This window comes from Homarus americanus, unplaced genomic scaffold (genome assembly GCF_018991925.1).
Source record: "Homarus americanus isolate GMGI-L3 unplaced genomic scaffold, GMGI_Hamer_2.0 scaffold32583, whole genome shotgun sequence".
NCBI classification, from domain to species: Eukaryota; Metazoa; Arthropoda; class Malacostraca; order Decapoda; family Nephropidae; genus Homarus; species Homarus americanus.
This window is the reverse complement of record NW_024713129.1, coordinates 33,631,549-33,698,056: the sequence shown is the minus strand read 5'-3', so window position 1 is coordinate 33,698,056 and position 66,508 is coordinate 33,631,549. Positions and strand designations below refer to the sequence as shown.

The 66,508-nt window shown below is 47.0% G+C and overlaps 2 protein-coding genes across 2 annotated transcripts in view; one reads left to right on the top strand and one right to left on the bottom strand.

Moving 5' to 3' along the window:
• Positions 1-27,498: 27,498 nt before the first annotated feature.
• Positions 27,499-49,897, bottom strand: LOC121870748 (zinc finger BED domain-containing protein 5-like). The gene is made up of 2 exons (XM_042372696.1): positions 49,803-49,897; positions 27,499-28,435 (listed from the first exon to the last, which is right to left on the bottom strand). The coding sequence occupies exons 1-2, from the start codon at positions 49,895-49,897 to the stop codon at positions 27,499-27,501; spliced, it is 1,032 nt and encodes a 343-aa protein (XP_042228630.1).
• Positions 49,898-63,774: 13,877 nt separating this feature from the next.
• Positions 63,775-66,508, top strand: part of LOC121870741 (peptidyl-prolyl cis-trans isomerase G-like) — a 6,534-nt gene continuing 3,800 nt past the window's right edge. Inside the window, exons 1-2 of the mRNA XM_042372688.1 lie at positions 63,775-63,803; positions 64,048-66,483. Coding sequence (XP_042228622.1) covers positions 63,775-63,803; positions 64,048-66,483 — 2,465 coding nt within the window. The remainder of the gene's footprint in view (positions 63,804-64,047; positions 66,484-66,508) is intronic.

Genomic DNA, 66,508 nt, shown 5'->3' with positions numbered 1-66,508 from the left:
GTGTGGGGAAGGGCACCCCTACAGTGTTATGAACCGGGGTGTGAGGCCGGGCACCTTCCATGACGGAGGTGTGGGGAGACCCTTCAGCACCATGACCAGGGGTGTGGGCCGGGCACCCCTTTCAGTGACATGACCCAGGGTGTGAGGGCCAGGCACCCCTTCAGTGTCAGAATCAGGGGTGTGAGGCCGGGCACCCCTTTAGTGTATGACCAGGGGGTGTGAGGCCGGCACCCCTTCAGTGCCATGACCCGGGGTGTGGGCCAGGCACCCCTTCAGTGTCCGAATCAGGGGTGTGAGGCCAGGCACCCTTCAGTGACATGACTTGGGGTATGAGGGCCAGGCACCCTCAGCACCATGACCAGGGGTGTGAGGGCCAGGCACCCCTTCAGTGCCATGACCCGGGGTGTGAGGCCAGGCACCCCTTCAGTGTCTGAATCCGGGGTGTGAGGCCAGGCACCTTGTGACGTGTGACCGGGGTGTGAGGCCGGGCACCAATCAGCACCGTGGCCCGGGGTGTGGGGGGACACCCCTTCAGTTACATGACCCGGGGTGCGGGGCTGTCACCCCTTTAGTGCCATGACCCGGGGTGTGAGGCCGGGCAACCCTTCAGTGCCATGACCCGGGGTGTGAGGCCAGGCACCCTTCAGTGTCACGAATAGGGGTGTGAGGGCCAGGCACCTTCAGTGTTATGACCCGGGGTGTGAGGCCAGGCACCCCTTCAGTGTCACAATCAGGGTGTGGGCCGGGCACCCTTTCAGTGCCATGAAGCAGGGTGTGAGGCCAGGCACCTACAGTGCTGCGAACCGGGGTGTGAGGCCGGGCCTCCTTTCAGTGCCATGAATCAGGGGTTTGAGGCCGGGCACCTCCTCAGCACCATGACCCAGGGGTGTGAGGGCCAGGCATCAATCCAGCACCATGGCCAGGGGTGTGAGGCCGGACACCTTCAGTGACATGACCCGGGGTGTGAGGGCCGGGCACCCTTTCAGTGATATGACCCAGGGTGTGAAGGCAGGAACCCCTCAGCACCATGACCCAGGGTGTTGGGCCAGGCACCCCTTTAGTGCTATGACCCGGGGTGTGAGGTCAGGCACCACTTTGAGTACATGACCAGGGGTGTGAGGGCCATGACTCTGGGTGTGAGGGGCGGACACCGCCATCAGTGCCTGAACCGGTTTAGGAGGGCTGGGCACTCCCATCAGTGCCATGACCTGGGGTGTGAGGGCCCTGCACCTCTTCAGTGAGATGATGACCTGGGGGTAAGGGCTTGGTCACCCTTAGTGACATGACCTGGGGTGTGAGGGCCGGGGGACCCTCCAGCACCATGACCCGGAGGTGGAGGGCCGGGCACCCATTCAGTGCCATGAACAGGGGTGTGAGGGCCGGGCACCTTCAGTGCTATGAACTGGTCAGGAAGGGCCGCATCCCAGTGCTGGGGAACCGAGGTGAGGGCTGGGCACTCCTTCACATGACCTGGGGTGGAGGGCTGGCTCCTTCACATGACCCCGGGTTTGAGGGTCGGGCAACCCTTCAGCACCATGGCTCAGGGTGTGAGGGCCTGGCACGCCATCAGTGCCAAGGAACTGTGTTAGAGGGCTGGCACCTAATCAGTGCCATGACCCGGGGGTGTGAGGGGCTGATCCCTTCAGTGCTATGACCTGGGAGGAGGCCATGGCACCCTCAGACATGAACTGTGGCTGCACCTTTTTAGTGACAAGACCCGGGGTGAGGCCCACCCTATGCAAGGAAACTGTAGAAGACCGGCACTCTTACAGTGCTGTGTACTGGGTGGAGACGGGCACCCTTCACATGACCTAGGGTGTGAGGGTCAAGCACCCCTTCAATGCTATGAATCGGGGTGTGTGAGGGCCGGGCACTCTTCACCACCATGACCAAGGTAGAGGGTCGTGGCACCCCTTAAGTGTGATGAAACGGGTGTGAGTGCCGGCACCCATACAGTGCTTTGAACCAGTGTGTGAGGGCCGGGCACTACGACCCGGGTGTCAGGCCGGCACCCTCCAGCACCATGAGACCTGGGTGTGAGGGCTGAGCACATTCACGCTATGAACTGGGGGTGTGAGGGCTGGGCACCCTTCAGTGCCAAGGAAACGGGGTGTGAAGGCCCGGGGACCCCACAGCTCCACATGACCCGGAGGTGGAGGGCCGGGCACCCTTCATACGACCCGGGTTTGAGGGCTGGGCAATCTTCAGCGCCAAGGAAACGGGGTGAAGCGCCGGGCACCCCCACAGTGCTGTGAACCGTGGTGTGAGTGCTGCACCTTCACATGACCTGGTGGAGGGCCGCACCCTTCAGTGCCATGAATCGGAGTTGCAGGGCAGGGGCACCCCTCTTCAGCACCATGACCCGGGGTTTGAGGGCCGGGATCCCCTTCAGTGCTATGACCCGGGGAGGAGGCCTGGGCACCTCTTTCAGTGACATGAACCGGGGTGTGAATGCCGGGCACCCCATAAGTGCAATGAACCGTGAGTGCCGGGCACCCCTTTAGTGACATGACCCGGGGTGGGAGGGCTGGCACCCTTCAGTGCCACAGAACCTGCAAGAGGGCCGAGCACCCCCAGCACCACATGACCCGGAGTGTAAGGGCCGGGCACCCCTTCAGTGCCATATGAACCTGGGTGTGAGGGCTGGGCACACTTATGCCATGAAACGGGGTGTGAAGGCCGGGCACCCCCAAAAGCTAGGGAGCTGGCCAGGAGGCTGGGCAACCTCTGCATGACCCGGGGTGTGAGGGCCGGGCACCCCTTCAGTGCCATGAATCAGGGTGTGAGGGCTGGCACCTTCATATGACCCAGGGCGTGGTGGACGGGCACCCCTTCAGCACTATGACCCGGGGGGAGGGCTGGCACCCCTTCACATGACCTGGGTGGAGAGGGCTGGGTACCCCTTCATGACCTGCACGGTGGGAGGGCTGGGCACCCCTTCAGTGCCATGAATGGGGCTTGAGTGCCGGGCTCTCTTCAGTGACATGACCCGGGGTCTGAGGCTGGGCACCTATAGTGACATGACCCCTGGATGTGAGGGCCGGGCACTCTTCAGTGACATGACCCAAGGTGTGAGGGCCGGGCACCCTTTTCAGTGCCATGAAACGGGGTGTGAAGAAGGCCGGCACCTCACAGTGCTGTGAACTGGCGTGTGAGGGCCGGGAACCCTCCAGCACCATGACCCGGAGGTGAGGGCCGGGCACCTTCTGTACCATGAACACGGGTGTGAGGCTACACCCCTTCAGTGCCAAGAACCAGGGTGTGAGGGCTGCGCACCTTCACATGACCCCTGGGTGTGAGTGCCGGGCACCCATTCAGCACCATGAATCGGGGTGGAGGGCCAGGCACCTTCACATGACCTGGGTGTGAGGCCGGGCACCCCTTCACATGACCTGGGTAAGAGGGCTGTGCACCTTCAGTGACATGACCCAGGGTGAGAGGGCCGAGCACCCCTGTAGTGACATGACCCGTGAGGGCCGGGGACCCCTCCAGCACCATGACCCGGAGTGTGAGGGCCGGGTGCCCCATCAGTGCCATGAACACGGGTGTGAGGGCCGGGCACCCCTTCAGTGCCATGAACCGGGGTGTGAGGGACGGGCACCCTTTCAGTGCCCTGAAACGGGGTGTGAAGGCCGGGCACCCCTACAGTGCTGTGAACCAGGGTGTGAGGGCCGGGCACCCCTTCACATGACCCGGGGTGTGAAGGCCGGGCACCCCTTCACATGACCTGGGGTGTGAGGGCCGGGCACCCCTTGAGCACCATGACTCGGGGTGTGAGGGCCAGGCACCCCTTCAGTGCCATGAAACGGGGTGTGAGGGCAGGGCACCCCTAGAGTGTTATCAACCGGGGTGTGAGGGCCGGACACCCCTTCACATGACCCGGGGTGTAAGGGCCGGGCACCCCTTCAGTGCCCTGACCCGGGGTGTGAGGGCCGGATACCCCTCTAGCACCATGGCCCGGGGTGTGAGGGCCGGACACCAATTCAGTGACATGAACCGGGGTGTGAGGGCCGGGCACCCTTTCAGTCCCATGAAACAAGGTGTGAGGGCCGGGCACCCCTACAGTGCTGCGAACCGGGGTGTGAGGCCCGGGCACCCCTTCATATGACGCGGGGTTTCAGGGCCTGGCTCGATTTCAGTGCCATGAATCTGGGAGTGAGGGCCGGGCACCCCTTTCAGCACCATGACCAGGGGTGTTGGGGCTTGGCTCGTTTTCATTGCCATGAATCGGGGTGTGAGGGCCTGCCTCGATTTCAGTGCCATGAATCGGGGTGTGAGGGCCTGGTACCCCATGAGCACCATGACCCGGGGTGTGAAGGCCGGGCACCCCTCCAGCACCATGTCCCGGGGTGTGAGGGCCGGACACCCATTCAGTGACATGACCCGGGGTTTGACGGCCGCGCACCCCTCCAGCACCATGCCCCGGGGTGTGAGGGCCGGTCACTCATTCAATGACATGTCCCGGGGTGTTAGGGCCGGGCACCCCTTTAGTGACATGACCCGGGGTGCCAGGGCCGGGCACCCCTCAGCACCATGACCCGGAGTGTGAGGGCCGGGCACCCCTTCAGTGCCATGAACCGGGGTGTGAGGGCTGGGCACATCTTCAATGCCATGAAACGGGGTGTGAGGCCCGGGCACCCTTTCAGTGCCATGAAACGGGGTGTGAAGGCCCGGCACCCCTCCAGCACCATGACCCGGAGTGTGAGAGCCGGGAACCCCTACATTGCTGTGAACCGGGGTGTGAGGGTCGGGCACCCGTTCAGTGCCATGAATCGTGGAGTGAGGGCCGGGCACCCCTTTGGTCCATGACCCGGGGTGTGAGGCCCGTGCACCCTTATTGACATGACCCGGGGTGTGAGGCGGGGGCACTTGCTCAAGTGGCACTGAACAGGGGTGAGGGGCCGGGGATCCTCCAGCACCATGACCCGAGTGTGAGGGCGGGCACATCTTTTAGTGCCATGAACCAGAGTGTGAGGGGCCAGGCACCTTCAGGGTACATGAATCCAGGGTAGAGGGCCCAGGCACCTTTGGGATCCCATGACCCGGGGTGTGAGGGCCGTGCACCCTTTCAGTGCCCTGACCCGGGGTGTGAGGGCCGGGCACCCTTTCAGTGTCATGAAACGGGGTGTGAGGGCCGGGCACCCTTTCAGTGCGTTGAAACGGGGTGTGAAGGCCGGGCACCCCTACAGTGCTGTGAACCAGGGTGTGAGGGCCGTGCACCACCATATGCTGTGAACTGGGGAGGGGCCAGGCACCCTTCACATGACCCGGGGTGTGAGGGCCGGGCACCCTTAGCACTATGACTGGGGTGTGAGGGCCGGGCACCCCAACAGTGCCATGAACTGGGGTGTGAGGGACGGCACCCTTTTAGAGGACACATGACCTGGTTGTGAGGGCTGGGGACTCCTCCAGCACTATGACCCGGGGTGTGAGGGCTGGGCACATCTTTTAGTGCCATGAACGTGGGAGGGCTGGGCACCCCTTCATGCTAAGTGAATCGGGGTGTGAGGTGGCTGGCACCCCCTTAGGTCTGGCGACTGGGTGTGAGGCCTGTGCACTTATTGACATGACCCGGGGTGAGGCTGGGACTCTCCAGCACCATGATGTGGAGGTGAGGCCTGCACCCTTCAGTGCCATGAACAGGGATGGGCCGGGCACCCCTTCAATGCCATGAACCGGGTGTGAGGGCCGGGCACCCTTTTCTGAAAAGTTAAGTGGAACGGTAGAAGTCCTGGCACCCCATCAGTGCTGTGAACTGGGGTGTGAGGGCCGTGGCACCCTCCAGCACCATGACCCGAGGTAAGGACTGGGCATCCTTCCAGTGACATGACCCGGGGTGTGAGGGCCGGGCACCCTTTCAGTGACATGTCCCGGAGTGTGAGGGCCGGGCACCTCAGTGCCATGGAAACAGGGTGTGAATGCCGGGCACTCTGCCAGTGCTCATGAATGGGGTGTGGGGCTGAATCCTCCAGCACCATGACGCGGAGGTGAGGGCCTGGCACCCTTTCAGTGCCAGCACAGATGTGAGGGCCGGGCACCCCTTCAATGCCATGAACCGGGGAGGAGGGCTGGGGCACCAGTGCCATGAAACGGAAGACTGCACCTATTATGCCGTGAACCGGGGTGAGGGCCGGGCACCTCTCCACCATGACCCGGGAGTGTAAGAGGACTGGGCATACCTTCAGTGACATACACCCGGGGTGTGAGGCCGGGCACCCATCTAGCACCATGACCTGGAGTGTGAGGACCGGGCACCCCTTCAGTGACATGAGCCGGGGTGTGGAGGGCCGGGCACCCCTTCAGCACCATGCCCCGGCGTGTGGAGGCTGGCACCCCTTCTGCGTCATGAAACGGGGTGTGAGGGCTGGGCACTCTTCAGCACCATGACTCTGGGTGTGGGGAGGGCCGGGCACCCCATCAGTGCCGTGAACTGTGAGGCTGGGCACTGGTGACATGACCTGAGTGAGGGGGCCACCCCTTTAGTGACATGACCCGGGGTGTGAAGGCCGGGGACCCCTCCAGCACCATGACCCGGAGTGTTAGGGCCGGGCATCCTTTCAGTGCCAGCGAAAAACAGGGTGTGAAGGCCGGATACCCCTCCCAGCACCATGCAGGTCTCGGGTGTGAGGCCAGACACCAATCCAGCGACATGAACCGGGGTGTGGCGGCCGGGCACCCTTCAGTGCCATGAAAACAGGGTGAGGGCCGGGCACCCAAGAAAAGTTGCGAACCTGTGTGAGGGCTGGGCACCCCTTCAGGCGACGCGGGGTTTGAGGGCCTGGCCTGGATTTCACAGTGCCATGAATCGGGGTGAGGGCCGGGCACCCCCTTCAGCACCATGAACTGGGGTAAGCAGCTTGGCTCGATTTCTCTAGTGCCATGAATCGGGGTGTGAGGGCTCTGGGCTCGATTTCAGTGCCATGAATCGGGGTGTGAGGCCGAAGCTACCCCATGAGCACTCTGGACCGGGTGAAGGCCGAGCACCCCTCCAGCACCATGTCCCGTGGGTGTGAGGGCCGGACACCTATTCAGTGCTATGAACCTGGGTGTGAGGGGCCGGCCTTCATTCAATGACATGACCCGGGGTGTCAGGGACGGCAATCCCTTTAGGTTAGCGACCCAAGTTGCGGGCCGGGCACCTCTCAGCACCATGACCTGGAGTGTGAGGCCCGGCACCCCTTCAGTGCTAAGAACCGGGGTGTGAGGCTGGGCACATCTTCAATGCCATGAACTGGGTGAGGCCCGGGCACCTCCTTTTCAGTGCTATGAAACGGGGTGTGAAGGCCCGGCACTTTGCTACAGTGCTAGGAACTGGGTTAGAGGGCCGGGCACTCCTTCACATGGCCCGGGGTGTGAGGAGCCGGGCACCCTTACATTGCAGTGAACTGGGGTGTGATTAGCCGGGCACCTGTTCACTGCCATGAATCGGGGAGTGAGGGGCGGGCACCCTTTTTAGGTCCACGACCTGGGGTCTGAGGGCCATGCCCCCTATTGACGTGACCCGGGGTGTGAGGGCCGGCACCCCTTTAGTGACATGACCCTGGTGTGAGGGCTGGGATCCTCCAGCACCATGACCCGTAGTGTGAGGGCCGTGCACCCCTCAGTGCCATGAACAGGGGTGTGTGAGGGCCAGGCACCCCTTCAGTGCCATGAACCGGGGTGTGTGGAGGCTGGGCTCCCTCAGCTATGAAACGGGGTGTGAAGGCCGGCCTCTTCAGTGCTGTGAACCGGGGTGTGAGGGCCGGGCACCCCTTCACATGACTCGGGGTGAGGGCCGCAACCCTTCAGCTCCATGACTCGGGGTGAGGGGCTGGCACCCCTAACAGTGCCATGAACTGGGTGAGGGACGGGCACCTTCAGTGACATGACTAGGGAGTGAGGGCCGGGCACCCCTTTTAGTGACATAACCCAGGGTGTGTGAGGGCCGGGGGATTTTCCAGCACTATGACCCGTGTGAGAGGGCCGGGCACCCCTCCAGAACCATGACCCGGAGGTGAGGGCCGGGCACCCCTTCAGTGCCAAGGAACCGGGGTGTGAGGGCTGCACATCTTTAGTGCCATGAACTGGGTGTGAGGGGCCTGGCACCCTTCAGGCAGCCATGAATCGGGGTGTTAGGGCCGGCACCCTTAGGTCCATGACCCGGGGTGTGAGGGCTGCACCCTTATTGACATGACCCGGGGTGTGAGAGCGGGGGATCCCTCCAGCACCAAGGACGCGGAGTGTGAGGGGCCTGGCACCCTTTCAAAGGCGAACAGGATGTGAGGGCCGGGCACCCCTTCAATGCCATGAATCGGGTGTGAGGGCTGGCACCCCTTCAATGCCATGAACCGGGGGTGTGAGGTCCCAGCACCTCAAAAGGCGAAACGGCGAAGACCGGGCACTTATCGGGGTGCTGTGAACTGGGGTGAGGGCTGCACCCCCTCCAGCACTATGACCTGGAGTTTGCTGAGCGGCATCCTTCAGTGACATGAGACCTGGGGTGAGGGCTGGGCACCCTTTCAGTGACATGTCCCAGGGTGTGAGAGCTGCACCCTTTCAGTGCCATGAAACAGGTGAATGCCGGGCACCCCTACAGTGCCATGAATCGGGGGTGTGGAGGGCCGGCACCCCTTAGCACCATGGGGTGTTAGGGTTTGCCCGATTTCAGTGCCATGAATCGGGGTGTGAGGGCCTGGCCCACTTCAGTGCCATGAATCGGGGTGTGTGAGGGCCAAGCTCAGTGACATGAAACCTGGGTGTGATGGGCCGGGCACCCCCAGCACCATGCCCCGGGTGCAGGGCAGGCACTCTTCTCAGTGCCATAAACCGGGGTGTGATGGCTGGCACCCTTCAGCACCATGACCTGCAGGTGCTTGGCCTGATTTCAGTGCTGGCGAATCGGGGTGTGCCTGCCTGATTTCAGTGCTATGAATCGGGGTGTGAGGGCTGGCACTTATCAGCACCATGACCCGGGGATAAGTCGGCACCCTTCCAGCAATTATGTCCCGGGGTGTGTGACGGCGACACCCATTCAGTGACATGACCTGGGTGTGACGGCCGGGCACCCCTTCAGTGACATGACCCGGGGGTGAGGGCTGGGCACCCTCAGTGCCATGAACTCTGGTGAGGCCGGTCACTATTCAATGACATGACCCAGGGTAAGTCAGGGCTGGCACCCTTAGTGGCGACACTGGGTGCCAAAGCCGGGCACCACTCAGCACTATGACCCGGAGGAGAGGGCCGGGCACCCTTCAGTGCTATGAACTGCAGAGGGCGGGCACATCTTCAATGCCATGAAATCGGGTGTGTGAGTGGGCCGGGCACCCTTCAAAAAGGCGATATGGGGTGTGGAAGGCCCGGCACTCTACAGTGCTTTGAACCGTGTGAGGCTGGCACTCTTCACATGACCCTGGGTGTAGGCTGGACCCCTCCAGCACCATGACCCGGGAGGTGAGGCTGCACCTTGGCTGACATGACCTGTGAGTGCTGGGCACCACTTAGTGACATGACCCGATGAGGGCCGGGGACCCCTCCAGCACTGGGCGTTCGGAGGGGAGGGCCACGCGACTCCTTCAGTGCCATGAACACGTGGGTGGGAGGGTCGGGCACCCCTTCAGTGCCATGATCCGGGGTGTGAGGGCCGGGCACCCTTTCACTGCCCTGAAATGGGTGTGAAGGCCGGGCACCCCTACAGTGTTGTGAACTGGGTGTGTGAGGCCGGGCACCCCCAGTGCCATGAGACCCGAGTGTGAGGGCCGGGCACCCCTTCACATGACCTGGGTGGGAGGCTGGGCACCCTTCACACCATGACTCGGGTGTGAGGCCGGCACCCCAAAAGCCATTTAACCGGGTGAGGGCCAGGCACTTTCAGTGACAGGACCTGTGGAGTGAGGGCCGGGCACCCTTTAGTGACACATGACCCGGGTGTGAGGGCTGGGCACCTCAGTGACATGTTCCGGGCTGTGAGGGCTGGGCACCCTTTCAGTGCCATGAAACAGGGTGAAGGCCGGGCACCCCTTTACAGTGCCATGAATCGGGGTGTGAGGGCCGGGCACCCCTTCAGTGCTATGAACTGGGTGTGAGGGCCGGGCCTCTTCAGTGCCATGAAACGGGGTGGTGAAGGCTGGGCTCCCTTCAGTGCTGTGAACCGTGTGGAGGGCCGGGCACTCCTTCATATGACCCGGGTGTGAGGGCGGGCAACCTCAGCTCCATGACTCGGGGTGTGAGGGGGCTGGCACCCAACAGGTGCTATGAACCGGGGTGAGGGACGGCACCCCTTCAGTGACACATGACTAGGAGTGAGGGCCGGGCACCCCTTTAGTGACATAACCTGGGGTGTGAGGCCGGAGACTCCTTCCAGCACACTATGACCCGTGTGAGGGCCGGGCACACCTCCAGTACCATGACCCGGAGTGAGGCCGGGCACCCTTCAGCCATGAACCGGGGTGAGGGCTGTGCACATCTTTGGGGTGCCAGAACCGGGGTGTGAGGCCTGGCACCCTTCAGTGCTGGCGAATCGGGGTAAAGAAGCCGGGCACCCCTTTAGGGTCCATGACCCGCAGGCCGTGCACTTATTGACATGACCCGGGGTGTGAGGGCCGGGATCCTCCAGCACCATGACGCGGGAGTGTGAGGGCCTGGGCACCCTTTCAGTGCCAAGTGAACAGGATGAGGGGCCGGGCACCCCTTCAATGCCATGAATCGGGGTGTGAGGCCGGGCACCCTTCAATGCCAGCGAACCGGGGTGAGTTCCGGGCACTTTTCAGTGCTGGGCGAAACGGGATGAAGACCGGGCACCCTATCAGTGCTGTGAACCGGGGGTGTGAGGCTGGGCACTCCTTCCAGCACCATGACCCGGAGTTTGAGGAACGGGCATCCTTCAGTGACATGACCCGATGTGAGGGCCGGGCACCTTCAGTGACATGTCCCGGGGTGTGAGAGCCGGGCACCCCTTTCAGTGCCATGAAACAGGGTGTGAATGCTGGGCACCCCACAGTGCCATGAACTGGGGTGGTGAGGCTGGCACCCCTTTAGCACCATGGGTGTTAGGGCTTGGTTTCTACTTCAGTGCCATGAATCGGGGTGCGGGCTCTGGCTCACTTTCAGTGCTATGAATCGGGGTGTGAGGGCCGGGCACCCTTCAGTGAGGCGACCTGGGGTGTGAGCATGGGCACCCTCCAGCACCATGCCCCGGGGTGAGGGAGGGCGCCCCTTCAGCCATGAACCTGGGTGTGATGGCCGGCACCCCTTCAGCACCATGACCCGGGGTGTTGGTGTTTGCCTGATTTCAAAAGTGGCGAATCGGGGTGTGAGGCCTGCCTGATTTCAGTGCCATGAATCGGGGTGAGGGCCGGGTACCCCATCAGCACCATGACCTGGGGTGGAAGGCTGGCACCCCTCCAGCACCATGTCCCGGGGTGTGACCGGCTGACACCCATTCAGTGACATGACCTGGGTAGACGGCTGGCACCCCTTCAGTGACATGACCCGGGGTGTGAGTGCCGGGCACCCCTTCAGTGCCATGAACCTGGGTGTGAGGGCATGGTCACTCATTCAATGACATGACCCAGCAGGTGTCAGGGCCGAACCCCTTCAGTGACATGACCCGGGGTGAGGCCGGGCACCCCTTCAGTACCATGACTAGGGTGTGAAAGCCGGGCACCTTCAGTGTCATGAACCGGGGTGTGAGGCCAGGCACCCTTTTCAGTGCCATGAAACGGGGTGTGAAGACCGGGCACCCCTACAGTGCTGTGAACTGGCGTGTGAGGGCCAGGCACCGTTTCACATGAACTGGGGTGTGAGGGCCGGGCACCCTTCAGTGCCATGAATCGGGATGTGAGGCCGGGCACCCCTTCAGCACCATGACCGGGGTGAGGCCGGCATCCCTTCATGACCCGGGTGTGTGGGTCGTGCAAACCTTCATCACCATGACTCGGGTGTGAGGCCGGGCACCCATCAGTGCCATGAACTGGGGTGCAGGGCCAGGCACCCTTCAGTGACATGACCTGGGAGTGAAGGCCGGGCACCCCTTTAGTGACATGACCCGCGGTGTGAGGGCCAGGACCCCTCTGCACCATGACTCGGAGTGTGAGGGCCGTGCACTTTAGTGCCATGAACAGGGTGTGAGGCCGGGCACCCCTTCAGTGCCATGAACTGGGGTTTGAGCGGGCACCCTTTTGTGCCCTAAAACGGGGGTGTGAAGGCCGGGCACCCTTCAGTGCCATGAATCGGTATGTGAGGCCGGGCACCCCTTCAGCACCATGACCCGTGTGAGGCCCGGCATCCTTCACATGACCCGGGGTGTGTGGGGCGGGCAAACTCTCATCATGACTGGGGTGGAGGCACCCCTAAAGTGCTGTGAACCGGGGTGTGAGGCCGGGCACCTTCACATGACTCTGTGAGGCCGGGCACCCTTCACATGACCCGGGGTGAGGGCGGGCACCCTTTCATGACCCGGGGTGTGAGGCCTGGCACCCTTCACATGACCCGGGGTGTGAGGCCGGGCACCCCTTCAGCACCATGACTCTGATGTGAAGGGGGCACCCCATCAGTGCATGAACTGGAGGAGGGCAGGGTTCTTTAGTGCCATGACACGGGTGTCAGGGCCGGGCACCCTGCAGCACCATGACCCGGGGTGAGGGCAGGGCACCCCTTCAGTACCATGACTCGATGTGAGGCGGGCACCCTTCAGTGCTCTAAAATAGGGTGTGAAGCCGGGCACTTCAGTGCCATGAATCGATGTGAGGCCGGGCACCCCTTCAGCACCATGACCCGGTGAGGCCCGGGCATCCTCTCACATGACCCGGGTGTGTGGGCAAACCTCATCATCATGACTGTGTGAGGGCCGGGCACCCCATCAGTGCTATGAACTGGGTGCGAGGGCCGGGCACCCCTTCAGTGACATGACCCGGGGAGTGAAGGCCGGGCACCCCTTTAGTGACATGACCCGTGTGTGAGGCCGACCCCTCCTGCACCATGACCCGGATCAGGGCTGTGCACCCCTTCAGTGCCATGAACAGGGGTGTGGAGGCTGGCACCCTTCAGTGCTATGAAACGGGGTGTGAAGGCCGGGCACCCTACAGTGCTGTGAACTGGGTGTGAGGGCTGGGCACCTTCACATGACCTGGGGTGTGAGGGCCGGGCACCTTCACATGACCCGGAGGGCTGGCACCCTTCACATGACCCGGGGTGAGGCCTGGCACTGATAACCTGGGTGTGAGGGCTGGGCACCCTTTCATGACTCTGGGTGTGAGGCCGGGCACCCATCAGTGCCATGAACTGGGGAGCAGGGGGCCCCTTTAGTGCCATGACCCGGGTGTCAGGGCTGGGCACCCTGCAGCACCATGACCTGGGGTAGGGCAGGGCACCTACAGTGTTAGGAACCGGGGTGTGAGGGCCGGGCACCCCATCACAAGACCTGGTGTTAGGCTGGGCACCCTTCAGTGCCCTGACCTGGGAAGTGAGAGGCCGGACACCAATCACACCATGGCCTGGGGTGAGGGCCACACTAATTCAGTGACATGACCTGGTGTGACGGCCTGGCCTTCAGTGACATGACCCGTGATGGCTGCACCCTTCAGTGACATGTCCTGGGGTGTGAGGGCTGGGAACCCTCCAGTACCATGACCCGGAGGTGAGGGCCGGGCACCCTTCAGTACCATGACTGTGGAGTGGAAACCCTTTCAGTGTCATGAACTGGGTGTGAGGGCCGGGCACCCTTTCAGTGCTATGAAACAGGGTGTGGGGGCGGAGCACCCCACAGTGCTGAACTGGGTGGCTGGCACCCCTTCACATGACCTGGGGTGGAGGGCTGGGGCACCTCCAGTACCATGACCCGGAGTGTGAGGCCAGGCACCCATTCAGTCCCATGAACCGTGTGAGGCTGTGCAATCTTCAGTGCTATGAACTGGGTGTGAGGGCTGGCACCCTTTAGTGCCATGAAACGGGGTGTGGGCCGGGCACCCCTACAGTGCTGGAACCGGGGTGAGGGGCCGGGCACCCTTCAGTGCCATGAATCGGGGTGTGAGGGCCAGGCTTCCTTCAGTGCTATGATCCGGTGAGGCCCGGCACCTTTCAATGACATGACCTGGGGAGGACTGGGCACCCCCAGCACCATGCCCCGGATGAGGGCCGGGCACCCCTTAGTGCCATGACTGGGTGTGGGAGGCCGGTCACCTTCAGTGACATGACCTGGGTGTCAGGGCCGGGCACGCCTGTGACATGACCTGGGGTGCCAGGCCGGGGCACCCTCCCGCACCATGACCCAGGAGTGTGAGGGCCGGCACCCTTCAGAAGGTAGAACTGGCTAGAGGCCGGCTTATCTCAAGTCATGAACCAGGGGAGGCCGGGCACCCCTTCACATGACCCAGGGTGTGAGGGCCAGGCACCCCTTGAGCACCATGACTCGGGGTGTGAGGACCGGGCACCCCATCAGTGCCATGAACCTGAGTGTGAGGGCCGGGCACCCCTTCAGTGACATGACCCGGGGAGTGAGGGCCGGGCACCTCCTTAGTGACATGACCCGGTAGGGTGTGTCAATTTTGTCAACATGTTAAAAATCAAATTTGGTAGTCAAAATATTGTGCCTCTTTATGTCTAAACTTGAGATTAGCAAACAAAAATGAATTGAAATAACCCTCACCTACATCAATTATACCTTAAAGTTTCAAATATCAGTATTTCAACAAATTAATGAGACTTGATTAGAATTATTCACTTGATATTAACTAATCTCATGTAAGCATATGGATTATGGAGTATTTTATGGTTCTATAGCTTGTGTACAATATGCATGTCAGAACATGAACATGAACAGGCTCTCCGTGTGGGACAGTTTAATTCTTGTTTTGACTTGTACCAAGCGTGAGGATAAGGCGCCCGGCTCACTCTCCTTCTAGATATCATAGACGGTGGTTTGCTCTCATTGCACTTGCACCTACTCTACCAGACGAATTCTACATTTTAATTATTGTAAGTAGGGCATATTGATTGTCGCAGTTACTTATATCATTGTATAAAACATTATGTTCTAAGAAATTATTATGTTATTTCTGTTACAGCATTTTTGATAAACAAATTGATATTTTTTGAAACAACAATTGAATTATGAAACATTGAAATATTTTTCTATTTGTCAGATAGTGTGAAGATGTCAAAATTGAAGACAAGAAGTCAGTTGTCAACCCACTTGAGCCTGCTAGTTGGTAAAGGGAAGGAGCTTCCTGTATCAGAACTTCCAACAGTGAGAGACATGCTAAGATTAGGGTTACTCCTTCGAGAAAAAAATGCAAAGGACAGAAGGAACTATACAGATAAAGAACTCATAAATGACATGATAGTCCCTCTTCTGCATCAATGGACAAAAGCTAATGCACTATTCAAACCACCTGTGATTAATCAGTGTCGAACTATTGAGCTAAAACTAACGAAATTATGGCACAAAGCAGTTGAAACATCACTTGGTAAAGGAAACTTGGCCAGGAAAAATGAATTTCTGCACACACTTGATACTCTGTTTGACATTTTGACCTGCAAGTGCTCCATACAATTATGTTCTGAATCCAACTGTTCTCACTCAGGTAAGAGAGAAAATAATTCCCACATTGATTGTGGTTGTCCTCGTGAAAAGAAGATCCCTGTTTTAGAGCTTGAATTTATAAAGGCACAGAGGACAAAGGCAGAAGGCCAAGGAAGTATGCAAATGGGTTCAATAGATTATTCAGAAACAAAGAAGCAGATTGCTAATGCCAAGAAGAGAGAACAAATCCGAGATAACGTTAAAAGAAAATGAAGAGCGCAGCAAAATGACCGCAAAGAGATATGTTGCTTTGTAAGCCGATGCCATCACTTTTGATAGTTCTTCTTGATGAACAGGAAGCAACATCAGATGATAGTTCCAAAGATATCTGAACCTTTACCAAAGAAAATGAAATACAACACAAGAAATATCAAACATTGCTTGAAAGAGTATTCGCCACCATGTTGACTTCTGTGAGTCAAAAGGAAATCAGTAACCACGCTTGATAGATGCAGGCCCTATCAGCCGAGAGAGGATGTATCTTGGTGATAGATCGGTACTAAAAATTAGGGGTAAGAGCACAAGGAAAACAATGAAGGGAAATATCTGATCAGCATGAAAAAGATTTGGGCCAGGGAGTGGCTCTCCCGTCTTTGCCTGATGGAAGAATAGATGACACAAAAAGCGTTGCAGCTTTAGAGGGAGCGAACAGAAAGTTTCCAGGTCTCATCAAAGAAGAACACTAATGGCCCACTCGGTTTCGTGGTCGGTTTTGTTTCACCTTGCTCCCTAAACCGAAGTAGAAGGGAAGAAACATGCAGAGGTCATTGCTGATCATATTTCATGCCGTCTAGAGAGGATTTGGCAGTTCACTGCAGGCTGTTGGTGGAGATTCAACTTCGCAGTGAAACAACCTTGGATGTTATGGGGGTGTAATGACGCATTTAGAGAAAAAACTAGAAGAAGACTTGTTTGGGATTGTATGTGATTTACATGTTGCGCGAGCTACCCTCTTTCAGTCAAATCTCATCCAGGAAACTTGATGGTCCCATGTAAAGAGCAACAAGTGGTCGTAGGTCCCCTTTGCACGCTGGCTTGAAGCACTGGCCAACTGTACCAACCCTTCCGAAGGTTTGAAGCGGGTCTCTCCCTTCCGGCTATGCTGTCTGAAGGATTTCATCAAAGATCTCAGCAATGATCAATCCTATGCTTATCGTACGTCTGCCAGCCGCAGATCAGAGAAGTGCCTCAGCCAGCTGGCCTCTGGAGACTGGACTCACTGGTCACAGCCGTTATTAACTAAGGCAGCTCTTCGCTTCTGCAGGATTTGATTTCCAAACACGAAATCTGGGGCGCAGCGCTGAAGAATTTGAGGTTAATTTAAGGAATTTATTGCTTGAGTTTATCTTCCCCCAGTGGTTTAGTGTGAAACCCCAATCCCAGCATGTAAAGCGGATGGGCCCTAAATCCACTTTTTGCCTCAAACTTGCATAAGCAAGAACACAGAGGAAGGTAAAGTGAGGGGCATCGTGTCACCTGTGGCAAAGCAGGCCAGCCCCGCCCGGGTATGCCTTGATCAGAAGCAGCCTTGCGCCAAATGCCTTTGCAGTCAACGTACCACCTCTAAACCTATCGCAGTCATTTGTAGATTAGAGAACGTTCCATAGGATGACGACCAGTTGGGAGACTGTTCGTTTCGGCCCCGCTAAAAGTTCCCTAATAAAACGCCGTACGCTACCTGTACCGCCTGCAACTGGAAGGGATCGGAGTTTGAAGTCTGTAGAGCTTCACCAATGAAGCCAACAAGCCCACCAGCCAAGAATTGAGAAAACCCAAAGAGATTCCAATGCAGGTGCCGGTGGCCCTCTCCCGGCATGACTCAAAAGTGAGAGGATGCGGAAAATGGTCAAGAAGCGAAAGGCCAAGTGCTCGCAGCCAATTTAGAGTAAGCAGAAGGTTACATCAAAGCAATAAATATAAGTAGATTATCAGAATACCAGCTGTTCCGGAAGCAAAATATATGAAGGCATTGGTTACTAAATAGACTCAATGGATACGCAAAATATAATAATTTGAAACTGAAATGAGTAACATGCAAACGCTTGGTTATGTTATAAATTGGCAAAATATGTACATTTAAAATCCATTTGATAGGTAGGAATTATGAAGTAATTTATGCCAGAATATTGTTTTTGTATGCAAAGGATTGGGCAATAAAGCTACTAATTTACTGATTTTAATTTAGCCAGTTACCCCTAAATTGACACACCCTAATGACCCGGGCAGGTGGGACCTCCGCAACAGCTGATCCTGGAGTGTGAGGGCCAAGCCCCATCAGTGCTATGAACACGGGGTGTGAGGGCCGGGCACCCTTCAGCGCTATGAACTGGTGTGAGGGATCGGCACCCTTTCAGTGCCCTGGAAACGGGGTGTGAAGGCCGGGCACCCCTACAGTGCTGTGAACCAGGGTGTGAGGGCCGGCACCCTTCACATGACCCGTGAAGGCCGGGCACCCCTTCACATGACCTGGGGTGTGAGGGCTGGGCACCCTCTCAGCAGGAGATACCGGATCTGAATCCTGACCTGCTGGGCTGATACTCAACCTGGGAAGGGGGCGGCACAATTACAGATCTGCGCCTGTTCTATAAAATATGTCATATCTTATCATTCTGGAAAAGATCACATCCTGAGATGATGGTCCAGATAGAACCTGGGCTGGGGAGCGCCTGATGAAGTTCGTGTTATGTAACTCAACAAACTCGACATCAAGTCCCTACAGAATGATATTATTTCTGAGGTGACACCTTATGATCAGGTGTGTTTCAGTCTTACCTGCCTCTGCGTCCATTCGCCTGGGGATAGGGGGCGAGGTCACGACATGACGGACTCTAACGGCAATCGCGAAGTCCCGGAACTCGTGGCTGGTGAACTGGGGTCCTCCATCAGTCCTGGAGGCGGAGGAAACAACTCTCTGAAGTAATGCCTGAAATTCCGGATGCAGTGGAAGTGCGCCGCTGTATCATCACAGGGGACGACAACAGGCTATCCAAATTATCGGCAATGAGAGGAAGGATTTCCTGCTACTTCAAAGAAATCGGCCGACACAGACTCAGCGGACCTGGTTATCGTCGCATTAAAGGTTCGTTGCTGGCTTGGTTGCAGAATCTGTTACCGCTCACAGCATGACTGCACGTCGATTCCAAACAAACAGAGCCTGCTCGCCCGTCAGCCAGGCCCACCTGTGATGTCGCGGCGGGTCAAGGTACGGCGGCGTAGGGCAGCAGGGAACACCACTGGTGGACTATACAAGACGAGGTCTCCGTCACAACAGAGGTCCTCGTGCATCTTCCGTGATGGGCGAAGATCAGCGTCACCGGTTGATGAAATCCCACAGTCGACGAGCCGGATGTGGTGAAGGGTCGGCCCGCTGCGCGGAGATCTTCCAGGGTCTGTCTGCATCCGGTGCTGTAGACTCTTCTGATGAAGACGCCTCAATGAACTACTGACTTGATGAACGGCAGCTGTGTAGAACACAACATCTCGTCCTCTGGGGTGGGGCGATTGACAGGGCGCGACAGGGCATCCGGGATGCACAGCAGCCACTCCGCACGCCCACATGGGCTGCGGAAGAGTATGGGCGCAGCCTTTCAAACGTTGAAGAGACTTCATCGCAACCCAAAGAGTAGTGATTATCAGGTATAAGAGGGCGATGATCCGCAGAGGCAAGTGCTGAAGTCCTATCAGCCAGAAGGCACTTCGCCATCGCCCAGACAACATTGATTCCAGCCCAACGCATATCGGGACCGCCAGAACCGGATCAGCACCTGTACCGAAGCTTGAGCGTCAATCGCCATGGTCCTGCAGAAGGCGTAACCAATGCCGTAGAGCGCCCGGCGCGCCGTCTGGAAGAGACGGTGGGTAGGGCTGGGTCGTAACAGGCGAGGACAGGTGGACTTAAGAGGGCCTGCTTATCGCTGGAAGGCCTCTTGATGATCTGGGGGTCCACAGGAATGTCCTCCTGGGGTCATTTGTAGTAGGGCGCGAACAGGTTGAAGGCAGAGGAGATGTCAGGTGTAAATTAGCTAGCTGATTGACCAGACCCAAAAAAAAGAACGGAGGTCTGTCAGGTTGGTAGCTAAAACCCTGATCTGTTCTTTAATTTCTGGCCAGCTGCGATAACCTGATGCTGAGAGAGAGTGTACCCACAGAAGTTCACTGATGGTGCGGTGATCACAAATCAACATGTTAGAGGGTAATCCCACTTTCGACATCTGGTGAGAACTTCATATATTCGGAGAGCTGGGCAGTAGTCTTCGTCACGGATAAACAACCAATTTTACACCGTGACTCCTTTGAAGGGCCGCGTCACCACGTTGAAGGTAATGCATCGCCTGAGTGCAAATCCCATTGGGCCCTGCACACTGGATATCTCCCATATGGTGTGATGAATGTAATAAATGTTGGTCTTCTTTCAGCCAACTCGATCTTGCCAGAAGGAGGGGGCGCCAGCACTACCTGGAGGATGACTTCTGATCCTAGGTGGAAATCCTTTTTCTGTGTCGCCTTTCCACGGCTAAACATTTGGTCATCAGTAATGGCTCACACGCACTCACAAGTCTGCACTGAACTTTGCTAGCAGTGGGCACTGACTGTGTTCAGTGAACTGACAGCTGGGCATTGGGAGGCATCACAAGGTAGCTGGAGGGTGAGGTAAGGTTTTGCTGCTTCACCCTTTCTGTAGAAGACACTGCCCCTCACTCAAATGAAGAATAAAGCCGAATTTCGTAACAATATCCATGATAAAGCGGGCCAAGTGATATTTGTCATTTCAACCATGTTAAAGGATCGTCTTTGACAGTCTTCAGACTGATAGTCCGGTGACGATCAATCCCCTGAACATCCTTGAGCCTTACAAAAAAATGCACTGCGCTGTTCTCCACTGGCTGCCGGCACGGAGGAGAGTTCTTCTTCGGCGCTTCGTTGCGCCGTCCCTTAACATGTTCTGCACACCGCCCCACCGCTGGTTGTCGTAGGAGGCACTTGAAGTGTGCTCTTATGCGTTGCGCCCTGGCGACAAACACATACGGTTGTATCATCTGTTTCGGCTGTGATAAACTTGATAACTATTGCCTGATTATCCGCAGAAATGGGGTCTGATAGAAATGACCAGAGAGGATGTCAGCTGCAGGTTTTTTGAGGAATGTTGAATCGACTTAATGAGTACACTAACAGTAGTAGCAGACGAATCTGCACACAGTAGATGCTGTCAGAGGCCATATAAATCAAGACTTCAAATCTGGCTGATCCCCTCTGTTCTCAGGTCATCCTCACCATGTTCCTCGAGCGCCCTGAGTGTCTATTCCTCTTCAGTTATGGCGCTGTTTTTCAGACTGTTCTGCACCGAATTTTCCCTATTTCTCTGCAAGACATCGTCCAGGCGTCGAGAAGTTTCATCCATTTAATCAGTTGAAGGAGCTCTATGGACGCATGCAACGAGGAGAGCTGGTTCTCATGACGAAAGCGAGGAGACTCTCAGGTGACTGGGCGTTGTCAGTGGGAGCGTGCCCGGAGTGTGGGTAGGAGAGGTCTCCCACATAAACTCATAATCCCATCGTCCAGGTATCGTTTTGATCCTCAGAGACATGCTGACAGCTTCTGTACCCAAAGACTGGCCTCGCAACCATGCACAGAATTATGAAGCTCACAAAGTCACAAGAATTTAATATAAAGGTGAATGCAAAAAGGAGCAAGGAGGAGAGCCTGCGCCAAGCACCCAAGAGCTCATCCTCTGAAGCGCCTCTCTAACTGAGCAAGACACACTGTAGTCATCCACCCACCATGCACAGAGACAATTATGATTAAAATACACAACACAGCACTTCACAAAAACACTTCACTTCACAGCACAGCACTGCACACAGCAGCATAGCACTTCACAACATTGTAAGTCTATATTGTATAGTCTGCTGTAGTCCCATTTAGTTTTAGCATTGCACTTATTAACACAGTCTGGGCGGTCATCCACTGTATTCTACTGAGAGAAAAGAATCATCATGTCAAATGTCTTGATACTCCAAAATGTTCTATACTACTGAAAGTATATATAAACACTTGCTATCTTAAAAGCAGGTTCTTATTCTCGCATCAAGTATATATATACAAGGGGACCAATAAAAGTCACATCACAAGACTCATTGTCTCCCATTCACCATGATGCCAGCATTCACAAGCTGAATACATACAATGTAAATATGATAATTTATATACATAACATGGTGCATAATAAATGGAAATATTACATAGAATTAATACATGTTCTGTAATACTTTACTATACATAATTAATAAGAGTAATATAAGGATACACAGCTTAAGGTACTACTTTGTGCCCATATCATACAGAATGCTTCTCTTGCTAGTTATGTGAGAGACGAGCATCAGTTTACCGAGATTTCTTTAAAGGGTTGTAGACTTTGTCTGGAATGCATTGATTGTTGACGTGCATGGTGAAGAGTGATGTTTTGCATACTTGTGTTGCAATTGAGAAGTACAACTGGTAAGTGAGTACGTTGTTTGCCATGTGAGTTGTGGAATGTTTGGGAGTATGTAGGTGTTTGTGTTTTTTTTTCTTTGATTTTTTTTTAGATGGGGATTGTCAAGTGCAGTAGACACAGAGATTGGAAGATGGATTGGCTGTTATGCAATCATCTGATAGGTATCTGTTACTAGTTGAGTAAAGATACCAGTTGAGAGTTCTCAAGTTTTGCCGGTAAAGCCCTAGCTAGGCTTATTGTGGATGTGTATAGGAGTAATGTTCGTGACTTTTAGGTGGAGTCAGGCCTTGACATGGCGCTGGTTTCACTACATGGTTAATGCCATATGTACAGATAGTTTTAGGTTTGGCTGTACTCCCATAAGGACCATTAGGAGGTGCATGTATTCTTAGGAATCTCCGCTCGTTCGGGATCCTTCGAAGGTTGCTGCCTTTCGCGAGTAGGACATGGCTCTTTAGTTTAAAGCCAAGCATGTCATTCCTTCGACTTGATGGGGTCTGTTCATCTACGTCCTAGCTTGAGAAATCTAAGTTAAATCTCAGTGGTGTCGAGTAAGCATTTGATCAGTCTCCTCTTTGAACTGTGATATGAGAAACTGTATCTTCAGAGTGTGTATTGTGTAACAAAATTTTTATGTTATGTATGTAATCCCATTTTTATGTTTTTTCTTTATTATTGCATTATTCTCCTATGTATGTTTAATTACTTGTATTTTGTTTCCTTATGCCATGTTGTCTATGAATACACTGTTTTTTTTTTTGCTACTGTTTATCCCATGTATGTAACCATTGTTTATTTTTATTTTGTATGCTTTTGTACTAGATACCTGTAATATCCCTGATGTGTTTTACGAGTGTATGTAGTGTGAAACCGTGACGAAAGGTAACAGTTGTTTAAAGAATCTGTGTAATTACTGTCCATGTTTAGCGAACGTTACCGCTTAATAAGAATCTCGGGAAACGGGAGAGCTTTGTCATGGTCACGTTGACTGCTGATCTATTTAACTAATGATTCTTATTAAACTGCACGCCCGCAAAACATGAGTGAGTTAGCGACCCCTGAGAAGACGTGTTTTTTTCCCCATAGACGCTACACTTGTGTTCCCTCCCAGAGTCCCGCCTTTGTGAAGACAGTTATCAATGCGTTGTTATTCCACTTCTCCTGGGAAGCTCAATCTTGAATTAATCTGTGTAAATCAACTTAAGTAATTCGCCAGACCTTTGTCAACTGAGGGTCATCTTTGAATGAGTAACAGTTAGTTTGTTTGTAATTATTGTCATTGCTGGAGTAGCGATCACTGGCAACTCAGGGGTATATATACCCCAAGATGAGCCAGGGAGAGTGCTCCCTGACGCTGCTTCAATGTTTCTCCAGGTATGTTTTTGTGTAGCCATTCAGTTAATTCAGTCAATTGTAGTGAATATCAGTGTTCACCAGTGTTCACGATTTAACAGTTGAATTGTCATTCACCCAGTGTAGAAGTAATATAACGTAAATACGTCTGTCGTCTAGACAAGAGAGTTGTTTGTATGGTCATGCTTCCCAGAGCGCTCCTTGACGCTGCTTCCATGTTTCTCCAGATCCCATTGTGATTCTTGCAACCATTCAACAACGGCCTGTAGGTCTTGATGTAGGGTTTCTGTACTTGAGAGGGAGTGGCAGCTGGGGACCAGTGCACTGATAGGTGTGTGCTAACCCGATAGGAGGCATTGGTTGAGGTGGTTGGTACTGGTCCGCTAAGCCGGTTAAGATAAGGTCAAGGGTATTTTGACCGTGTATGAGGAAGTTCACAACTTGTGATAGTGACATCTGGTCCTCGATATCAGTGGTGTCAATTTCATTATAATCCCCGCATATTACTAACTTGGGACATGGGTACCTAACTCTGAGGTGGTCTGAGGTGGTAATGAGATGATTGATAAGGATGTCTTTGGTGGGTGAGCGAGGAGGACGGTATGACACGCAGATTATGATAGAAGCACTGTGGCGCCGGTGGGCCCGAGGCACAACACGTACCCATAATGCCTCCACATCTGCTGGGACTTGAACATCCAGGTGTGACGGGCGTAGGTCATCTTGCCATAAGAGGACAACGCGCCCCCCTCGTCCATGTGAACGAAGGTGATGAAAGAGTTGATATCCCTCAATACCACACGTTTCATGCACGTTGGCAGCGACTGACCTGACTGTGGTTGCCAGGTCGTCAAATTTATTAGCTTGGGAAGTGACGGGAGATCATACCATATCCGTGGAACTTCAATGTAATGGTACGGTCTGTCAGGGGTGAGTTTCTCTGGTTTCCTAGTGGAGGTTATGGTCCTAATGGGCTTTTCTTTATGGCGCCCCTGTCCAGTGCCGGATTTAGACCTGTGGGGGCCCATGGGCAGCCTCTCTGTGGAGGCCCCTCTCATTATAACTACCCAAGAGGGTGGGGTGGCGAGTGAAGCGAGCCTAAACATCTGGGAGTTCCGGGGGGCGCTGTAAGTCCCCCGGGAAAATTTCGAAATTTGAACACTTCTTTGGAGAATTTTGAAGCCATATGCAGTTATATTGAGGAAATTTAAACATTGAGAAATTTTTAATTAACTGTTTATATAGTTGATAGTGTACAAATTCCCAAAACACACACACACACACAAAAGTGAGACATGACTGGAGTCATTCATGTGGTTTCAAGTCGACCAGCCCTGATATAGCTACTACCGCACATGTCAAAAATTTTCAAGAGACTTCACAGAAAAGAATATATTATTTGTTATTACAGAGAGGTGATTCTTTGCATTATTATTCAGATAAACCTCTACTCAAATAATGGTTCTGTCCAAGAATGCATGGAACAGATAAACATGAATTTTAAAGAATGAAAATAAAAATAATCCAAATGAATAAAGAAATAAATAACATATTGTAATATGTGGAGGACTCTGGGCAGCTGCCCACTTTGCCCACTCCTGAATCCGGCCCTGCCCCTGTCTACGGTTGCACGCATGGAATATGTTCAGTGACTTGAGTCGCTCGATAACACTGCCATCAGGATAACCGTTTCCACAGTTTAGAAGGTACAGACAGCGTCGAGAGTAAGTAATTGGTGGCCGTCTGTTCATATCTGTTGCTGTGGACGGACGGAAGTGTTTGTCCCCGGTGGCCATAAACTCACTGGCGGCACTTTGAGGGTCACTGACACTGGTAGACATCTGTTAATACTTGTCAGTCGTAAACACCATGAGTCCTTGTCTCTGGCGTTTAAGGTCGCCAACACAGTATCCACGATATATGTAAACACAGCGGTGGTCCTTGTCACTGGCACTTTAAAGGTGACCGACAAAGTGCCCACTATCTGGTAATGCACTGCTGTGTTTCTGTGCTTTTCCTTGGAATGCGCTCTCGGAACGCTGTTTGGTAATCAATCATTGCACTGATCACTTGAATGTTTTGCTGAAAAAATCCCGGTGTAGTAAGGCTGGTAGGGCGTTGGTATATAGCAGGGGGAGGGGGCGGGGCAGGGCCAAACAGACTCAGCCTGGCTGCCAAAACCGGGAGCGCCTTCAGGGCACGTCTTGTCTCACTGATGGTTGACAAGTGTGTGTGTGTGTGTGTGAGAAGTGACAAGTTGAGGGAATACTCGTCGATGATAAACATGCTACTTTAACTAACTGGCAGAACAAACCTTAGTCTCAGACCAAAGCTGATACCTTCCACAAGAAGAAAGCGGCGGCTCAGCGTGAACTTCGTAATGTAAAGAACGATTGGTGTAAAAATAAAGCACGCAAAACACAAAAATTTGCAAATCAGCACAAGATGCGTGAATTTTTCGATTCCACTAGAACATATTTTGGGCCAATCACTCGTGGCGCAGTCCCCCTCCACTCCTCCGACTATAACTCACTAACTAAAGACGACAAAGGCATCCTTCAGTGTTGGAAAGAGCACTACCATTCACTGCTTAACTGAAACACCGATGTGGATGTCCTTACTATCCAGCAGGTCCCTCAGCATCCAGAGCTGACCCACCTCAGCTATACTCCATCCCTGGATGAGGTAGCTACTGCCATCAAACAGATGAAAAATAACAAAGCCTCGGGACCTAATGGAATCCCAGCCGACGTGTATTAAGCAGTAGGACCTCTGCTTACCAGCCGTCTCCACTCTCTCCTGGAGAACATATGGGAAAAGGAGGAAATCCCCCAATCTCTTAAAGACGCCTCCATCGTCAATATTTATAAGAACAACGGAGACCGGTCAGACTGTCAACTACCGTGGCATCTCGGTGCTGTCCGTAGCTGGCAAGATTATCGCCCGAGTCCTCCTAAACCAGTGGTTCTCAACCTTTTTTACTCCATTCCCCCATTGAGGAATTTTCAACATCCTCGTGGCCGCCTTCATTTTTCTCTCACCCCCACAAATAATGTTGAAAAATAAAATGCAGGTGAAGAGAATACCCTTATTTTATTTCAAGGTTAACAATCATCATTATCTTATATTTTGATAGACTTACATGATTTTCATAACTGACGTCACTAGACTAGAGTGACTACTAGACAAGCCTCACAGCAAACTTGAATTTGGTTGGGAAAAAGTTCATATGACCTCTGCATATTTTGTCACAGCTCACTGGGAAGACTGACATTGTTTCCTTTCAGTCAGGTGACTGATCCGAGGTTGTGTCACTGACAATGCACATCTCATGTCCGGGTCCACATCCAGTCGGTTCCGGCTTTTACTCTTTATATGTAGAAGGGTGGAGAAACCAGATTCGCATAAATAGGTAGTTGAAAAAGGCAAGGGGACTCGAAGTGCAATCTCGCTAACTTTTGGATATGACTGATACATTGAGCACCAGAATACAGTCAGAGATCTTTCTTCATAGAGATCTTTGGCAGCAGAATCATTCTTGAGATCAAGAAATTCGTCCTGAACATCATTGGGAATGGTAGCAATATCAAGAGTGCCAGAGAGAGGATTCCTCACCAATTTCCCATCATCCTCCTCGAATTCTGGGAAATACTTTTTGAGCTCACTTTCCAAGGATTTCAGGTGCTGAGTGATTTCAGTTTTGAGTGATGGATCAAGCAGATGATCTTCATTCTCATCAAGAACAGTTGAAAGATTCTCAAACATGGCAACATTTCCTGCATTGACTTTCCTTTGCCAATTCTGGAGCTTGGCAAGAAATGCACGAAGACAATCCATGAGGTGAAACACATTTCTGTCCTTGCGCTGCAGCTTGAGATTCAGCCTGTTTAGCTGCTCAAATATATCTGCTAAATATGCAAGAAGTGGCTCCCACAACACCTCATTGAAGTGACTTAATAGATAATCTTTTTCTTGCACTTCCAGGAACAACTTAAGCTCTCCCTTAAGTTCAAACACTCGATTCACAACATTGCCCTTGGAAAGCCAGCGCACTTTGGAGTAAAAGAGGAGGGCTTCATGCTCTGAATCCATGTCTCTACAAAGGTTCTGGAAAAAGCGAGAGTTCAGATCTCCAACTTTCACAGAGTTGACACATTTGACCACTGCCTCCAAGTTCATCAGGGAGGGTTTTCGACGCCTGTGCAAAACGATGGATCATACAATGGATCCCCTTGGCATTCGGAGCTACTTCCTTGACACGCTTCTGGAACCCCGATTTTGATCCCAGCATCGCCGGAGCCCCATCCGTACAGACTCCACAACAATTTTCCCAGCTGATCCTGTTAGCTGTGAAGAAAGAAGACAGCTTTTCCAACACATCTACAGCTGTTGTGGTGGTCTCAAGTTGTGTACGGAACAGATATTCCTCCTTGATGTCACACAAGAAAACATACCTAACAAACACGAGTAGCTGTGCACAAGAACTCGCGTCCGTTGACTCATCCAGCTGTATTGCAAACATACCAGTTGGAGATAATTTGATCTCCTGTATCACCTTTTCCTTAATGTCATCTGACATTTCATTACTTCTCCGTTTCACTGTATCGTTTGACAAGGAAATTTGTTGAATTTCACGTTCACTTTCCTCTCCAAGAACCCGTTTGACCATTTTTAAAGCACATGGCTTAATTAAAGTTTCACCAATTGTATGGGGCTTCTTTTGCTTTGCTATTTCTAGGGAAACCTCGTATGATGCCTCAACTACACTTACGGTCTGTTGTTGGAAAGCACCACTCTCGTCCAGTTTCTGTTTTTCCAAACTCCGTTCATGGCGCCTGAAGAAATCGGTGTCTCTCTGCGCATACTGTGGATGGATCGTCATCAGATGATGCTTCACCTTACTAGGCCTCATAGAATCGTTCCCCAGCACTTTGAAGCACAACACACACTGAGGTTTCTCAATGCCATCAGCGAGGATTGATGTAAATCCGTAGTTAATGTATCCATCGATGTACTTCCGCTTCTTAGCAACACTAGTCAGAACAGACAAACAGACAAAGAATGATAAAGAAGGACAGATAAATAGGACAAGAGTTAGAATGGCAAACACACACACACACATTCACATACATAACACGCCCATGCACTCACACATAAAGCACACATACAGTCATACACAAACATGCACACAGGTAAACATTCACACTCAAGCTAGCAAGCTGAAGTGTACTTCCTCTAAGCAAGAACACGCCTCCTTTGACAAGCACTGCCCAACTTGGAAGAATGAGAAGAATAGTGAGTCATACCAATTTAGCACTAAAAATGGTAGGATTAAATAAGTAAAGAATGAGTATGAACAACAATGGCACCAATAAATAAGGAAATAATTAATAAAGGAAGTGTACAAATATTTCACCCACGTAAAGCAGCTACCACATGAATTGTGAAACAAAATAAGTAACACCAATCACGGAGTATATTATGCTTGAGTCAAGCTCAAACACAATATATGGTTCAGAGACAAAACACTCCACTGTTTTCGTGATGGTATCCCAGGCCAGACTGGGATCATTCGGTCCTATCACCACTTGCAAAGGGATGACACACGGACACGTACTGAACAAGTCAGTTCAGCAGCTCGGTCCAGCGCCTGTCACACAGACAGGGACCTGTGAAACCTTAAATAATACAAAAAAAAAAAAAAATAGCACCAGAGTATGAAAATATTAAAATTGCATTGTCGTTATGATTAAACAAAAAGACAAAAAAAAAAAGAATGAAAATTCTCTTCTGCCAAGTCAAAATAAGTAATACAAGTTTTGTTTAATTCAGATTCCCAACATTATTTGGAAACGTACAATTTATAACAGCTCGCCGTTGCTCCCCTAAATTCTTGTCAAGGCTCCCTTGGGGGCCATGGCCCCCAGGTTGAGAACCACTGTCCTAAACAGACTTCTTCCTGAGGCGAAAAACTTCCTCCCAGAATCTCAGTGTGGCTTTAGACCATCATGTGGCACCACTGACATGATCTTTGCTGACTGCCATATATAAGAAAAGCCCTCTGGTGGACCCTCAGCCGTTTCGGCTGCCCACCAAAATAAATTGTCATTGTGAGGCAACTCTACGATGGCATGAACGGCAGTGTCCTGCGTAATGGCACCCAGTCTGAATTCTTCCCCATCCAAACGGGGGTTAAACAAGGGTGTGTACAGGCACCAACTCTCTTTTCCATTTTCTTAGCTGCCTTGCTTACTCGTGCCGGAGGGGTGGACATCGAGTACCGGATGAAGGGTCTTTTCAAAATAAGACGACTCCAGGTAGGAACAAAGAAGTCGGCAGCTTCCATTACTGAACGTCAGTATGCAAAGGACCTCACCTTTGTCGCTCACACTGAACGTGACCAATAGGAGATCCTGAACACCTATGCAGATGCGTATGCACACTTCGGCCTTGAGGTGAATGTCGTAAAACTCAAATTCTCTTTCAGCCTGCCCCTGGTTCAGCCACACCTCCACCATCCATCCTCCTTAACGGCTCTACCCTGTCTAATGTTACCCACTTTCAGTATCTCGGCTCTCACTTGTCCACCACCGTGGACATCGATAAAGAGATTCAACATCGAATCAGATGTGCATTTCAAGCCTTTGGCAGACTTCAAAACCGTGTCTTCATCTGTAGGGAGCTGAAATTATCTACAAAGTTACGCATATATAGAACAGTTGTCCTCCCCATCCTGCTATATGGCAATGAGACAGGAGGCACCTCATGGCACTTGTACACTTTCACCAACGTAATCTACGTTCCATCCTCCGAGTTCGTTGGGAAGACAAGAGAACAAATGCCAGGAGCATCGAGGCAACCATTATCCATGAACAACTACGTTGGATTGGCCATGTTACCCGCATGGACGACAGTAGACTGCCAAAGCAGCTACTTTACAATCACCCAATGAATAGTAAACGTAACGCTGGCAAGCAGCTGAAAAGGTATAAGTATAGTCTTAAGACAAACCTGAAAAAAGTGCCAAATCGACCCCCTCACCTGGGAGACGATTACTCCACACCGTAACGTTTGGAGGATCACCATACTAGAAGGTGCCAATACTTTCGAGTTAGTTTGACTGCAAAACGAGGCAGAAAAGTACCAGTGCCGGAAAGACGCTACCGCCGCCCCTCCTGCACTAGGTGTAGCCCTCCACATGTGAAACATCTGTGAACTACCCTGCCGGTCCTGTATCAGCCTCTTTAGTCACCTAAGAACTACACCAGCATAGATGACGGTGACATCCTTATTAACTCATGCCCTTGTGTGCGTGTGTGTGAGCTGAGGGTGAGGGAGTATGTGTGTAAGAGATGTGAGAGTGAGGGAGTAAATAATAATAATAATAATAATAATAATAATAATAAACGGTTTATTAATAGAGTTGCAGCCGGTGGCTGAAAATATACAGACTTACATTTGATTTAGACATAATGATAAAATATGCATTGAATACATTTACAGGGCTGTACAGTACATAAATCAGGAGTTGTTTATTATTTTAACAATAGATGGGATGGTGGGTGAGGGAGTGTGTGTGTGTGTGAGAGAGAGAGAGAGAAAAGTAAGGGTGAGAGAGTTTAGTGAGTTAGAGGTGAGAGTGAGTGAGGGTGCGGGAGCGTGTGTGAGGGTGAGAGTAAGGGAGAGTATGAGAGAGATAGGAGAGAGATTGAAAGAGAGAGAGAGAGAAAGAGAGAGAGAGAGAGAGAGAGAGAGAGAGAGAGAGAGAGAGAGAGAGAGAGAGAGAGAGAGAGAGAGAGAGAGAGAGAGAGAGATTTTTATAGCTAACAAATTTATTGACAAAGCTTTGAGTACATAGGTCACAGTCATGTGGGTGATATTACTGTTTACTGCCACGCAGGACAGTGGTTCATGTACATTAGGAGTCATATTCTAATTGAAGACTAATCAGTGTGGGCTAGAAAATTTTGGATAATCAGCAAGAATGTGGCCTGAAGTCTTTGACAGTGTCACATTCAATAATATAGTGTTCAAGTGTATACTTTAAAGGTTTATCACAAAGTTTACATGCTGAGTGCTCCGGTATGGGTACAGCATCACTAACTTGCCAGATGTGTCTGTATCCTAGGCTAATTCTGGCCACGACTACATCATATTGTCTAATTCTGTCCTTATGCTGGCCATACCGATACCCCTTGTCGCAAAATTTGTCATATTTACTAATGCTACAATAGTCAGGTTTCTCTGCATTTCTCAGTTCTTCTAGATCAGAGTTCATGACTCTGACTTGAATTTTTTAAGTACAGCATTGGACAGGCCAAGGTCACGGGCAACATTTTCTTTCTTACATGCCTCATTGACCAGTTTATCAGCACGGTCATGATACCTAATTCCAACATGGGACAAAATCCACAGAAATTCAATACGAAAATTATTCTCATTGGCAGTTATCACATTTCTTTTAATATCACATACAACTTTAGACATAGATTTCAAAGCACTTTGAGAGTCACAGAATATCACCCCACCTCCATTTTCTTTAAGGTAGTCTGTGGCTAAGTAGATTCCAGTTAGTTCAGTTTGTGTTGTGCTGGCCCAGTTGTTCAGCCTTTGCTTGTTTGACACTATCATCTTCTTTTCTTTATATAATACAAATGCACAACCTGTTCTACCTGTGTTTGTCTGTACAGAACCATTAGTATAAGCATAACATTCACTTGATTTAATACTCTCTATGTGTCTGTTAATAGTTTCTAGTGTAATATCACTACATCGGTGTTTAATTAATAGGAACTGATATATCCACCCAAGGAGGAATGTCATTTATGGGTTCGTCTGGGGCGATTAGTACATTCAGTTTCAAGAGATTTGCAACACTTTTATGAAGACACGCCCCAAAGAGTCTTTTGTTGAAGGTTAGCGAGATAGTCGGGATTACTTAAATAGAACAACAACTCAGTTTGAGCTGTAGTTTGGGGACCATTGTTCTTCAAAAGTTTGACACAAAACATGGTATTAAGAAGAGCTATCCTCTCAGATAGAGAGGGCAGCCCGAGCTCTTTCCTCATGTTTACAATTCTGGTTGATTTTGGGCATCCTAGAATGATGCGCATGGCTTCATTTTGTACTACATCAAGGCTGTTTAGTTGTTTCGAGGGAATGGTTACGAGATGGGGAGCATGATAGTCAACTACAGATCGAATAAAGCGAAGATCGAAAGTACGAGCAAAGGTGATATTAACTCCATCGCTCTTTCCAACAAGGGATCTGAGAGGTCTAATGCACTGCAATATTTTGACAACGGAGGCTGTCGACGAAGTTCGCATCATTCACATTAATTCCAAGATATTTATAGGATCTACATAGCTCCAAGGGCATGCTGTTAATGTTAAAGTCAAGAGGCAGAGGGTTAGCAGGACGAGGATAGAGGACCCTCGTCTTGTCAACAGATATTATGAGATCACATTCCACAGTCCTCTGAGCAAATACATTCAACAAGGTTTGGAGCCTGGGCTTGGTCTGTGTCATAATGCAGATATAATCAGCATAACATATTACAGTTTCATTTGGCTGAACTGAAATGTCAGCAATAAGCTTGTGCATCAGTATATTAAAGAGCATAGGACTTAACACTCCTCCCTGAGGCGTGCCAAGCTCAAATGCTCTAATTCTGGTAATTTTGACTCCCCTAAACAGAACACTGGCATACCTGTTGGACAGATAACCCTTTAAGCATGTCAGGAGGTTACCTTGGATGCCAAAATTAGCTAGTTGCTTAAGTATAATGTCTCTATTAGCTACATTAAAGGGTGATTTAAGGTCTATGAAGGCTGTTTGTGTCTTGTCTTTTGAGTGAACAAGATATTCTGCAAAGCATGACTGTGTGCTGCGCCCGGGCATGAACCCATACAGATTAGGGACAAGTTTGTCTTTGACTTGAAACATGAAACGGTTGAGAACAAATCTTTCAAGGACTTTGCACATACAGGATGTGAGTTAAATGGGCCTGAAGTTTGGAGAGTTAGCTTTTGGGATTGGTACTATGTTTCCTTGAGTCCATGACTTTAGCAGAATACCTTGTGTGAGGCTCATTTGATACAGGTCGAACAGTGGGTGGTTAGGGACCTCATTCAACAATCTAAGGGTGTTATAGGTTATGCCATCCTCACCAGGGGAGGATGATTTACCTTTTATTAGTGTTGTTGTTAGTTCGTGGTGAGTTATAGGAAGCTGGTCAGTAAAGTCAGGTGAGGAAGAAGCTATTTCAATATTGAAACCCCTATTAATGTGTGTGGCTTTAAGATATTGCTGTATGTCAGGAGGCAGTGAAGTGATTTGTGACACTGGACCATTGGTCTAGTAACATGTCAGCATATTCTGCGGGGCTGTATTGAAGTTGGACTGGGGTGGGTGACTTGGTAATGGCTCTACTTTTGTTCCACACTTCTGCTAGAGTGGTTGTTCTATTAATACCCTGTAAGAATTGTTCCCAATAGGTGTTTCTCACCTGACCTTTGAGTTCACGAAATGCTCTGTTAGCTTTGAGGAATGCCAGGATGTTATTACTAGTTTTATATTGCTTATAAGTGTTGGCAACCTGTTCTACCCTCAGAGAGACTTGGATTGTTTCTGTACAAACTGAAGGTCTTATCTCAACATCCTCCTCTTATATCATTTAGTACGTACTTAATACGTAATCTAGATTAGTTCATTTATGCCATTACTAGAGCGTCAATAATTGTGTCAAGGCTCTCCACAACTCCATCATTTAATAGGACAAAATCACAGTAGATACTCATTTTATTATTTATTTTTTGTCTCCTAAAGGATGATGCGTTATACGTAAGTCAATTAGGATCTGTTGACAATATTAACATACAATTAGTGGCTAAATAGTACCAGGACATTATTGTACAGGGCATTATAACCAATGGTTTGTACATGAACAACCCTACCAAGCGTGTACATCATATAACTCCCTTGTCTTTATAACTCACTGCCTCACCTTCGTACACTATAACAGGAGTCTCAGAAAATCTTGTAAATAGATTCTTCCAAATTTCAAGAGTACCTTTGTTTCTTATAATTAGTGCCATTTATGAATGTTGTCCCTGAATAATGGGGCCCCGTAAGACTGACATCTTTAAAATTAGGATCCTTTATGGTTGGAACCCCTTAAGAGTGGGGTTCCTTAAAATAAGGGTTCCATAAGTTTGGGGCCCTCTAATACTGATATCCTTAAAATTGGGGTTCTTTATGACTGGGGGTTCCTTTTTCCGTTCATTACGTGGACGACAATTAATATTTTATTTGGCTAAAGCCAGACGATTTTATTCAGTTTAGAGGGGAGTCCGTACACACGCTGTAAAGATCGGTTTTCCTAAGGATTGAGACTTTAAGATTGTTTCTCTTATGATTGGGGGTGACTAAATATGTATGTAAGAATGCACGTAACTGGTTAACTTCAGCTAACTAAAAAAACTGGCACCATTCTTACACTGAGGTTCTACCCAAATTAGATACGCTCACTTTGTGTTTTTATTTTGATAACCAATTAGGTACAAGGTGCGTCAATAACATGTACTTAATTTTAAATACGTGCAACTCTGTATATATTTTACATATTTTTATTTTGTTTGCAGATAATTGAAGGAGACACTTGGGAGTTTACGGCAATATGGTTTTGACTACGGCACAAAAGTGTTAGTCGTCGAATTGTATATTGAAACAAAATCTGTGGTACAGACTCAACGTCGCTACTTTAACGTCAGAAGGGCGGCAACATCAAAATTAATTCACGGTATTGTGACGAAATTTAAGGAAAACGGAATCGTTCACAACCTAAATAAAGAGGCATTGTGTAGACCAAGGACCTCGGGGACGTTGGTCGCAGACCCAAATCTTGTGAACACTTTCGATGTCCTTTTCGTGGATTGCTAACCACCGAGTGCTGCACAGCATCAATGTTCTTCTGTGTACTTGAGATCCTCGGTCAACAAGTTAAGTTCGTTTTGACATTAACATTGACGAAAAATTTTCATCGGAAGAACTTTAGCGGATCTGGGCCCGTGGAGAACAGGCAAACTGAAGGGGTCTCTTGGGTGCTGGGATCCACTGAGTTGTAAAACTGTTAAGATGAGGTCGGTAATGGAGGTCCTACCGCACCACCTGAGTCTTTCCCGGGAGGCCTGGCTCGATGGTCCCCTATTTTCTATCCGTGCGTAGTTTCTGTCTTCCTTGTGTCCTATACACTATCTTTCTGTCTTCCTCATCTATTTTCCCTGTCTGGCTGTCTTCAGCCACTTTACTATTCTTGCTATTCTTACTATCCTTTATCTGTACGTATTCACTTTACCAATCAAATATTATAATGGAGGAAAAATTCGGATAATAATAATAATAATAATAATAATAATAATAATAATAATAATAATAATAATAATAATAATAATAATAATAATAATAATAATAATAATAATAATAATGATAATAATAATAATAATAATAATAATAATATTATTATTATTATTATTATTATTATCAGACAGGGTGTCCATGAATTCTTGTTTCAGTTTGGAAATTTTATTATAACAATACCAAATGATAAAATTATGCAGATTTTTGCATCTTGTTGCTTAACGAATATTTTCTCCCTCAATTTACACAATAGAGTGATAGATCCATTTCTTTGCTGAGCAGAATATTACAGGTGTGTATCTTGACCTGCTGGACTGTTACCTGGTCCCTCAGTGGGGAGAATTGCAACAATTTATTACTTTTGAGCAGGACAGTGCGACTGCACACTGGAGCTTGATTGTGTGTACCTTACCTGACGGGAAATTTCACAGTTCATATTCTTATGTTATGTTTGATAGTTAATCCAGTCGGGTATTTTTACATGACACAGTGACACAGGCCTGGGACTTGATGGGTTTTGCTGGCCTTGAATATTTTAGGGAGGGAGGGATATCTCCCAGGGTTGTGTGCATCAGTCGGAGGGAGGGGGGGCGTTCACATCGTGTTTTCTGCTGAGCAGTATGTGGGGGAGGACCTGGACTTCTAGGCAGTCACGGCCGTCTTCACTGCTGGAGATCAGATAACACCCATTACTACCGACAACATGTGTATCAAGATGCCAGGAGCGGCCACGTGACCGCAAACACGTGGGGCTGGATCAACCTCAACAGTGTAGGCGAGTTGGCGTAGATAATGTTTTTTCCTTCTGTTTGTGTTATAAATATATTGATATATATATTTTTCTTTAGAGCAAACATGTTTTCTTCCTATCAAGTGAAACACTTTTATTTCACCAAATAATTCTCAATTCAACTTAAGAGTGATATAATATAGTTTACTGGAACCAGTTTTACCAATTTACCAGTTGTGTTCTGACCTCACTAGGGGAAAGGTCACGGCAGGGTTAGCTCCAGAGGGATAATTATCAGATATGGCCAGTGATATGTGCGGTCTTGGGTATGAGAGTTTGTTGACCAAACTGGAGTGGTCCACTGAAGAATTGGCGAGGGCCAAGTTAGAAATTGAGAGGGCCACGTTGGAGAACCTGAAATTAAGGAAAGAGCTGGCGAAGTTAAAAGGAGAGGCTGGACGAGTAAAGCCAGTGTCTGACGAAAAATCAAACTAGTGGAAAGTCGTGAGTAGTAGGAGGACCAAGCTGGTGGTCAAGAAGCACTCGAAGGATACGACAACAACGACAACAACAGCTAAGTGTACCAACCCGTTCAGTCCCTTGATAGACGAATTGGACGTTAGTACAGTCAGGGGCAGGGATGACAAGGAAGGTATAAAAACTTTAATTGTTGGTGACTCACAGGTAAGGTACATGGACAGGGCCTTTTGTGGTAAAAACAAAAATAGGATGAGGGTGTGTTTGCCAGGAGCTGGGGTGGGGGATATAGTTGACAGGATGGACAATATCTTGTCTGGTAATGGGAACAAACCCATTATCTGCCTCAGTGCAGGAGGCAATGATATTGGCCGGTGTAGGAGCGAGGAACTTCTTGATAAGTTCAAGGCAGCCATAGATCGTATTAGGACTAAGGGAGGGATCCCTATCATATGCGGTGTCCTGCCTAGAAGGAGAGTTGGCAGTGAATGGTTGTCAAGGGCAGTTGGTGTTAACGACCGTCTTGACAGATATTGCAAGTCAATATCAGTCCCATTCATTGACAACTGGGACAACTTCTATGGCAGAAGGGACCTTTATGCTAGGGATGGGGTGCACCTGTCTAGGGATGGAGTAGCAACCCTGGCTGGGGCTCTAGAGGGGGCAGTTCAAAAGATATCGAAGTCTTTAAACTGCTAAGAGAACATGGGAGCACGGGGGTGGAGGAGACTGCAGTGGGAGCGGGTAAACAAGGCGAAAGATTACAGGGAAATAGTGTTAGGAATGATGACAAAACTAAATTAGACAGGGAGTTTAAAACTAAACGCGGTAAGGGAAAGACTCAGAACACGACTAACTTAAATGTATACTACGCGAACAGTAGAAGTATGAGAAACAAAATGGATGATATTAAGGCCTTGGTATGTACCGAAGAAATCGATATAATTGCATTCACTGAAACATGGATCAACCTAGACACACGTGAATTACCAGTCGAATACCAAATTGCGGGTTACAAACTGTTCCATACCGATAGGCAGACCAGGAAAGGAGGCGGAGTAGCAATCTATGTTAGGGATAATCTGAAGTGTGAAATAAATAAGGAAATAAAAACTGAGAGGAATACAGAAACAATTTGGATAGAATTAAGCGACGGTCGGGAAAAATTAATCACAGGGGTAATATATAGACCCCCAATCTTGATAGCGTCAATGAGCGACTTATCTGGGATGAAATGCGCAGGGCTTCCATACACAACAAAGTCTGTATAGTAGGCGACTTTAACCTTGGCCAAATAGATTGGACTGTCCTTACGGGTAACTCAGAATCAGAGGATTTTCTCGAGACGATCCAGGACTGTTTCCTAAGTCAACATATAACCGAACCCACACGGGGTAATAATATACTCGATTTAGTTCTGTCGAACAGAGAAAACCTCATTAGCAATGTCGAGGTAGGGAACGAACTTGCAAACAGCGATCACAAAGAAATTCGATTCCAGTTAGATTTTCAGGGCAGACGTAAGGAAAATTCCACTAAAGTACCAGATTTCAGAAGGGCAAACTTTGACAGTTTAAAGAGGCAGCTGAGAGAGGGGGTGTCGCGCTTGGCCGTGAACCTGACAGATGACACCGACCTGATAACGAGATCTGAGATTGCCGAGTTCCACGATAATTTAAATAGTGAGTTACTTAATGCACAAAGGCAGAACATACCATACAAAAAACTCAGATCAGACAACAATGACCCTAAATGGATAAATAATTATTTAAAGAACATCATTGGCCAAAGGAAGGCTATAGGTAGAAGGATAAATCGTGGCGAAATTCACCTCCGGGACTATTATAGGGTATTGGCGAGTAGAGTTAAAACCGAGATAAGGAAAGCAAAGAGGAATAATGAGGTAAGGATAGCAAGGGAGGCGAAGACAAACCCCAAAGGATTCTACCAAATGTATCAAACTAAAACACGAGAAAAGATTGGACCAATACGGTCAGACTCCGGCGAGCTCACTGATAACGACGGAGAAATGAGCAATAATTTGAATAAATATTTTTCAACAGTTTTCACCACCGAAAATCTAAACATGATACCCGAGGCACCGACTCTATTCAGAGATAGTGAAGAAAACAAATTAAGTGAGATAGTAGTGACTAGTAACGATGTTAGTAAGCAAATAGACAAACTAAAGCCTAATAAGTCACCTGGTCCCGATGAGATATTTGCCAGAGTATTAAAGGAATGTAAGGAAGAGCTTAGTATGCCCTTAGCAAAGTTGTTTAACATGTCCTTAAAAACAGGTGTAGTACCAGAATCCTGGAGGATAGCGAATGTAATACCGATTTTCAAGAAGGGGGATAGATCACTATCATCTAACTACCGCCCAATCAGTCTAACATCAATAGTAGGCAAATTACTGGAAGCAATCATTTCAAACTCTATTCGAAATCACCTGGAGAAGCACCGATTGATCAATGATTCCCAGCATGGCTTCACAAGCGGACGTTCTTGCCTAACTAATCTATTAACATTCTTTTCATCAGTTTTCGAATCAGTGGACGAGGGGCACAATTATGATGTGGTATATCTCGACTTTAGCAAAGCCTTCGACAGAGTCCCCACGAAAGACTAATTAGAAAGGTAGAAGCTCATGGCATCAAAGGTGACATCCTTAAATGGATTAGGGCGTGGTTACAGGACAGGAAACAGCGAGTGAGCATTAACGGCACTAAGTCCCATTGGAGCAACGTCACAAGTGGAGTTCCCCAAGGCTCAGTACTTGGACCATTATTATTTATTATATACATAAACGACATAGATATCGGCATAGACAGCAACATAAGTAAATTTGCTGATGACACTAAAATAGGACGTGTTATCAAATCTGACGAGGACTCAGCAAAACTACAGGAAGATCTAAACAAATTTTTCGAATGGTCTGAAAAATGGCAGATGAAATTCAACGTGGACAAATGTAAAGTACTCAGTATAGGAGATGTAAACAGGGAAACCAGATACCAGATGAACAACGATGCCATAGAGAAATCCGACTGCGAGAGAGATTTAGGAGTAATGATAAGTAGGAACCTTAAGCCAAGTAAACAATGTGTTTTTGCTCGTAACAAGGCTAATAAAGTACTTGGGTTCATACAAAGGAGTGTTAGTTACAAGACTAGCGAGGTCATCCTAAAACTGTATCTTGCTCTTGTGAGACCACACCTGGATTACGCAGTTCAGTTCTGGTCACCGTATTACAGAATGGATATAGAATCCTTGGAAAGAATTCAGAGGAGAATGACAAGACTAATCCCGGGCATTAGGAACCTTGAGTATAGAGACAGGTTAAAGCATCTTAATTTGCACTCCCTCGAGAGACGTAGAGCGAGGGGCGACCTGATAGAGGTGTATAAGTGGAAGACAGGGCTAAACAAAGGGGACATTACAAAGGTACTCAAATTATCCAACCAGGAGCGAACTCGTAACAATGGTTTTAAATTAGACAAATTTAGATTTAGGCGTGAAATAGGTAAACACTGGTTTGGAAACAGAGTAGTGGATGAATGGAACAAGTTACCAAATATCATCATTAACTCGAATACGCTGAATTGCTTCAAACATAGGTTGGATGCTCATATGAGCAATAGGGGTTGGGTGTAAACGGGACTGCCCAGTATGGGCCAATAGGCCCGCTGCAGTTTCCTCCATTCTTATGTTCTTACGTTCTTAATTGGAACACATAGCAAACTCCCAGACAAAGTATGTCTTAAACTGTGTGTGTCTGTTTTCTGTGCACATAGACACGACATAGAATGGATTATTCACATGATCGAGGTGTCTAGCAGACAGTGTAACGAGGCGTGTGTGTGTGTGTGGGGGAGAGGCATTTCGTTTGTGCTCGCAAATACACTGGTTTTCGTCGTTTAATTTAGGTCGAAAAAATTATTCATGGTATTCATTGATTTGTTCCTGACGTTGCTGGCAACATGGCAATCTAGGAATGAAACGCGCCCTTTAAACCATAAAGCGACGCTTAACTATGGACCCGGTAGTTCCAACATGTGTGTTAGTGCCACAGCAAGGTTAGCCAAAACTGCCTGGCACAAGATTTTTGGCCAGTACTATGCATCCAATTCATACGAATCTCATAAATAACTCTGGGTGACCTAAAAACCAATTATCCAAACTAGCTATTGACCTTTTCCAATAAGATAAATATTTTCTGATCGTTTTAAAATGAAATAAAATAATCGACTCCTTGGTTGCGATGTCAAAGATGTTAGGTTGTATTAATCTGATTGGTTATTTTTCGGCATTAGTATAATAGATTTTATAATTGGTCTATCTTTGTCCCCTTTCCATGCCTCCCTATGATAAGTTAGCTATGTTGGGTGTTGATATACGTGCAGCATCAAGACAGGTATGTCATACAATATAGGAGGGAGACGACGGCTTCAATTACTCCACATCTAAGGCAGCTGTAAATTAATTTTCCTCTTCAACAGCTTTACCTTACGGATCATATTGATCACAAAGAAAACGATAGTCGATGTCTCGAGAAACTCCAAGAAACAACATAACAACACTTTACTCGTCTCTATACTTCAGTCTCTCCATCTGAATATATAAATAACGAACGCCAGACTCCCAAGCATAAACAGATTAATTTAACTTATGGAGAAGTACAACAGCAAATGTATGAATGTTGGCACAGGACCAAACATTAAGGGAAGGGACGGGATACACAGAGAGATGGAGGCTGGTGTTGCTCGTGCCGGTTTTTCCGTCGAGTGACCACATTGGCTCGCCTGCTGGTTCCCGACTGATAAGCCGCCGCCTTGCACACCAATTTTTCCCGCGCTTTTATCTTCCCGCGCCAGCCTGAAGGAGGTCAGTTGACGTCATAGCTAAAGGTTCCAATAATACAAAACAAAATTACATCTTGCGTCGAAGGGAGTTCCACGAATCTGAATTGGATATAAATTATTTGAAAAAGTACGATTTATAAATATGAATTTCCTAAGAGAAGTAGCGTTGTTTTTGAGATAATGCTGGAGGGTGGGGACAAATAGACAACGAAGGACATTTTTGGAAAAACTTAGACGTCACTGTATGGGTTAAAACTCTTCTTCTAATAATGTCTCTTATAAAATCATTCTGAAGCTTCCTGACAAGTTAACTGAGCTTCACTTTCTGATTTCTTTTTTTTTTAGTGTTCCATTCGATTCTTGTACAAATTAAATTTCAAAATCCTCACTAAAGGCTACTAGCTGGTCATACTTGGCTAAACAAACGCTTGTAATCTATATCATACATTTATTTTATCCTCTTCATCACTTGTCAACTGATTTACAGGTCGGGCGGTCAGTCTTTTATCTGTTATGTTTTATGACAAATACTGGACATGTGCTGTACAGTCGCTCCAAAGAGTATCCTTGGTTTTTGCGTCTTTACTCTTTGAAACGATGGACGAAATGCTTTGATATATCCTCTGGTGCATCGTCTTATGTTGGCATGCCAGCTGGCTATACCGGTAATACCTGGAGAAGGTATTTATGAAACATCTGCAGGAATGAAACTTAAATTACTGGTAATTTTGAAATTCTGGCAGTTTTCTGCACAAAAGTGTTACCAGATAATTTGGTCCACATAGTAGAAATGGTGTATACCAATACCCGTGATCGACTGTACAGTACCAACCATTCCGTAAATAGTGGACTACAACTGTACTGCGCAAATCATATTCGTCCTTAATATGTCTTTAATTCATATTGCGCTACATAACATTCAAATCCACCGCGCTTGTAGAAAATCACAGAAAACGGTAGAAAGCGAGAAACTTTGGTAAGGGATAACTCACCTGCTGTATGTTGTTTTATACGAATTTTACCAATGTACGGGCATATAATATTAAGAGTATGTACTGATAGTATTAAGGAGACCTCAAGGTATATATAAAATGATTGGGAAGGTCCAATTGACACGGAATAGTGTACTTCAAGGGATAAGTGTAATTTTGGGTCATAATATTTACGTCTTTGAACGATTAGTAAACATAGCTAAATCAGGTATCAGATAAAAATATATGAGAACAATCATCTGGAAAAAGGATAAATGTATCCGACCTATGTGAAGTGTTGGAAGTGATCCAGAAACTATGCTTCTAAGAAAATATCTTGTATACCTCGGTGTGAGCTTAATACACTTCGTTAACCCATGTGACGAACAACCACGAACAGTGCAATGATCAAAGAATCTTATGAATGTGTTCAGCGATTGCAACGTGTTGGGGGAGGATCCCTAAATACAGATTAAAGTGAAGTGGATATACCCACGCCAAGAAAACACTAGCCTAGGTCTTTTTTCCATGTTGGCGCCCAAGGCGCCCCTGGTTACGGTTCTGAGTTAATGATATAACCCAATTAATTTCCCCAGAAACTAGCAAACCGGTCTCTTACTTTAGTATGTTATTTTGAATTAAGATATGTAATTATGAGGCATAAAATCACAACAGATGAGAAAGTGTATCGGTGAGAACCAGAATACTGTCAAAGTGAAATTTAAAGTTTGGAAACTGTAGGTTTAGTTCAGGGCGAGACGCCACGACATTGTATCTTTTTTTTTTCTTTTTCTTTTATCCTCTTTACCAAATGATCGGCTCGCTAGCCGCTTGGGCGATCGGTCACGTCTCTGTTATGCACTGTTGGCAAGTACTGGGCATGCACCGGCTCCTGAATTTACCTGAACCTGCTCCAGTGTTGGTCAAGTCTGGTCTTGAAAGAGCTCACACTCGGTGCCGTCACAACACTTTTTGGTAGATTGTGACAAGAGTTCACAACTCTCACTCCGAAAAAGTTTGCCCTCACAGTTTTCTGGACTTACGGCTTCTTCAATCTTGAGCTGTGATCCCTTGTGGGGCGAGCGTCCGCCAGCTCCAAGTAAGGACACTCGACTGAGTAGTGCCCCTTGAGATGCTTATACACCTCAATTAGGTCACTCCTTGCCCGTCTGTAGTATAAGCTAGGCAGGTTCAGGCGCTCCAACCTCTCAGGGTAGCTGAGGTGCCAAAGTGCAGGGACCAGTCTGGTGGCCCTCCTTTGAACATTTTCAACCAACTAACATTCCCGAGCATATCTCGGGGACCAGACGGGGTGACAGTACTCCAGATGGGGAAGCACTTCATTCTTGAAGATCGTTACGAGGGGCGGACCGTCTAGATATCTGAACGACCTTCTGATAAGACCCAATAATTTATTTGCCTGATTTACCTTCTTCTCACATTGGCCCGAGAACTTCAGCTCATTGTCAACATACATACCTAGGTCCTTCTCACATTCAGTCTCAAATAGTGCAGTTTCTTCATCCCGTTCGGACATATGATACTCCTCCTTACCGCTGGTACGCCCCAGGTGCATCCTCTTACACTTCGTGACATTGAATCTCAGCAGCCATTTCTTCGACCATTCTTGGAGCCTACAGAAGTCCTTCTGCAGCTCTTCACAGTCCGCTTGGTTCTTTTATTTCCCGAAATAACTTGGCGTCATCGGCAAACATTTGTATGGAGGAGTGTGCAACGTCAGGCATGTCATTTATGAAACAAACAAACAACAGCTGGCCCAATACACTGCTCTGTGGTACCCCGCTTGTGACAGGTACGGATGATGATTTCGTGCCATTAATCACCACACACTGCTTGCGGTCATGTAGAAAGTCTTGTATCCATGCTAGGACATTTCCTCGAATTCCGTACCCTTCCAGCTTGATTTTCAGCCTTTTGTGGGGGTACACAGTCGAAAGCCTTGGCAAAATTTAGGTAAATATTGTCGATATTACCACCCTGTTCCAGAATATGGGTCCAAATATCCACTACCTTGAGCAATTCTGTTAAGCAGGAGCGCCCCGGCATAAAACCGTGTTGGCAATCCTTTACAAGGTTGTTTCGTAGTAGATGTTCCGTTGTGGCATCATCTCTGATAATACTTTCAAGTATTTTACATATTATGCTGGTCAGGCTCACCGGTCTATAGTTGTTCGTGGAGTTACGATCGCCCTTCTTGAAGATAGGACTCACATAAGCCACTTTCCATTCACTGGGGACCTTTTGTTCTTCCAGGCATTTACAAAACAAAATCTTCAGGGGCTCGGCAAGCTCGTTGCACAACTCTTCTAGCACTTTAGGATGCACCATGTCAGGGCCGGGACTCTTAAGGACCTTTAGCTTTCACAGTTTATTTCTAATACCCTCTTCTGTGAACACAATGTGGGTCAGTGCTGTGGCGAACCGTCTGTCCTCAAACGCAGGAAGGTTAATCGCATCCTCTCTTGTGAACACCGAGGAAAAGAAGCTGCTCAATGCCTCAGCTGTATCTTGGTCAGAATCTGCGTAACAACCATCTTCAAGCCTCAGGTCTGATACTCCTACTCGCGTTTTTAATTTCGACTTTGAATAGCGGTAAAACGCCTTTGGGTTTGGTTTGACCTCGCTTGCAAGCAGCCTCTGGAACTCCTTTTCAGCCCTTCTACACTCTATCTTTGCTTGGTTTCTGGCCCCTGAATACATCCTCCTGTCCTGCTCATCGTTTGTCCCAACCCACATCTTGAATTTCTGTTTTCTTCTTAACTTTGTCGACCGTCGCATGTTTCATGTGTAGGGATCCCCTCGTATTCCTAGTGGCACTGGGTTTGGTCTTGGGTATAGATTTATTGATCAAATGGGTCACTTTACTAGTTATGATATTCAGCGTAGTGTCTGCGTTCTTGTGCCTTAATGAGTCAGGCCAGTGGATACCCCTCATCTCTTCCCTCATCCCGTTGTAATTTCCCTTGTAATATTTGCACCTTGGAATGGCCTTATCTTGAACTAGGTAACAGTTAAATCTGAATGACAACACTATACGGTGACTGGTGCCAACTGGGGCAAGGTGTTCCAGTTTGGCCACTATACCCTCCTCGTTTGTTATGATGAGGTCTAGTGGCTTAGGTGTTTGCTCCCCTCTGTTATGTGTCGGGTCTCTAACATGTTGGAACAGAAAATTATCTCTCAGAGTTTCTACAAAAAGAGTAGCAGGGTTATTCAAGTCATTCGGGGTGGACTCGTTTCTCCAGTCGATGTCGCCATAGTTAAAGTCGCCCATGATAAGGAAGTGGGGTTGAGCATAGCCGCATTGTCTATTAAGGCTCTTCAGCTCCTTTGATTTAGTGGGCCACAGTTTGGGGATCTGTAGATACACCCGACAATAAGTAAGTCCCCCCCTTTAATTTAATTTTACACCACTTGGACTCTTCAAAAAACATCCTCTCCTTGTACCCTCGCCTGGCTGGCTCTAAGGTCTTGCCTAGCATAGATAACCACAGCCCTCTTGCAAGTTTCTTGAGAAAGGATCGTAAATGAGTCATATCCAGCAATACTGAACTCACATTCCTCTGGGTCGATTCTCCTGTTCTTGTACAACAGTTCTACAACTCCTACAATATCTGGTTGGTGTGCCTTCAGTAGTGTTTAAAACTCCTCTCTCTTATCAAGGAATGTTTCAGTATTAGTGTACATGACATTCAAGCTAGAATTTGTTCTCGGTAACGTCTCTGCTCTTAGTAGTAACCCCCCCCCCCCATTCTCAGAAGCTGCAGCATTTGCTAAGTACACTGTGTATTTTGCAGGGTGTGGTTAGAAATGTCATTGTTTACAAGGCGCTCGCCTCCTCCCGGCTGATAGGCGAGCTGGTGCCACCTCCCGGGTAGGGGGTTAGAGCGGTGGAGGGTGCGCTGCTGTCCCCTGGCCCTGTGTCGGCACACTTGCTTCCACTACCCTTCCCTGAATATAACCCATGTACACCCGTCCCCGTTCCTCCCGACTCTTCCCTTCTCTGCTTCAAGCCCTGCAGGAGTTCTTGTGCTGTTCCCTCTGCATTACCATGCGATCTGGGTGAATGAATACACTCCGAAATGCCTCGCTCCTTGCTAAGTTTTTGCCTGCCGAATAACCTCCCATTTCTCCTCCTCACTCACTAGTGTGATCCTGAGGGGGCGAGGCTTATCCCCCTGCTTTTGTCCCAGCCTCCTCACATCCTGAGGGGTTGATGGCATCTTCAGAACCTCTGTACAAATATTCTTAAACTGCATCTTATCGTGTGTTATCTTACTCTCAGTTCCCTCTGCCTGGCTCTCAGGGACTCCAAAAACTATTACATTGTTCCTGCGCTGGAAACGTTCCCATTAATTTTAATTTCTTCGACACACTTCTTCAGAGTCCCTAGCTGCTGTAGAACCTGTTCTGATCCTGCATTACTCTCCGCCACCTCCCGTGGCCCTGCTAATACCTCAGCATAACTCCTCTTAGCAACCACCTCCATTCTGTCGGCTACTTCCTCAGTCTTAGCAAGGATCTCTTTCCCAACTTGTTCTAGTTTGACTATGAAGGCCTGAGCTGCCACCTTTTATGAGGGCCTCTGTGTGCCAGTAACAATTCCTTTTACTCTCATACTTATTACCATTGGTAGCGTGACGAGAGGAGGCTCGTGGGTAGATGTAATGATAGTAACAAGTAATAGGGAAGAAATAACGGTAAATACTGTAGGTAAATAATAGACACAATATACAAATACAAAATTTATTTAAACATTAATATGAAATTAGGAGAAAGAATTTATTTGTACCAACAGACGAAATCTAGTACTCGGCCCTCAGGCTCAACATACTCACACCACTACTGGTTGGACATACTCAATAACACTTCCAACCCTACTGGGTGGACATACTCAATAACACACAACTCTTATAGTCACTTAGAACCATAAAGACCAGGACAACTGCCACTACCACCTTCAGTCGTCAGGAGTGATACTCAAGCAACAGCCATGGGGTCCAGCCACCATGGAGTACTTTCCGACGAACTCTGGAGATCCCAGTGGATTAATCCCACCACACAAATAGCCCTACGGAGTTAGACATTCATCCACCACTGATGGGGGCTGGTAGTGGTGTGTGGCTTGGTGATCCGGGGTCACCTCGCAGGCCTCGCGTTAGGGCCAGACGAGCCAGCTATGGGGGCCATAGGTAGTCTGAAGTGTCTGACGGCCGGGTCTCACGAAGGTAACTGATCCTACTGGACCTCGGACATCTCCCCAGACATAGTGGATACAACATCCACGCTACAGACACGGCCTAGGCTGTGTTAAGGATCTGTATGGATGAAGGGACGGGCACTCACTAACGGTGACAACAACATCACGTTTCAGGGGACGTTAAAGACGTAAATATGACTTCACTCAGAGCATATCAACTACGTTACTGTAACACTTGCACAATCAACTATTAATTGGGTCAAATCACTTAAAGAAGGGCGAATTACAACACAGTGGAATGGCATACCTGTATGGGTGAAGGGACGGGCACTCACTAACGGTAGAAATGCCCGCGGCGCCCTCACTCAAAATAGGCCAGGGAGTCCACCTACTTCTATTCCGATGAATTAACCCACTGTACACTCTGACGTTGAAACTGAGACTATGAACTCAGTTTCATTCCCTACTATTATCTTCACTAACAATGCTCTGACTCAGCTATCAAAAGCAAAATTAAATTAATTACAAAGGGTTGGATGGCAACAGGTCCCAACATACAGCGTCTGCTACGAAATCCGCGGATTATATTCAAAGTTCCCTTAAGACAAAGACGGGGAAACAGAGAAAACGGGGGACGTTTCCACTGAGGGACTCGGAAGGTTATGTGGACGTTTGAGCGTAATATGAATCCTTAAGGTTTTCAGGTTAGCCATTATCACGATCATGACATGGCAACCAGCAAGGCTCCAGCTTCATCTATTTTCGTCCCTCGGGAACTCGTTCCCCTATGGCTTGCAATCGCCTCATTCACCTTGACTTTGCAGTCAGGGCAATACCAGCAACAGCCTTCATGCTTTACGGCAGTTTGCATCATTCTAAACGTTGCATTAGTCAGGCCTGTATCCGACGTCCCCCTGCAGTAATCACATATCATACTCATGGTGGTTGTTGTAGGGGGGGGGGGGTGCAGACTTTGTATAGATCTACACCTATTTAAAAATAAAGAGAAAAAAACAGCACTTAGCTGCCCTCTGCTGGTGTTAACCTCCCCTGTTGCCTTTAGAGTTGTCTTCTGTTTTTCTTCTCTTTTTTTTTCAGTTCACTTCGGCTATTTGTCGGTACAGTATTTATGTGCTATCTCTATATACACTGCATTTTGCTATGAATAACTGAGTTTATACACCCACCCAATCCTTTAGAAACACAGAAAAATTAAATCAAACTTTCTTTGGGGCGGTAATAGAATGCCTTTAAGGATAGCCAAGCTTGTTGATTTTATTTATTTTTTATTTTAACTAATATTTCATTAATTCTATCTTCGCCACTGACTACCAGCGAAATGCTTGGGCGATCGGTCACGTCTCTGTTACTCACTGTTGGCAAATACTGGCATTCACCGGCTCCTGAATGTACCTGAACCCGCTCCAGTGTTGGTCAAGTCTTGTCTTTGAAAGAGCTCACACTCTCGGTGCCGCCACAACACTCTCTGGTAGATTGTTCCAAGAGTTTACAACCCTCAACCTGAAAAAGATTGCCCTCACGCCTTGTGGACTTGGGGGCTTTTTCAATCTTGAGCTGTGACCCTGTCTGCCCAGGTGCTGAAGTGCAGGCCCAGTCTGGTGGCACTCCTGAAACACCTAACTGATCCTGGAGCATATCTCGGGACCAGATGGGGTGCCCATGTGAAGCACTTCACATAAGCCCTATTTTCCTGATTACCTCACGCCCCAGCCTGCCCCTAGGTCCTTCCATGTCTCAACTGCAGGTTCTTCATCGCTGGAGATACGCCTGCTGGGTAATGCCTCCAGTTGCATCCTCTTACACTTCGTGACATTGAATCTCAGCAGCCATTTCTTTGACCATTCCTGGAGCCTACAGAGGTCCTTCTGCAACTCTTCACAGTCCGCTTGGTTCTTAATTTCCCGAAATAACTTGGTGTCATCGGCAAACATTTGTATGGAGGAGTGTACAACGTCAAGCATGTCATTTATGAAACAAACAAACAAAAGTGGGCCCAATGCACTGCCCTGTGGTACCCCACTTGTGACAGGTACAGATGATGATTTCGTGCTATTAATCACCACACACTGCTTGCGGTCATGTAGAAAGTCTTCTATCCATGCTAGGGCATTTCCCCAAATTCCGTACCCTTTCAGCTTGATTTTCAGTCTTTCGTGGGGGTACACTGTCGAAAGCCTTGGCAAAATTTAGGTAAATATTGTCGATATTACCACCCCGTTCCAGAATATGGGTCCAAATATCCAATACCTTGAGCAATTGTGTTAAGCAGGAGCGCCCTGGCATAAAACCGTGTTGAATCCGTCGGTTAATCCCCCAATTAACTGGGTTGTTCACATAAATTAAATATTGGGGTTTTAGTAACGAGACCCAATGAAGTTCCTTTGTTTTATTATAAAAGGATTATGTCTATAATTCCTGAGTGTAGATCAACCGTAAGTTCCACTATTTATGAGTGAACGAGAAAGAGGACGCCGTTTAAGTAAATATAAACGTTGATCACGTCCGTTCGATATTAGTTGATCTGAGTGACTGATGAGTAGTGACCCATCGAGGGAGAACGGTATGGGTACGTCGTTCCCCCTCGAGGGAAGATGGAGCCATCCACTGCGGCTCTCAAATAACGTCTTCCTCTAGTCAAGGATATCAAACTACTGCTCGCTTCAGGTGGCCAGAGAGCCGGCTACTTATGCCTTTACTCAGCATAGTATGACGCAGCTTCCCGTGGGCACACCTTATCACGTGCATTGAATATGTCACCTCATAGTCAGTGGAAAGTTACAGGGTGGTGAATCTGAATATAATATCAGATGGTTGACCCATTTATATAATATGGTCTGTTGATGAGACAGGGGCCGTTACATCGCTCGGTCACCTACCAGCCGAGACCCGTGAGGCGTAAATAATCTCACAGAGTACAGTACATCCTAGACAACCCTAACCATGTTATAAACAGAGGTGTAGACACTAAGCTGGGGATTCTGCTACTGTAGGGGTATTAGCTACTATAGGGGACCTATACTTTAGTGCCTTTTGGGTTAAAATGTTATGAACAATTTTTATCTTGGATGACACTGACTGAAAACAGAAAAGAAACTTGATGTAAAACACAAACATTACTGCCAATATCAAAAGCAAGTAAGCACTTACAACAATGGCATTAACCTATTGATGTCCAATCAATGTGATGGCATGTTTTGAACATGTTAATGTGTGTATATATACTCTATGTATGCCTAGATACTACCTATATCTTGTAGGCTTGATTGAAGAATCCTTCCTAGAATTTCTTGATAATGTGAAATTGTTGCCGCAATCCCGTAGACTGGTGTGTGTCGCTCACAGTAGACACAGCTGATTCCAAGGCCCGGTGACTGGGTCAATGTTCACGAAAATCCTGAGTACAGCAAACCGCCGCTCTTGGTTACACTAGGATATTCACCATACCTTACCTCAGAATGCTGAGACCATCTCTCAGACTGGATGTGTCATTATCACTAGGGTGGGTGATGGGGTGCTGGTAACTGGGGGTTGTTCACGCCATACGAAAAAATTTTGTTGACAGGATGTTGATTGATGAGTAGTCACAACAACTGCAGTCACGTCCTGTCACACCGTGGGCAGTGAACGAATAATTTGCAGAAACTAATGTTCACTTTAACTCACAGGATTGTTGCTTTGGTGAATTCCTCGTTCTGGTAATGGAGAGTACTCTTCAAAATTGCAGGTACTATCGTCCAACTAGTGCTGCTGTAATCACGCTGTGAAAGTGTGGGGTTGAGGTCATGAGGTAGCTCTGACGCATGATCCGCCTTCCTCTTAATAGGATTGGTGGACAACACTTTCGATCTAGCGGTGAGCATAGGTTCAGAATGGCTCATAGCGTTGTAGGAAACACCTTTAAACGTAATAGTATTATTACGTGGATGAACATCTATCATGTTCGTTTTAAGGGTTGGGAGACCAAGTAACCGTCAGCTGGCAAATTAAACTGCTGAACTACATAAAAGTCCGCGTAGAAGGGAGAACCACGTCTTGAAAATCTGAGTGGTAACGTCACCATTCCATGAATGCTCAGCTGAGTACCTGAAACTCCTTCGAGCTCAGCGTTACTAGGTCGCCATATGAAGTCTCGGTGAGGGAATTTACGTTGTAACTCTTGATAGGATGTCAAGGCCAATACATTAGCGCAAGCACCTGTGTCTATATCAAGAGCCAATCTGGTATTATCCGCTCTCACCGGCACTGACAACACTTCAACTTGCTTAGCGCCGCTATTAACGAGGCCGCTATAGAAGTGCTGTGAGGAGGGCGGGAATTACCCTACCTATCCCTCTCCTTGGTGTAGTAAATGTAACACATATAACAATATCTGTGATTGCTACTGCATATTTACGTTTTATATATGTATATATATATATTATTCTTCTAAACCAGTATGCCACAGTAATTGGGAGAACATAATTCCTCTACCTTTACCAATTGTGTATATGGTGTATATATATATATATATATATATATATATATATATATATATATATATATATATATATATATATATATATATATATGTTCTTCTTCTAAAGCAGTATGCCACAGTAATTGGGAGAACATAATTCCCCTACCTTTACCAATTGTGTTGTAGGGGTACGTCCACTACAGTGTATATGGTGTTATGACTGTTAGTTGTAACAATCACTTGAGAAGCTATAGAGTTTCACTGTGTATAAAGTATTTTACACTTTAAATACCTATTACAGGAGTTAAGGGCGTCTGTAAAGAAAACGCAATCCTTCCAGGTGATATCTGAGGGGGAGTTGGGTAGAGTAGGGCGGAGCTTGGATGAGTGCGCGCGCCTCCTGCTGGTTCCCTTGGCAACGAAAGATGACGCGCACAGCAACCAAGACGATGGGCGAGTCCACTACAAGATAGGGGAGTACCTCCACTGTTGAACAGATATTGATGATGGATGGATTTTTTCTGTTTTCTTGCTGCTATGCTGCTGCCGTGACTGCCGTGTGCCAAACCTTTGCAGTCTTATATATATGGAAAACTGGCTGATGACACCGGAACTTATGTAATCGACGCTTGCGACACCACACAACCGTCCAGCTACTTATGAAATGTCAACTGTTAGTACAGACTATGAAACCATCTGCAACACTGTACTGGAGAATGCTGACTTCTGGGTTTCTTCACCGGTAGTAACAGGATGTGCACCAAAGTGGCTGTATGATATATTAATAATTCTGCATCTCTTGAGGGTGTCAGAGATGAGGAACACTCACTAAGTATCGTCTCGATACAGGATATAGTTTTAAACACTCGGATTATGTAACGGTATGTAACTCGTCACTGTTGTTTGTTTTTCTGTTTTCACAAAACACAGACTCTAGGTATGTCTACTAGTTCAACGCATTCCTAACCACCTGGCTGCCACATTATATGAATCCGTCTGTTAATCCCCCAATTAACTGGGTTGTTCACATAAATAATTATTGGGGTTTTAGTAACGAGACCCAATGAAGTTCCTTTGTTTTATTATAAAAGGATTATGTCTATAATTCCAGAGTGTAGATCAACCATAAGTTCCACTATTTATGAGTGAACGAGAAAGAGGACGGCGTTTATGTAAATATAAACGTTGAACACGTCCGTTCGATATTAGTTGATCTGAGTGACTGATGAGTAGTGACCCATCGAGGGAGAACGGTATGGGTACGTCGTTCCCCCTCGAGGGAAGATGGAGCCATCCACTGCCGCTCTCAAATAACGTCTTCCTATAGTCAAGGATATCAAACTACTGCTCGCTTCAGGTGGCCAGAGAGCCGGCTACTTATGCCTTTACTCAGCATAGTATGACGCAGCTTCCCGTGGGCACACCTTATCACGTGCATTGAACATGTCACCTCATAGCCAGTGGAAAGTTACAGGGTGGTGAATCTGAATATAATATTAGATGTATTGACCCATTTATATAATATGTTCTGTTGATGAGACAGGGGCCGTTACAGTGTTGGCAATCTTTTACAAGGTTGTTTCGCATTAGATGTTCCATTGCGGCATCCCTGATAATACTCTCAAGTACTTTACATATTATGCTGGTCAGGCTCACCGGTCTATAGTTGTTCGTGGAGTGACGATCGCCCTTCTTGAAGATATGACTCACATAAGCCACTTTCCATTCACTGGGGACCATTTGTTCATCCAGGCATTTACAAAACAGGATCTTCAGGGGCTCTGCAAGCTCGTTGCACAGCTCTCTTAGCACTCTAGGATGCAACATGTCAGGTCCGGGACTCTTATGGACCTTTAGCCTGGACAGATTATTTCTAATACCCTCTTCTATGAACACAATGTGGGTCAGTGCTGTGTCGAACCGTCTGTCCTCAAACGCAGGAAGGTTAGTTGCATCCTCTCTTGTGAACACTGAGGAAAAGAGGCTGTTCAATGCCTCAGCTTTATCCTGGTCAGAATCTGCGTAACTACCATCCACCAGCCTCAGGTCTGATACTCCTACTCGCGTTTTCAATTTCGACTTTGAATAACGGTAAAACGCCTTTGGGTTTGACTTGACCTCGCTTGCAACCAGCCCCTGGAACTCCTTTTCAGCCCTCCTACACTCTATCTTTGCTTGGTTTCTGGCTCTTGCATACATCCTCCTGTCTTGCTCATCGTTTGACCCCACCCACGTCTTGAATTTCTGGGTTTTCTTCTTAATTTTGTCTACTGCCGCATGGTTCATGTGTAGGGATCCCCTCGTATTCCTGGCGAATCTACTGAGAGAAGCAAATCGTCGATGTAGAAGTTACGATTCGCTTTCTTGATGTCGTCATGGAGACTTTCCCCGTAATCTTGGAATGTTCGTTGTAGCGCATACCCGGCGCATGAAGGACTCCACACTCCTCGAAAGAGATGTACTGTCATTCGGTAAGTGGTGGGGGCCCCTGACAGCTGGTCGTCCGTCCACCTTAAGAATCGTAAGACATTTCGATGTTCGGGTACTACTCGCACTTGGTGGAACATTGCCTCGATATCAGCCATGAGTGCCACCTTTCCTTGTCTGAATCTGATGAGGACTCCCATCAATTTGTTGTTAAGGTCTGGCCCTCGCATCACCTGGCTGTTCAACGACATCAACTCATATTCGGCTGCACAATCAAACACTATTCTCACCTTTTCCGGCTTGTTGGGATTCAACACAGGGTGGTGTGGGAGATACCAGGTCTTCCCAGGTGCAACACTGAGTTCTTGACGTGGGACTCGCTCAGCATGTCCCTCGTCGATTAGACGTCTCATCTCTTCTTTATACTTCTGAGAGAGCCCTCGGTTCTTCAGGAGGCGTTTTCTCAATCCTGCTAATCCGTTTTGACTTTTAACGCTCATAGGAGCGTAATTGGTTTGTTGCTGGAGAAATAAACCCTCAACGTTGACGCGTACCATATAATTCGGTCAAAACCTGTTAAAGAACAATTCTCAAATAACAAATGCTGTTATCTCAGGACACATAGTATGAATAATACAATCAATATACAGTACATAGCCTGTTAACATCTTAAATATAACTCACATGTTATAACTATTGATATAGGACACTTTGTATAATATGATCAAATTACAGTACACAAATATACTTATTAAAGTTATTTAGAGTTTCTTAGCAGATTCTAATACTTCACGATCACTCACGTTTTAGGGTCTAGTGGTCTGAACCAACGTGTTGTCTGTCCTGTAGAAATAGGTAGACTACCCTCGAGAGCAATCTCAGCCCGGAGGCAAGGGCCATCTGTTTTTGTATTGAAACACCTCAGCAGATTGGTCAGAAATTCGTTGTCAACACTATATCTCTTATCTTACCCCCTCTCTCTCTCTCGCCTAGTTTATCTAATTATGGTTATCCCTCTCTTTCTCTCTCTCTTCTAGCTTATCTCACTGTGGCGGTAACAAACACTGTATGGTGACTGGTGCCAACTGGGGCAAGGTGTTCCAGTTTGGCCACCATACCCTCCTCGTTTGTTATGATGAGGTCAAGTGGCTTGGGTGTTTGCTCCCGTCTGTAATGTGTCGGGTCTCTAACATGTTGGAACAGAAAATTATCTCTCAGAGTTTCTACAAAAAGAGTAGCAGGGTTATTCAAGTCATTCGGGGTGGACTCGTTTCTCCAGTCGATGTCGCCATAGTTAAAGTCCCCCATGATAAGGAGGTGGCTAGGGTTGAGCATAGCCGCGTTGTTTATTTAGGTTCTTAAGTTCCTTTGATTTAGTGGGCCACAGTTTGGGGATCTGTAGATACACCCGACGATAAGTAAGTCCCCCCTTTAATTTAATTTTACACCACTTGGACTCTTCAAAAACATCCTCTCCTTGTACCCTCGCCTGGCTGGCTCTAAGGTCTTGCCTAGCGTAGATAACCACACCCCTCTTGCAAGTTTCTTGAGAAAGTATCGTAAATGAGTCATATCCAGCAATACTGAACTCACATTCCTCTGGGTCGATTCTCCTGTTCTTGTACAATAGTTCTACAACACCTACAATATCTGGTTGGTGTACTCTTAGTTGTGCTTCAAACTCCTCTCACTTATCAAGGAACGTGTCAGTATTTGTGTATATGACATTCAAGCCAGAATTTGTTCTCGGTAACGTCTCTGCTCTTAGTAATAAACCCTCTCCCCCCACATTCTCAGAAGCTGCAGCATTTGGTAAGTACACTGTATTTTGCAAGGGTGTGGTTAGAAATGTCATTGCTTACACTTTCTTTTCCCGTTCTCATCAACGACTACCTGTATATCTCTTTGTGCTATCGCTGTGTACACTGTATCTCCCAGTGAATGGTGTATTCTAGGCACAGTTTCAGTCCATGAGAAAACACACAAACAAAATAAAATTTTAAGTCTCTGTGGCACCTATAACACGACTTGGTTACTGCTGGCAGTGGTGCCTTACCAGCTTGTTTGCCAATTTGTATTCACTTTAAGTTAATTACAACCTCTTCCGCGGTCACTGATGACACTATGAACTGATTTAACTAAAGGCACAGTACTACACTCACTGGTTGGCCTTTATAATAGCCGTAACCACAACTCCGTAAAAAAATAAAATAAAAGCTTTGTCATATGGCAATGATTTTGTGGTTGTAGGCCTCTTGACCTGGGCTGTGCCTCCAACTCGGTGGAGATTGAGTTTTCAAAAATACAATCGCGTCTAGCATTAAAAATCCTACATCGATTTACACTTTCACATCACTAAGACGCAGGTCAGTACCCCACAGAATTTATAGAGGCCTACCTAGATTTTATATACACAGTGAAACTTTGCCTGATGTCATAAAGTGAATAAATAGTTATAATACAGGTTGACAACCCCTTATCCGAAATTCCAAAAACCGAAAAGCTCTGAAAACCGAAAGTTTTTTTTGAGGAGCATTTTTTTTTTTTTTTAGCCCACCCGGGCACAGGTCACTGACCCACATCGGGGCCTGGGGGGAGAAAATGTAACAGTAATAGTAACAATAATTATAATAATAATAATAATGATAATACAGTAATAATAATAATTATTCATAGTAAATAAAATTTTTAATAAAAAATACACAAAAATAACAATGATAAAAATAATAATAACAATAATACTGTAATAAAATAATAATAATAATAATAATAATAATAATAATAATAATAATAAAGAAATACAAGAATGAAAAAAGATCAAAAGTGAGAAACACGACCTAGACCTATGAATTATTATTATTGTTATTATTATTATTATTATTATTATTATTATTATTATTATTATTATTATTATTATTATTATTATTATTATTATTATTATTATTATAATTAGTATTATTATTATTATATTTTAGCCCCAATGTGGGTCAGTGACCTGTGCCCGGGTGGGCTGATCCCTGTAAAAAAAAAAAAAAAAAAACTAACCATTTTGAAAACCGAAAAATTCCAAAAACCGAAATGCATCTGGTCCCAAGGATTTCGGATAAGGGATTGTCAACCTGTAGTGTGTGGTGATATAAAAGTCCTTCAGGCATTAGGATCAGTCGGGTGTCTCTTCTCACCCATGCAGGTGTACGCCGCGAGCGTATGTAGGTCCGAGGGAGTCAGAGAAATGCACGGCCCAGCCATCATTGTCCTCCTGTGAGGTACCCACGTGTTACTGTGGGGAACGCTGCTGATGGTCACCCTGCAATCTCCCTTAAGGCCCCTGGACATCTCACATGTCATCATCTAGGACAATAATTGTCTTATTTGGAATGATTCGCGGTCGCCACTTAAGCGACCCCATGATACCAGATGCTGGAATAGTCCTGGTATGGTTACCGGGGAAGTATCCCATCTACCTAGCAAGAGTAGAGTGTGAGCGGGGTACCGATCACGTGTTCCTTGGTGCTACACGGAAGAATGGTGCTGTAAATATTGGTGTTAGAAATTATTTTTGGGTGATTGTATAAAGATTGACCTGGATAAGGAGGTCAATGATTTGTTATGAAGAATGTGGATTTTAATTAGTGTGAAGTGTGAAGTGTAATGAACCTAATAGTAGTTATTTTGATGAACAACTATTTTCTGCATTGTAACTGAATGCACTATTTTTTTATTAGGAAATAAATTAGTTAAGTCATGAATGATGTTTCACCCTTACTCCCACCTTTGGTTTGACGAATGGAAACACACCCCCGTGCCTGTCTTGCTCTGCCAGCTACCTAACAAGATACATACTGTCCAGGGGGTCTGGTGGCAGCGACCTTAAAATTAAGGGTAGAGTTAAGTTATTCTCTTAGGATTAGTCACCCTAGAATGGATAGTATACCACTGCTCACAAAAACATGAACCCCCCATCGACCCCATGGGTAACGATACTTTTTGGGAGGACTGTACCTGAACATGAGCAAGTGTTGATCAAGTTTGGACTTTAATGAGCTCATATTTGGTGCTGTTACAATATTCTCCAGCAGGTTTTTCCAAGAGTTCACAACTATTACTCCAAAGAAATTAATTCCAATATCTTTCTGTATATAATAATAACTTCTTTAACTTGAGGCTGTAACCTCTAGTGGGACGGCCATCTGCACTTGGCAGAGTAATATTCTTTGAGGTGCTTATGCCCTTCCTCTCCTATAGTGAAAAATAGGCAATTGTAGACATTCTAATCTCACTCAGTAAGTAAAGAGTCTGAGTACCAGTACCAGTTTGGTGACTGCTTTGGACTTTCTCAATAAATTTTTTGCCTTTGGTATATCTTGGAGACCAACAGATTTATACACTTCAAGTGAGGGAGCACTACACTCTTGAGAAGTCTTACATAATAAGAAACGGACCATCTAAGTATGAGTAAGATCTTTATAAAATGTTCTACTAGATTTTAATTGAATACTTGCTGGGGAACCCGGAGTTACGCGGGTTTGTTCAAGATGAAGTAGAGTTAATCAAATGGGTGGAGTCATATAGTCTATGCACGTATTTAACCAAAATTTAGTGTATATTAATAAAAATACCCATCCCAAATGTCAACTCTGTTAAAAAAAAAAATGGCGCACAGAAGCCAATCGCGCCTCCGTAATTGAAACTTTCCTTAGGATTTTTGGGACTATTTACCTAAGCATACTAAATTTCAACTCTTTGTCTTTAAACTGTAGCCATGCAAAGTAATGAAACAAAATTAGATGTATTTTTAAGGCAGGGGGGGGGGGGGTTCCGACCACTTGGCCTAACATCTTATGTTCCGCATTTGTGATACTTCTGGTTTATATAACGGTACGTATCCCCATAAAAAAAATCAACTTTATCGTCAAAACTGTCACCGTACATAACAAACATCCGCACTAACAAACATCAAAACAAACAAACAAACAAACAAGCATATAATGTGGTTTAAATATTAGATATAAGGATAAAAAAAAGGCTCAAAATTCAGCCTTAAATATCACTTTCATGTCTCCACCTGGACTACTGAATGTAAACATGGAGGCCACACTTTCTGAAATATTAATATTGTTAAAAAAAAGTACATGCAGAGCGATTAGAATTATCCCTGAAACAAATCACGTCGTTTACCTAAGTAGACTGATGGTCTTAGGATTGACAACTTGTCAGACAAGACACAACAGGCAACACCTCAGAGACACTTAAATTCCTAAAAGAGATGGAGGACGGCTCTAAGGAAGTACTTCCTCACGCGGAGGGAGAGAGACCTATGGAACAGTACCGTGGAAACAAAAGCGCTTCTTGGCTTTCTTCGACGTGGCCACCTCTAGTTAGGCAAATTTGACTAACTAGTAGATGCTCATCAACTCGTTTTTTAAAACGAAGATACATTGCTCACTCTGAGTTCGTGTAAGCACACCCAAAACACTCGTTGATGAATACACAGTTATAGGCTACTATAATCCAAAGCAGAATCAGAAGTGTAAATGAGAAACATCAGTGCAATGACAAGTTTAGGTAAAAAGTTCAGTTATAGTAATAACCATAAAGGTGGCGTCTTAACCTAGATAGCGATAAGACTGTATCTAAAACGTATTTAAACTAGTCATATACACACAACTAAGAGTTCACACAATTTCATGACTATACACAAATTTACTGGAATTTTTTCTCTTGTCCCACCGGGAAAAAAATTACATATTATTATTATTATTATTATTATTATTATTATTATTATTATTATTATTATTATTATTATTATTATTATTATTATTAATATTATTATTATTATTATTATTATTATTATTATTATTATTATTATTATTATTATTATTATTATTATTATTATTATTATTATTATTATTATTATTATCATCATTATTATTATTATTATTATTATTATTATTTATTATTATTATTATTATTATTATTATTATTATTATTATTATTATTATTATTATTATTATTATTATTATTATTATTATTATTATTATTATTATTATTGTTGTTGTTGTTGTTGTTGTTGTTGTTGATGTTGCTGTTGTTGTTAGTGTTGTTGATGTTGTTGCTGTTAATAATTTTGTTGTTGTTTTAAAGGCAAAATAATAACTACTAAAAGAAGATATTGAAGGCATTGTTACAGAAGAGAGAGCAAGAAGAGAAAGACTGCCTGAGAGTAAGAAAGAGATAGACAGACAAATATTGATAAAGATAGAACGATTAGAAGAAGGGAGTAGGCGAAGATGAAACAAGACGGAAAGAAATATAGACTAAAATAAAGTAAGGAAGAGACAATTATATATATATATATATATATATATATATATATATATATATATATATATATATATATATATATATATATATATATATATATATATATATATATATATATATATATATGTATAGAGAGAGAGAGAGAGAGAGAGTGTCTCTCACAGGCTGAGAATGTATACTGTACAAGATACAATACTTCTTTCAATTCCGTCAAATCATCTTTGAGCTAAAGCTAACTATTAAAAAAGTTATAGCGATCCATACCATTGACGTCAACTGTTTGAAGGCTTCTCATTGGCCAGAGGCGTGAAGACCCCGGAGGGAGAGGAAGGGATCTTGGTGGGTATATAGGATGCTGCGGACAATGTTTCCATCAGAGCATTCTGGAAGACGCCGGTATAAACACACCTTTCTTCGTAAAATCCTTCACGACAAAAACTCGGTAAGTATATGGAAAAGTGTAAGCATTCATTTTCCTGTGAAAATACAGTGATATTTACGTTGTATTGTGGAATCGAAGCGTTTTGGTTGTGGCTGGAAGTATTTAACGTCGGAGTGACACTTATACAGTGTTTTTTGTGTTGGTTTACGTAGAGGATGAGATCTTTGTAATATTTTCCTTACGTACAGAATGAGAATGTTATTATCTGGCCTGGTTATTGGTCTGACTTTCCGTGTGTCATCCAGCAGCTTCTTCAACACTAATGTTTCTGAAGACTGCAGGTGCATGAAGAGTATTACAGTAAGAACCAAGTGTGTAGTGTAAGAGTGTTGACTTTCGTAAGCTAGAGAGTTGTCTAGTGTTGCAAACACTGAGTGACTGAGGAGTTTTATGAATGAGATACACAATATAAGCTGGGCTGAATGATGAATACAATGAATATTGTGTAGAGTGTGCTTTAGGTTCATGAAGTGCTGAGCCCTAACAATATGTAAACAACAGGTATGGATGAACTAAGGAGTTATACGAATGTAAAGTGCTGTTTTGGGTCTATTTACGTCTATATGGATGGCAGCATGTTAACGAGAGAATGAAATGACGTCGTGATAGTAATTGCATTCATTGGCGCTTAGGCAGTGAACGGGGGTACACCTTTGGTCCTCAAAATAGCGAATAGAGGAAGTGAGATGTAATTATTACCTGTTCATTGTGTTGTGAACTAGATTATTTCTGTTGCTTTTAGTTACCATGGGAAAGGACGACTATTGAGGGAGAGACAAAATGATGGTATAGTGTGGTACTAAGGTATTGTGGTGTCATGGAATATGCTAATTCTTATTATTATAAATGCTGACGATTTAGTGAATTGATATTATGGTAACATAGTAATTGTTAAAATAAAATTCTGGTAGTTGTTGTAGATATTACACTGGCATTGTTTTGTGATGACGTGTACGTATTGGAGACAGCAGAGTGACGAGGTGTGGTTCCATGAAAGGTATTGCAGATGCACAGTAACGAGAAGTTATGGTACTGGAGTGTCACGGGGTCTTGTGGGTTGTTGTTGCAGCCCACACTGGTGATGGTAAGGGAGCGTGTGACTGGGGGCGCCCTGTTACTGCTGCTTTTCGTCAGCACCTCCTGCCTGGTCCACCTCACCCATGGCCTACTACAGGTGCCAGACCCCACCACCCATCACTTCTTCCATCACCCTTCACTGTGAGTAGTGCTTCGTGTTCACCTCTCTTCTCCCCCATTCTCGTGTTCAGGTAGAGGTGTTCTCTGTTGCCTATATTCTAATGATCTAGTTAACGCGTCACTCTTCCTCTTCTGGTAGAGCTCTCATATACAGTAAGTGTCCTCAACCTCTGTCTCTCTCTCTAGTTAATCTTCTGTTAATGGTGTTTAATTCTCTGGTTAACGTTCACCTTCATTAATCATGAACAAGCACCAGTATAATTTCCACTTTCATTCTTCTCTCTTCCTTTACCCCCTGTGCTTATTACCTTCAATAATGTTCAGTGTTCTTACAAGCATTCAATTCATCATCACGCCTCACATTTCTGTCGACTGTTCACCTTTACTGGCATTCATTCAATTTTCTACTAAAGTTAATCTCTGATATATGTTAAATATTATGTTCAGTTTAAATAATTTAATTTTGAAACTGAATAGAAAAAACACCTATAAAGTTAGGCCAATTCACGTAATTTAAAGGATGTATTTAAATAACTCACCCATCTACTTACTTACTTATTTATTTAAGATTTATTTAAGATTTATTCCCAACTAGTTTAACACAAGTAAAAAAAATTTTTTTGTCTCCGAGGATGATTGCTTTACTCTTTGAAAAGGGTAGTTTAAACCTGCGGAATTATTATTTTTTAACTCTTAGAAGACAATGGTTTATCCTTTTTACAAAGATAGATTAGACTGTGAGCCTTAGAGGCTTAGATTTATGAGGTTTTAACATTTAATTGTGATGATACAGACCATCGTCATCCAATGATTAAGCTATCGACATGTTAGGGTTAACCATCGTCCTCAAAGAGTAAACTATTGCCCTCCAAGGGTTAAACCACCGTTTCCCAATGGTTAAACCATAGTTCCCCAAGTGTTTAACCATCGATTTCAAAGGGTTAAGCCATCGTTTTACAATGGTCAAACCATACTTCTCCAAGGGTTAAAATCATCGACTTCAAAAGGTTACACCATTGTACTGAAAGGGCTAACAAGTAATCGGTACAACATGCACAAAACAGAACCCAAACATCATCACTAATCCACATTTCCAGGCCCGGTGGTTCCGACCCTGTTGAGGACAACAATGCACCTGGCGACCACGTCAACATCTGGGAAACTTCGCCAGGGTCTCAGGATGCCTCTGGTCGAAGACATCGTGACCTGAGTGTTCGTCGTCTGGTAAAAGGAAAAGAATTCGAAGAGCGAGGCCAAGGGGTTAGAGGGGCACTTGTCGACAATCGACTTACGAGGGAGAGTGATGTCGAGGTTCGTCTGGCTGGTCGACGAGACAGATATTCTGATGGTCGCTATGCAGTTCGTCTTGCTGAAGGCCGTAGTTTTGATGCCCGACTTTCTGAAGGCCACCAACTTCATGTCCGACGTGCTGAAGGCCGCCGAATTGATACACGACTTGCTGAAGGACGAGGACTTGATGCTCGACTTGTTGAAGGCCGCCGCCTTCATGTCCAATACGATAAAATTCGAAGACTTGATGCCCGACTTTCCGAAGGTCGACAACTTCACGGCCGAATTGGTGAAGAGCGATATCTTGATGCCAGACAAGTCAAAGAGCAACGACTACTCAACAAGATCGCTGAACGAAGACTGTTCGTCCATAAAAGATCTGATACACACCTTCGTGGTGGACAATTTATTGATAAACAACCTGACGCAAGGAAGGCTGAAGAACGTCGTCTTGACACAAAGAGAAATTCCGGAGAACGTCGCCTTGACACGAGGAGGAACTCTGAAGAACGTCGCTTTGACACAAAGAGGAACTCTAAAGAACGACGTCTAGACACAAGGAGGAACTCTGAAGAACTTCTTCTTGACACAAGCAGGAACACCGAAGAACGACGCCTTGACGCAAGGGGGAACTCTAACGAACGTCGCCTTGAGACAACGAGGCGCTCTGAAGAATGTCGCCTTGACACAAAGAGGAACTTTGAAGAACGACGCCTTGACACAGGAAGGAACACTGAAGAACGGCTCCTTGACACAAGGAGGAACACTGGAGAACAACGCATTGAAACAAGGAGAAACTCTGAAAATCGGCGGTTTGACACAAGGAGGAACTCTGCAGAACGACGCCTTGAAACAAGGAAGAACACTGAAGAACGACGCCTTGACACAAGGATAAACTCTGAAGAACGCCGCCTTGACACAAAAAGGAACTCTGAAAAACAACGCCTTGACGCAAAGAGGAACACTGAAGAACGGCGCCGTGACACAAGGAATAACAGTGAAGAACGACGCCTTGACACAGAGAGGAACTCTGAAGAACGTCGCCTTGATACAAAGAAAAACATTGAAGAAAGTCGCCTTGATACAAGGAAGAACACTGAAGAACGTCGCCATGACACAAAGAGGAACTCTGAAGAACGACGCCTTGACACAGGAAGGAACACTGAAGAACGGCTCCTTGACACAAGGAGGAACACTGGAGAACAACGCATTGACACAAGGAGAAACTCTGAAAATCGGCGGCTTGACACAAGGAGGAACTCTGCAGAACGACGCCTTAACGCAAAGAGGAACACTGAAGAACGGCGCCTTGACACAAGGAATAACAGTGAAGAAGGACGCCTTGACACAAAAAGGAACTCTAAAGAACGACGCCTTGACACCGGAAGAATCACTGAAGAACGGCGCCTTGACACAAGGGAGAGCTCTGAAGAACGACACCTTGACGCAAGGAGGAACTCTGAAGAACGTCGCCTTAACACAGGAAGGAACTCTGAAGAACGTCTCCTTAACACAAGAAGGAGCTCTGAAGAACGTCGTCTTGACACAAAGAGGAACTCTGAAGAACGACGCCTTGACACAGGAAGGAACAGTGAAGAACGGCGCCTTGACACAAGAGCTAACTCTGAAGAACGTCGCCTTGACACTAGGAGGAACTCTGAAGAACGTCGCTTTAGCACACGGAGGAACTCTGAAGAACGTCGTCTTGACACAAGGAGAGCAGAAGAACGTCACCTTGACACGTGGAGGAATACTGAAGAACGTCCCATTGACACAAGAAGGAATACTGAAGAACGTCGCCTTGACGCAAGGAGAAACACTGAAGAGCGTCGCTTTGACGCGTGGAATAATGCTGAAGAACGGCGCCTTGATACAAGGAAGAACACCGAAGAAAGACGCCTTGACACAAGGCGTAACATTGAAGGACATCGCCTTGACACAATAAGGAACACTGAAGAACGTCACCTTGACACAAAAAGGAACACCGAAGAACGTCGCTTTAACACAAGGATGAATACTGAAGAACGTCGCTTTGACACAAGAAGGAACACAGAAGAACGTTGTCATGACACAAAGAGGTACAGTGAAGAACGTCGCCTTGACACAAGAAGGAATACTGAAGAACGTCGCCTTGATACAAGGAGGAATACTGAAGAACGTCGCCTTGATACAAGGAGGAATACTGAAGAACGTCCCCTTGACACAAGAAGGAATACTGAAGAACGTCACATTGACACAAAGAGGTACAGTGAAGAACGTCGCCTTGAC

What these genes read in the sequence shown, in the direction of transcription:
- LOC121870748 (XM_042372696.1), bottom strand. Translation starts at nt 49,897, where the DNA reads ATGCAACTGGAGGCATTACCCAGCAGGCGTATCTCCAGCGATGAAGAA. An exon ending in GGGGCAGGCTGGGGCGTGAG is followed by an intron (nt 28,436 to 49,802) that starts GTAATCAGGAAA and finishes TGTTCTGACTAG; the next exon opens with TGTTGCTAAGAAGCGGAAGT.